The 72,089-nt window shown below is 37.8% G+C and overlaps 3 protein-coding genes across 3 annotated transcripts; 2 read left to right on the top strand and 1 right to left on the bottom strand.

Moving 5' to 3' along the window:
• Positions 1-3,366: 3,366 nt before the first annotated feature.
• On the bottom strand, positions 3,367-7,881 carry LOC149839507 (uncharacterized). Its single transcript, XM_090002582.1, has 4 exons — positions 7,554-7,881; positions 6,837-7,420; positions 3,986-4,501; positions 3,367-3,700 (listed from the first exon to the last, which is right to left on the bottom strand). The coding sequence occupies exons 1-4, from the start codon at positions 7,768-7,770 to the stop codon at positions 3,575-3,577; spliced, it is 1,443 nt and encodes a 480-aa protein (XP_089858708.1). The 5' UTR covers positions 7,771-7,881; the 3' UTR covers positions 3,367-3,574.
• Positions 7,882-46,895: 39,014 nt separating this feature from the next.
• LOC149839506 (INCREASED PETAL GROWTH ANISOTROPY 1-like protein 2) lies at positions 46,896-55,689 on the top strand. The gene is made up of 7 exons (XM_090004150.1): positions 46,896-47,509; positions 47,893-48,318; positions 48,410-48,541; positions 49,940-50,121; positions 50,228-50,339; positions 55,001-55,144; positions 55,236-55,689. The coding sequence occupies exons 1-7, from the start codon at positions 46,946-46,948 to the stop codon at positions 55,344-55,346; spliced, it is 1,671 nt and encodes a 556-aa protein (XP_089860276.1). The 5' UTR covers positions 46,896-46,945; the 3' UTR covers positions 55,347-55,689.
• A 9,222-nt stretch (positions 55,690-64,911) lies between these two features.
• On the top strand, positions 64,912-67,322 carry LOC149839505 (diacylglycerol O-acyltransferase 3-like). Its single transcript, XM_090002581.1, has 2 exons — positions 64,912-65,372; positions 66,443-67,322. Exons 1-2 carry the CDS (start codon positions 64,944-64,946, stop codon positions 67,106-67,108), a joined length of 1,095 nt encoding a protein of 364 aa, XP_089858707.1. The 5' UTR covers positions 64,912-64,943; the 3' UTR covers positions 67,109-67,322.
• The last annotated feature ends 4,767 nt before the right edge of the window (positions 67,323-72,089 follow it).

The raw sequence follows: 72,089 nt of genomic DNA, 5'->3' as shown, positions 1-72,089 counted from the left end.
AATAAAAAGTAGCGACAAAAACATGCAGTCGCTAATCCGTCGCTAAGTAGCGACAGATTAGCGATAAAAGTCGTTTCCTCGCTAATCCGTCGCGAATTAGCGACAGATTCTATCTCTAGCTAATCTGTCGCTAAGTAGCGACGGGAAAAATCCGTCGCTAATTTTCGTCGCTAATTAACAATTTTCTTGTAGTGTCCCCTCAAAGTTAGGGATATATATATATATATATATATATATATATATATATATATATATATATATATATATATATATATATATATATAGAGAGAGAGAGAGAGAGAGAGAGAGAGAGAGAGAAACATATGAAAACCTACCCACTAAAAAATATGTCAAAACTACCCACTAGAATCTAGACCCACTTGTGATCAAATGCACTGCCTCACGCAAGTTTGCCAATTGACTGGACAAGCGGCCAAAGGTTCTGGGATCACGTTGTGGTAGGGATGTCAACGATAGTTGGCACATCACTTGAGGTTACCAGACAATGCCGATGAAAGACGACAAAATCGGCTGGAAAACTAGATCTCTGTAACTATGCAAGGCTAGAGTATGATAAAACATGTCGCATCATGAAGTATCTTGTATCATCAATTTGAGACCAATGTTGAAAAGATCTTGACATGTAGTATGTCAAAAAGTACTTGGCTTGTCCGGATTCCACCGGAATTGGTCGGAATCTTTGCCGAAAGTTGCAACTGTACCACTAGTTGGTAGATTTGGCATGTTTTTTAGTGGGTAGGTTTTCATTAATTTATATATATATATATATATATATATATATATATATATATATATATATATATATATATATATATATTGTGATATTTTATAACTAAAAAAAGTATATGAGATTTATTTATTTTACACTATAAATATTTATTATATATAGAGAGAGAGCTCATAACAGTGGATGAACTTTTCGTCGAACAAGGGTTGGACGTGCTTGTATGTCAGATTTCATGAAATATGAAGCATTAGAGGTGGTCACCACCGCCACTAAATCCCATATATATATATATATATAACATTGATATTTTTATATTTGTATGTATTACCTTATTTGTGAATTTGGTTAAGACAAGATATTTGTCTATAAGACTAAGGATTGCAACAATATTTTTTCTTTTTAAACAAGGAAAGAAAGAAAAAAAATATTTTGCATTCACCAGCCAACACATACCAATGCTGGTGTATATAAGAGCCACACAACCATATACACGGATGAAGCATTCTACAAACTACATGGCCATAAGTGTGGTTTAGAACAACTTACATAGTTTTTTTTTTTTTTGAAGATGGAGAAAATGATAAGGAATGGGATACTTCTTCAAAAGTATAGAGTGAAGTCCTTAGATGGTTCTACACCCTATACACTTGAGCTTGAAGTAACGAAGCTACAACCACCACACCAAAAATCGGGTTGCCTTAAGAAAATCCTCCCAAGAGGACTCGGCTAAGGGGAGAGGGAAAGAGTACAAAATAAGAAGTGGCCTTAGACCCCCTCTTCTTCTTCCATCTTGAAATAATCAAGGGAAGTAGAGATGAGGTTGGAGATCAAAAAAGAAGAAAGTGGATGGTGAGGATCTAGTCCAACACCCATTCCAAGGGGAGATCTCCTCACAATATACACTTCCTCTCCCTATTGGGCAAAAAGGGAGGTAGCTTACTTTTCAAACAAGTGTCTCCTTTTTTCAAAAAGGCATATCTGGAAAAGAGAGCATATCTATTCATGCTTCTCTCTACCCAAGAACTTGGGTGTGTATAGGCCCTCCAAATGGGCCCACTCCACACGGTTCTAAAAAATGAAGGCTTCTCCTCAAGAAATTCGAATTTTGCAAGGCTCACAAAAGACTAAAACACTATTTCAAATAATTAAATTTCTAAAAAGAAATGGAGTACAAGGTCAACTACTCATAAGTCAAAGCCCAAGTTTTTATCTAAATAAATTTGATAATTACAACACTTAGGATTTGCACCCTAGAATTTGTTATAAAGCTTACGTGAATAAATTTTCAATCATCACCATAGCCTAAAAAAAATACATAGTTAGCCATTATTACTAAACTTTGGTAAATTTCCATGGGTTGAGTTATTAGTCTACAAAATGAACCCTATCCATGTCAAACATAGTTAATATTGCTTCACTGAAAGCAACAATTACCTTACCAAATCAATGCAACCATAAACTCAACTAGATTAGTAATCAGTTGGACAATGTCAAAATAATTTTGTTTGTTAGCCGAAATAACCAGCTTCAACATGATAGTAAGAGAAATTCTAATATCATTATAGATATTAACTAGGCATTACCTCAGTTTCACAAGTTTAGTTAGCCACAAGGACTTATTCAAATATCAAAGTAATCACATCTTAGAATTACTAACTACCTAGAACCAACCAAATAACATGAGAAAAACAAAATCCATTGGTCCGACGATAAGCATTTTTCATTAATGTCTCAAACATATAAAAAAAAAAATTTGCGGATATTTCACAAGGTGCAGCCGGTCTGGACAAGAACATGTATAGGGAACTTGCGCTGAAAATACCATCGCTAGAGAGTGTCCGGCTGCGTCCTCCTTGTCAAGCGGCAACTTATAATTAACTTGAGTGGTAAGGGCTGTCCTTTGAGCAAATGCCAATTTCGATGGGCTTCTATGAAGAGTCAAGTCCCATGTAGCTTGGGACGGGAACCAAGTTTCTGCAACCCGAGCATACTTCCTTCTGGAGACTGCATAAAGGCATGGAAATACCGTATACGCCTCTAAGCCACCTATGTTGCCACCAAGTGTCTGGTCAAAAGAAGGTAGAGTTGCTGTTTCCGATCTCCACCAGGACACCTAGACAAAAATCTTGAAGGGACACATAGAGCACTTAATTAATTAGAATTGTTTCTAGTCCTCAAGATATTAGCATTATTAAGATGCATATTTGTGCTGTAACTACTGAAACTGTGAATGAAACGTGGTGGAGTTTTGTTTTTCTGAAGGCCTCGTTGATGATTCAATTCCGAAGGATGCACTTCCTCCAAACACTGTCCCAAACATTTTGACAACCTGTGATAAAAAGGAACTTGCCAAAGTTGCTGTAACTGCACCACCTCAAGGGCTCTGCCTCATGTCTGTCAAATGCAACCAAGAAATCCTCCCGCTTCCACCAGATTTCTTCTCCTATTAGTTTTTGCAGGACTCATCAAGTACTGAATGAAAATATTCCATTTTACTAATGCGACTGCTACTTGTGTAGCACCAATTTATTAAATTGAACAGAAGAGACTTGGTTATGTTCTCTCTGGAGGTAACACATTGATTGTATACCAACCCAAATTCAGACCCTAAACCACACAGCTGAATTACAGGATGTTTCATTCATGCCATTTTTAAGAGATACATTGCATAAAATGATACAAATCAGAAAACTTGTGGTATACAGTATGCCTTTTATTGCAACACTTTATTCAAATTATGTTGAGCTTTTTCACAAGGTGTGATTCCCCTCACTGATCTGGCTCTTAGATGTGGGTTGAACTGAAAAAAGATGAATCATCAGGCGGCTAAGGTAGCAGAACGTCAAAATCACTAAGAGTCCACTCTGCCATCTCATCTTTGTCACTGATAAATATTTCTGTTCCGACATCAAAAGACGTCCATATTCTTCTAGCCGGTGGTGTTCCTGGGTCCTGGAAAAGATATAAAGGATGTGAACTAATGGAAAAGATTCCAGTTCAAAAGTCTTTCTTCAGCAATTAATTACATCAAGCAGCAAAATAGAATAATGGAGAATTTACAACTGATGAATGTATCATTCATGCAGTATGAATGCATGAATATGCTCAAGCACAAGTTGCAGATTGGAGAACACTTCTTCTAGCATGTATCATCAAGTCAGATTGATAACATAAGATTTCATGCCATTTCCAAGGAAATTTCATCTGATAACGTTCTGCGAAAGGAAAAAGGTTCACCTGATAAAAGTAGAGTCTTGCGGAGAGGCCACCAACATCCAACTCCCATGTCCTGGAGTCCCCAATCCAGCCTTCTCCTGGCTTCGAAGGATAACCATACGCTGCCCATGCTGTGTGGGGCAATATCTGAACCAATTCCTGTGCCTGAGGATTGCTGTAAGGATCACAGGTACTGAAAGGGTTCTCTAAGTACTTGGCATTTCCAGGGCCACAATAGTAGTGGTAAGCAGAGTATGGGAAGTTGGTTGTGTCAGTCCTGTGAATCTTGGTGTTGCTAGGAGTGATATGGAATGGTGGGCAGGCCTGCAAATTTGTGGGGCTGCACCATGCTGGTGTTTGTGGATTGATGATCATCTCACTGTATCTGGTTACGTCGGTAAGAACATCCCCATTACAGGGAGATCCGTCGTTCTTCCAACAACTCCCAATGTCCATCAGGTAAAATTGGCTTTTAGGCCCTCCTCCTTGCTTCACATCAAGTGTTAGCCGAACCTTGAAATTGGGCGACTCTGGAAGCTGAGACAGGACAGAGATGCATTTCAATTGTACAGCACTTAAAGGAAGAAGAAAAGCAATAAAAGGCATCTGTACTTTTTGGTTTTCGTTGCTGCATTTACATGGGTGATGATCACAGTCATTGTGTCAGTATGTTAAACATTGATTATTGGCAAAGCATATATGTAAACTAGTTGTCTCGGAGAACAGCACTACGTTGAAAAGAAACAGGAGAATGTGATGTTGAGGGCAAACCAGTCAGGGCGTGACACTTAGCACAGGCTTTGAGAAAAAAGAAAAAAAGAAAAATTGAAACTTGAATATTGGTTAAAGATTTTATACAGGCAGATGCATGCAAAATGGACAAAGGTACCGGGTTCGGTGCCTGCTATCTGCCCTGACTATGGATCTGGTTAAATTGGTACATCATGCCCCCCTCATGTACATGGCATGTGTGATAAAATGTGTGTGTGCAATCATGCCCTCGCATGCACCAAACCGTGCCTTTTCTAAAGCCTTCTTGATTAATTATAGGTGTAAGGTAAAAAACAACAATGCTGTTTATATTCCATTTTGACACTGAAAACGTAAGGAGCCTCTCTCTCTTTCTCTCGTTTATGCACAAACAAACACAAAGATGAAAATATGACATGAAATATTTCTTTTTTCAATTTTTAATATAGAACTGTACCTTGCATTTTATTTCTGTCAAAAAAACTGTACTTCAAAAAATTTCTTTCATGCAATAGACAGTTTTGTAAGCCTACAAAGAAAACTATTAATTGAGAGGGTGTTGTACAGTGCGTGTGTTCCGGGGTCCCGACTGAGCATCAGTCAGGACTGTACGGGCATGCTGTACACCCGCCTGCAGGACGTACATGGATGTATGGCGTACCCGTACACCCGACTGAGCACCACGCGGAGCTCAGTCGGGACCCAGAACACGCACGGTAGATACAGTGCGTGTTTGGGGGGGGGGCATATAACCTGCCCCCCAATTAAGGCTGTGTTTGGAAACTGGTAGCAGGAACAAAAGTTAATGCATTTGGTGCAAACTTGGTCAAACTACTTTGGTGCTGGAAGTTTGGAAAGTAGTAGCTGGTGTGGGAGTTTATGCATTTGGGATGTCCTCTTTGTATTTGCAGTAATGAATGGATTTTGATAACTACCACCCCAAGGGGTGGTGGCTGCCAGCAGCTGCCATTTTCCCAAATGCATAAACTCAAGAGGCACATCTGGAAGCGAGAAAGATGTAGGAAAAATGATGCAAAATGAAAAATTCCTACGGATTTTCAGACTCTTCCAAACGAGAGAGACTTTTTTGCTTAGAGTTTTTTCTAAAAAATACAATTTTTGATAGGAAACATTCCCCCGTTAGGGTGGAGGAATGTTTCCTACTAAGAGAATTTATTTTTACACTCCTCACCACCCATCTCACCACCACCATCACCATCCATCTCACTACCATCCCTGCTGGAGAACATGGAATCAATAATTTCGTGAGCTATAAGGATGCTCTCTTGAATGCTGAGACCCCTCAAAAAAGCTTGTTGGTTATTACTTCTGATCCGATCCAGGATGCCCCTCATTTATATCACCTTGTAAATGAAGTTGCAAAGTCCGTACGAAAGCTTGTTAGCTCCCTCAGCCTTGGGGATGAGTACAATATTTGTGCAGTTGATTCGCTTCAGAAGTTTACCGGTCCGGAAGAACTTCCTAACAGCTTTTGACACCTCCTTCCCAACGATATGCCAAAATCTTTGGTAAAAGAAACCCGGAACCTGTGCGGACCGGGCGCACTACTGCCTTCCATCTCAAAAACTGTGCTTTTGACCTCACACGCTACTCCATTTAATTAATTAGGTACCATTAATTAATTAACATTAATAATTGCATTTAAATAAATTTAACTTTAATTTCTAAAATATTGAAAATGCTAGGCATTACAATATTAGTGGTGTATTTGTCATTCTTTTGCAGGAAAAGGGAATTGAGCATCAAAAGACATGCCACCCTGAAAGGGAAGAGTTGCAGAGAAAGAAAACAGGCACATCTTGGAAACTAGTAGAGCATCACTTTGGGGGGAAGTGCACCTAGAGAATATTGGGCTGATGCAGTATGTATGGCGATATATTAAATCAACATATGCCTACAGGAACTTTTAAAAGTATAACTTCATTTTAGAAATTATATAGAACAGATCCAAATTATAAGATGAAAGTTTTTTGGTGTACTTGCTTTATACTGTTCCCCAGTAGATCCATGGATAAGAAATTTCAAGCTTCATAACAAAATGCAATATTTTCAGGCCCACCATAGAAAAACAAAAACAAAAAGGGGTTCTCAGTCTACTTACAATCTTGAGCATCCCTCTGGTCTCATAATGGTATCCCCCAGAAAGTCCACTTGTGGCATCTGCTCTGAGATACAGCATCAACCATGGGTACTTCTTGGATGTCTTCAGCCTATGACTAAATACCCAACTCCCAACCCCTACCTTTTTCTCCCAAACCACCTCATAAAATGAAATGCTGCCAAGCCCACCCCTCAAATCTGCATCCAACTCATAGCTACCATTGAAGCTCCCTCTCAAGTTCTCCTCATTTACAAAATGAGTCGGTTCTTGATAGAGAAGTGGTTGGTTCATGCAGCCTTCACCAAAGCAAGGGAACCTTGGAGTTTGCTTGAAAGGCCCAACTCTTTTCCCATTCTCGGGACACAATCCGGCCGTTGCATCCAAATTCCCACTCTTGAGCATCACCATCCAAAACTGCCATGGATTTGATGCGTCCGAAACTTCACATTTGGAGCCCAAGTATAGTTCCTTTTCCACTGCATACAAGTCTGCATTGTTCAGAGCTTCAGGTGTCACTCCCGGAAATGGTGTTCCAACCCCAAGTCTGTTCTCTTTTTCTGTCACCTTATGAACAATACATTCACCTACAAAACAAGAAACAAAGAAGGTGTTGGATTGGGAACAGTATTAATGATGAACTTTACTATGTTTCTTCAACACGAAGAAAACAATAGCCTTTCTTCCATTTCAAATGGGTTAATCAGTTCGTGGCCTTACTAGTGATGTCAAAGCAATCAGCAGCTCTAGGACTACCCATCTTTGGAGCCTCCTTTCCCACTTCATTGCAGAAGTTCCACGCTTCAAAGGCAACTCTGAGCCCATCCCTTGTCATTCCAGGGTCACCAACTGCTGATACATACTGCTGTGAAGCTGAAATCGTTGGCAAAAACAGGATTTCTAGGAGGAAAACAAGGATGAAGATCTGATTTTCCATAGATGTTTTCTAGGACTTGGCAAAAGATGTACCGCCAATCGGGACTTTATTCATTTACAATTTCAAAGCAGATGCGGATGACACATTTCAAGAAAACTCAGATTTGGTGCAAGTGGAGACCCAAAGTTCAGTTTGATATGGGAATATTTTTTTGTGGACCAGTGCCAACTCTGAAGAGGTTGAGTTTGGCATGTTCCCCTTTCTCTCCTTGTCAGTTATGTATTGGTCCAAAATTCATTAGCTGGCTGTTTATTCTACTTTTTCACCTTTACTGGTAGTCCCACATTGATATGCAGGAAAAGTAGTCTGTTTACTTAGTTTCAACAAGAAAAAAAAGTGAAAACTATTAGGTCATTGTATATCCATTATTTTAGTTCGTTGAGAGAGAGAGAGAGAGAGAGAGAGAGAGAGAGAGAGAGAGAGAGAGAGAGAGAGAGAGAGAGAGAGAGAGAGAGAGAGAGATCTGTTCTCCATCTCAAGTGGTTCGGTCAGCTTTTCAATCTCAAGTGGCCGGGCCTGATGGGTTCTCCATCTATAATTTTTTATGGTTATGGAAACAGGTGAAAGCCGATGTCTTTATGGTTTTAACCGATTTTTATCACAATGCAAACCTCCCTAAGAAAGCAGATCAAGTGATCTGTTAAATCAATTTTAGAAAAGTGATTTGGCATCCTCACCATCCACAATTTACAGGAGGACCATGAGGTCCTTGTGGGATGAAGCAATGGGCGGTGACAGATCACCTGATGGGTTCTCCTCCTTAAAAGTTTGCAGAATTGTTGTGTTGTCCATTCATTTGAAGCTTTGCATAACATTTCTGTCTCCCAAAAACTTCGTTTTTGCTAGGACTGGACGTCAACAAGGCATTTGATTATGTTTAGTGGTCACTCCTTATGCAGTCTTTGGAAAACATGGGTTTTGGTGTTCGATGGTACAAGTGGGTCAATGAGCTAGCTAGTTGAATCAGCATCAACGACAATTAGTATCAATGGTACGTTAGGTCATTTTTTTACTTGCATTGCGTGTTGCGACAGACGAGGGCGGAGCTTGAGCTAGGCTTGGCATGTACAAGCACAACTCGTCCCGCAAAAAAAAATGTACAGGCTCGTCTCGAGCCCGAGAGCTAGCCTAAGCTCAATTTGGGTTCAACAGGCACACACACACAGAGAGAGAGAGAGAGAGAGAGAGAGAGAGAGAGAGAGAGAGACCACCAGTGGTCTGTTGAGTCACTACTTTGTTTTTTTCTTCCTTCTCTTATCTTTCTTCTACTTGTTCTTGACCTTCCTCGTCCTTCTCTCCGAGTGAGAAGAGAGAGAGAGAGAGAGAGGTATATCGAGCTCAATAGGCTGATCAAGTTTGGCTTCTTTGCTTGGTTCAAACCTCAGAGCTAGTACAAACTTGGCTCATTTATGGCATGAGCTGAGCTCGCTCGACTCATTGTGCATCTCTAGCGGCAGGGCTGCCTGCTATTTCTTTTGTTATTTGATCCTCGTTTAGTCTTTGGAAAACATGGGTTTTGGTGTAAGATGGAAAACAAGGAGCTAGTTGAATTGGCATCAACAACAATTAGTATCAATGATGAGATCAGTCAGTTTTTGAATTGCATCGCGGGTTGCGGTAGGGCTGCATGTTATTCCCTTTGTTATTTGATGTTGTTGTAGAGGGTTTGGCGGCTTTGTTACGTCATGTTGCAAGTATTGGTTTTATCAACCCAGCCTCCTCTGGTTTTGATTTCACTCTTCTACAGATTGTTGAGAGAGGGTGTTGTGTGTTCTCCCCCGAAGACAAATTCGCGTATTCCGATGTGTACGGAAGAATATCTTGGGACCCACGATAATTCATATGCCAATGTTACCCATGATGATTTTATAATAAAATAACATATAAAAAGGTAGATATGCGTTTGACAAAAATGTCTTCCCATAAAATAGATATCCGTTTGACGAAAATGTCCTCTCGTAAATAGCTTTGTACATTCCCATTACTCTTATCATTGCCTGAGTCAGAGCCCATCAACTTCTTCAAGGGGACAATGCCTGAGCTGAAGTTTGTGAAGCATATTCTCAAGAGTGCACCATTGCTAGAGTCTTTAAGAATCAGCCCCAGTTTGAGGAAAATGGTGCAGTGGGCTGCCATTACTAATGAGCTTGTTTGCTTGGAGAGGATGTATCCTCATCTGCACATAGAATCACTTTGCAGCATGAAATGAACTTGATGATGAATTATATAGATGTTTTGGTGATCTCTTCTATAAAAATGAGAGTCTCTAAAAGATAGAGATGTGTTTGACGAAAATGTTCTCCCATAAATAGCTTTCCACACTCCTGCGAGTCCATGTTCTGGATCACCCTTTGACAACACACTCTCTAATATGATTTCTACTATAAATCGCTACTCTCTAATCTGATTTCTACTATAAATCGCTACTCTCTTATCTGATTTCTACTGTAAACCGCTACTCTTTGATGATTTTCACTGTAAAACACTACTCTCTGATCTGATTTTCACTGCAAATCGCTACTCTCTGTTCTGATTTTTACTGTAAATCACTACTCTCTGATCTGATCTCTACTGTAAATCACTACTCTCTGATATGATTTCTACTGTAAATCGTCAATCTCTGATATGATTTCTACTGTAAATCGCTACTCTCTGATATGATTTCTACTGTAAATCGCTACTATCTGATCTGATCTTTGTTTTAAATCACTGCTCTTTGTCTACTCAGTTCGACGTTGCCACCATTATCTTTTATGTAAATCGCTATTCTCTGTCTACTTAGTTTGATGCTTGCACCCTGGTATCATTGTGAAAAATAGAAAAAATATTGATTCATTTGGTAGTTCAACTATTTCTCATGAGAAAACGACGATAAATGGTGCTCTGACAGTAATAGACGATGACAAAGGGTGCTCCGACGACAGCAGTCGATGACAAAGGGTACTCCGATGACAACAAACGATGACAAAGGGTGCGTTGTCAAAGGGAGTTCCTATTACAACAGATGATGCATTGTCAAAGGGTGATTCAGAACGTTTAGGGAGAAATATTGCGAAGAGCTCCTGTTACAGCAGAGGAGTTTACTGCTTAGGGAAAAAACAGAACGTTTGGACTTTAAAGAGTTAAGATCATCCACTATTTTCTGGATGAGAGATATTTTTGTCCTTTTCTAGAATCATCGTTTCATGACAAAAATGATAAGAAAAAGTACGTAAGTCTTTGCAACTGCATCATACTCCGATGCTAACTGATGTCAACACAGACGTGGATACAAGCCCCACGTGCATACATACATGGCACTCATTCGAACCTCCGAAGAGTGTTCCCGGAGGGGGGGGGGGGCATATAACCTGCTTCAGATTGTTGATGACTTTGTTATCTTTGTTCAGGCCTCCATTGATCTGATGATGCAAATCCTTTGTGTCCTAAAGGTTTTAGGGATGATCTCAAGCTTGTGTATTAACGAGCGCAAAAGCAAGTTGGTCTTTAATGCTGACCCAGTCGCCACTAAGATGGGAAAGCGTTTGATCTCATATTTGGGCTATCCACTCGTTAGTTGTTAGGTTCGTGCACCCATTGAACGTCAGTTTTAGATAAAAATCTACTTTTGTTTGCAATCTTGATGAGCAAAGTATCTCTCCCAGGCATGTAGGCTCACACTTATCAAAGCAATTCTTCCAGCTATCCCTTATTACTTTATATCAGTTTTCAAGATGCCATTGAAAAGCCTTCACACTTTCTTTTGGGGTCGCGGGAATGAACGTTCTAACTTAGCACTAGTTGCCTGGTGTTGGGTTCCGTATATGTAGATCTTGATTCGGGCTGGTAGGGTTGTGCATGTTGTGATGAAGTGTAGGATGCGCGAAATGCATATGCAAAAAAATGCCAAGATGACTATGATCTTCTTGCACCCAGGCCTAGATCATGGTGCCCTCAAAAGATTTGCACGATGATCCAGCTTTACAAGAGTGACCTGAACAAAAGAAAGTGTAAAATAGGCTAAAAAGGGGTTTCGTCTAGCACTTTGGCTACTGTTACAAGTATTCAAAACTTCAGGTCGCAACCCTACTTATAACAGAGGCTGAATTTGATCACGCAGGACCTTATGCAATATGAAACCAATGCTGAAAATTTCAATCAAAACACGCACGTAGAAATATGGGTTCCTTTATAAAAGTGAACCCCTGATCCTCCTGTTGCGCGACTGTGTTGCGCACAGGCTGTGTGCCGACTGTGCACTGGCCTGCACGTTCACCATCCTTGCACATCGAACGTGTTGAGTTGTAAAGATTCTTTTGAAACGATCCTGGTCCTGTGGGTTTACCTCAGCCCAATAGGATCTCACCGCACGCCTCACTGCTACGGCTGTGCACCTGGTTTTGTTTTTGCAGGGACCGAGAACCTCCCTTCAGCCGGTAGGACGACCATTGTTCTTCAAGAAGATCAAGATTCTTCCTATCTTGTCATCTCCAACTTGTGCATGTCAAAATAAGATGGAATTGGCTTGTGAGAAATCGATCCCCTTCAAGAATTGTGCAAGAAACCTCTAGCATCGGATATTCGGTTGGTGCCCAAATGATAAAAGTGCCACCAATTTGCTATGCAAATGGTTGCAAAGTATCCACGTATGGCTGAATTCCTTGGTGCCGACCCACCTTGGTGCGCCATGCCGGAATTCCTCTGTGGTTCGTCGAATGTGCGAATGATACACTTGGCCTCAAGCCAAGTGAACTCATCCAATCTCGCCGGATCCTCAAGATCGACAAGATGGCCCAAGGATCTTGAGCTCACCAAGAATCCCACAACTTGAATTTACTCAAGCCAAAGAGGAAAATTCCTCACAACTCATAAGTTGTCATTCAATTGAGAAAATTTGAAAAAAAAAATCACAAGAAGATTTTGCTCTCTCCACACCCCTTGGCTTATAAAGGCCTACTAAGGGTGGTTTGGTACAAAACCGTAGACTCAAGTGGTTTGAGCAACCCACTAGTGGAAAATAAACCTCCCCAACTGTTTGTTACCTGCTTGATAGTTTGGCTGAAGCTTCAAGGCATCTCTGGTTCACTCCTTGAAAAAAAATGATGGTTGAAGTGGCCTTATCACTTGGCGCTGCTGCACGTGTGTGTTGCATCCGTGTGCGACATGCATGGCGCTGCACTGCACATGTGGGTTGCAAGGCGATCTTTCCCCTCCCTTTGAATAATGGAGCCTTGTTGTCTAAATGGTGGTGGGCTATATGTCGCAATGAGGGTAACCTATCACCATATTTTAGATCGAAATATGCTTTACTGTATGATTGGACACTACGCTAGGGTGAGGCAATCTTCCTCAGGGCTTGAGGCTCAATGGTTCAAAATATGGCCCCAATTCAAATCTAGCTTGGTACTTTTAAACGTTGACAACGTTGTTTGTGGGTGGGCCCACTCCACTTCAAGTGAGTTTTTGGTGGCCGCTTTTTGCCTTGTGTTTGAAAAAGTGGGGGTCCATCCTTTCCCTGAAAAATGTGTGTGGGCCAATGGACGGTATCCTAGGTCAAGGTTCTTATCTTGGTTGGTGGTCATGGACGGTGTGTTGACCCACATAAATCTGTGTAGGTGTGGCTTCCACTTGGTTAGAAAATCTATCATAAATCCCAAACATTAACTCGATACAAAACTCTCAAAATCCTAGACATTAACTCAAGACACTTACATAAATCCCAGACGTTAGAAATTTACCCGAAAAATAAAAATTTTAACCAAAGGCACTTACATATGTTACATGCATAAAAGCAAAATCCCAAATATTAACTCATTACATAACAAGATTTTTTTTTTTGTAACACAAACTAATTTATGATCATAGTACAGTCTTATCCAATTTTGTCTCTTAAAAAAAAAGTTATAAATCATCTAGAAAGAAATAGATGTCGGGTTGTTTTTACTTTGGGTGACATGATATGCAAGGTTTAAACTCACAAAATTCGATAAAAATCTTGAAACACATTGTTTTTGTTATTTGACAGAACATGTTTCATAAAATTTGATATTCTAGATTGACTTTCATGAATTTTTGTTTTCAAACCATGAGAATTAGACTGCTCAAATTTTAACTGTGTTCTTTCATATCTAGACTAACACACCTTACGATTTTAGCCACTGAGTATTCTAAGAGATATGATTTTTATAAAATATTTTGTCTATGTAGACTCACTGTCAGGACAAAATTTTTATGTCGACTTACAGATGACATATCTCTCAATCCGCAATCATTCGAGTCTAGAATTTGATCTGGAACTCCTTCGATATTTATGTAACATCACCACAAATTTTTAGGATTTATGGGTTTATATTTTGGTATAAATAAATATATCTTTGTGGTTTGTCATATCAAAATACCATAGAACAAAATATAAATTTTCATTAATCAACAAAGAAACTTCAAGATTTCAAAAAAGAACTTCAAGAAAATCATTCAACAATTTTTAATTCATCAAGAACACATCAAATCCATTCCTACAAATATTTAACATGATGTAAATACAAAAATTTAACACAACATAAATACAACACCCAAAATCAACTGTTTTTTCAAAAGAAAACAAGTTTTTTTATGCTACGAATAAAAAACTTTTTTACGAAAGAAATTAATAAAATTATTCTAACCTAAATCTTCTGTACACAATCCACAAAAACAAAGTTCAATGCTTGATTGGCCTATGCTGAATCCTATATATGCTGAACAACGTAAAAATCTTGTACCTTAATGTAGTTTTGTTCGGTTAAAACACATGAAAATGAGGCTCAAACCATAACATAGCTCTCCTGAGACACCTTCGAAATGAGAAAGACATTGTAAATCATTTTCTTAACATATGTGGTTGTTGTCCATAACCAAGGTATAGACCTCACATTAGACCTAATACAAAAAAATAAACCAAACCACTAATATGATCAGCTAATACGATCAATCACCAGAAAAAAATTGCAAATACGAAAACTTACCTAGGCAATGATGACCTCCACAAAGGTTGGCCGATACTCCCCTCTCTCTCTCTCTCCCAATGTTGGTCTCTCTTTCTCTCTAAAAAATATGAATAAGAAAAGGTGAGGAGACTCAACCTCTTAAATAGAAGAGGTTAGGGTTTCTTCTTCCTATTTAAACTTCTAGATGACACTCCTCCCGAAGGGTTTCCAAAAAAAAAATGTTACTTCCTAATCTCTTAACCTTTTATCTCTTGTCACTAGTTTCCTTTTAAAATTTAGATTTCTCAAGTGGCCTCATACTTGGACTATGGATCATGTCCATTAGTTCCGTGATCTAACATAAGATCCACTCCTAATATCTAATGTATTATACTAACCTCTTTATTAAATAAATAATGATTACTTATAATGAGCCTACACCTATGAATATTTCAAAATAAAAGCATTCACATAAAAATCTTATTATTCAAGAAAAAATTCATTAATTAATTTTTTGGGGTTTTAAAAAATGCTTAGTATTACACCCTCCCTGCTCTTCCACATTCTATGGTTGCTATTATATGGCCGGAGATGGATACACCGATTAGATACTTTATGGGCCAATATGTGTAAGAGGCATAACAAGAGTTATGGCTTGGGACCACCCTGCGATAGGATTCTTTGCATGACTTTATTGATTTGGAAAAGAATACCAATCTCGGCTGGTTAATTTATTCCCATTTTGTCGATGGAAAGGCTCAAATTATTAGCTTATTAGCAGTTATTTCTATAGATAAGCAAATTTTGCAACTAAATGTCGACCTAATTATTCATTAAAGCTTGGAATTAGAATTTAAGCTTTATGCAATGGAATACTTGTAGAGGTTTAGTGATCTTGAGCATTAAGTCATGCACTTACTTTGTAAAAAGGGTGTTGTCGGTATATTAATCGGCTTTTCTTCGAGCGTACATGCCCCATTGTTTTTCCATTTCTCTATGTAAGCACCATTTACTACGACTGACCCCTTATTCAAGTGAGAAGGTTGTGATGGATACAAGTGATGAAGGATCTAAAGTTGTGTTTGAATGGTGGGATGCAGTTGGCCACGAGGACGAGCACATCCCACCATTGGTGGGCCCAATGCCCCCCATCAAACATGGGAGTTCTGTCAAAGCAGGACGCATTTGTAACTTGAATCCCAGTTTGGCGAGGTGCACTGCATTCTGGATCCGTCCATAAGGGCCCATCATTCAAATAGTCTCTAAAAGATAACTTGTAACTCAAAACTTCAATGTACCACAGGCCCGCTAACACGGTTAGGGCAATGCATGATTGCCCCACTATCTTTCAAACATCATAGAATTGATCCTCTGTGTGCACACCCATATTAAAGTGTTGGAGCATTTTCCTAGTAGGCAAATGGAAATCTTGGTTTTACTCTTCAAACAAAGAGTAAGTTCAGATGGTTTTGTTTTGTCTTTTTCTTTTTCGATGAATAAGCTGGGAGAACAAAAACTGCACACAACTAAACTAGCAAAACTAAGCAAAGAAAACTAGAACACACACCAGAATTTTACGTGGTTCGGTTACAAGGTAACCTACATCCACAAACTCTCTCTTCAACAACTTCAGAGAGAGAGAGAGAGAGAGAGAGAGAGGTTCAACTATATGTCTTAAGTTACAGCATTGTTGGATCCTCTATCCAATATTCTCTCCTTGAGATTAGAGGAGATGGATACAAGATTACAAAGTTTATTATCATTTTGATTACAATAGGAGTTAATCGTGAGATTTGTTTCCTTTCGAAATCTTGAGAGATAACTGATTCTTGTTTTGACGAGAGATATCCTTCAGGATTGATCTCAATGAGGCTCACGACTGGTGTTGCATCCTTGAGATTGACTGTAGTAGGGTCCATATTTGGCACGATGGATTTATCCTTAACTATACAAAGAATATAATAAAATTAAGTGCAGATTGCAAACTTGCTGGACATCCCATTCCACCAATGACCAAACCTCATCTCCATACTGAAGGGGGTAAAAAAGCAAAAGACCATTCGAAAGAGCAATCACAGCTTGACCTATAACAAATTTATCCACACATCGAAAGAATGAAAAACTTGCAGTATCCATCCTCTTCCTTCCTTCCACTGCACTTCTAAGCTGGGCCAGCCAAAGTATCATTAGGAGACAAAACAAGAATTTTGGCTTCACCCACCTCAAAATTATTTTTTATCTTAGCCATGGCTGCCATTTCAGGAAAGATGAGATCACTCCTATAGAAGGAAACCCCAATTCTGAGGTACTTCCCAACATCTCAGACTATAAGCCAACTTCACACAAGTGCCCTGAATCCACGTAGCAATGGGAATATGCAACGATTCTCCAGATGGTGGTAGCCAAGGCAAGGGAATAATGACTATATGGGACCAGAGTTTCAGCAATAGCTTCTGATTTTTATCCTACTTCAGCTTCCAAAACACATCAACACATGAAGCCCACACCTCACGCTTGGCTCTTCTTATGGAATACTCAATTGATTTATGACAAATAGAGTTACGAATATACCATATTTTCCAAATCACTTTGTGATACACCTGTTTCCAACAAATGTTAAACCACTCATACTGAAAGGAACATGAAAACCACCATTTAAGTTCATCAATGACAATAGTACAAGGACTACGATGCCTACAAAATTTTGCAACAATAAATCTCCAAACTATTGTTGTAAATTGACATGAAATAAAGAGATGATTGGTATCTGTTGTATCTTTTTGACAGAGATGGCATCGATTTGCCAAAGTAATGCCGAACCTCTGTAATCTTTGCTGTGTAAGAATCTTATTCTCGCAACATAAAAAGAGAATCTAAGTTTTTTTGGAATGCATTCCTGCTGCCAAATGAGTTTACGCCAAGGATCAATAAGAGCACTGACCCTAATTTCCTCTCTAATCAATCTTCTCGAGATGGTAGTTGGTCTAGCACCTTTCCATAGGAGAACATCCTCATGGCAACTAAGAATAACCCGATTGAGATCCACATAAGAAGGAATAATATTGCTCAGCCAATTAGAAGTCTCATCATTCATCAAAACATGTTGAACAGACATCCCTAAAGAAGATTCAATAGCCCCAAAATCCTCTTCTAATAAGAGAAAGAAGGATTGGATGATGCCATGGGTCTGTCCAATTTCGTCCCCAACCTGCCAAGACACACACTGTTGAATAGCTTGCCAGCCCTATCAAATCCCCCACCAAGCCCACGAGCCACGAGAGAAAGAACGAACAATCCACATACTATTTTTCCTAAGGTACTTCTCTCTCACAAACTTATCCCACATAGAATCTTATACAAGAACAGAGCATCCCAAGTAGGCCATATTAGACCTATTCATGTCTTCCAAGGAAATAAAACCAGCACTCCCTTCAACACAAGGCTTGCACAATTTCCCCCACTTGATGAGATGATGAATCTCCTCCACAGAACTCCATAAAAAATTGGCTAGCGATTTTTCAATTAACTTCAAAACAACTAGAGGAAGACGGAAGGATAAAAGCCAAAAACTTATATTGGCCAATACATGATGAATAATGCCGCGCCTACCAGCATATGACAAAACCTTCGCCATCCAACTTTCTAACCGATTTGTAATCTTAGTCACCAAATCTTGACAGTGAGAGGTATGTAATTTCCCTTGAAAAATGGGCAAACCGAGACATTTCAGGGGAAAAGAGCCATCTGCCAGCTCAACATAGCACATAAACTCATTTATTTCATGGTCTATGCACACCAGAATGAACTAGGATTTAGTTTGATTAACCCGCATACCTGAGTGCCTCTTAAATTCCTTTAGAATATCGGCAATAGAGCCAATGGATTTCTGACTTGCCTTACAAATTAGTAAGCCATTAGCAAACAAAACTGATATACTTGAACTACTATGCTGATAAAAACTCAAAACACTAATGTCACTCATTTTCACCATTGTCCGCACTCGATGTGTAAGGTACTCCACAAAAAAACAAAAACAAAAACAAATAAAGAGAGATAGAATAGAGAGACCAGGAGAAGAAACAAACATACTCTAGAGCCACGAGAGGAGTACAGTCAGTGGGAAGAGTCCCAAGTGTCCAATTGGAGAGTCCACATTTCTAGGTCGACCCATCCAGTCCAAACCATATAATCCGAATTGAACAAAAAAATCAGATTACTAGAAGACATGGTCCATAACTTAACGTCAAGAATGAGATATATGAACATGGACCAAAGAGAATACTCAATGAAAAACTTTTTACTCAAAAGGTATGAGAGCGATGATGATATGTCTTTTAAATTTCTAAAGTTCAGTAGGATGGGGACCCGAAGACTCACTTGTCCTTATTCATACTCAGTATAGCTAAATATCAAAACAACGATAGGAGATTGATCAATTAGTTCCCCTGAAGCATAAAAGGAGAGGCCTTGAAATGATTTTTCACCCTAAATCTCCAGAACATTCGAGAGTTCAAGCAAATTATCAACATGCTTATGGAGCGATTCTGTTTTAACGTGGAGGCTCAACCAACCATCAACCAATTGTATGACCTCAAGAAGAAGGAGGAGGGTGCCCACAAATTTATAAAGTGATGGAGGTCTATGGCCAGCAAGATGAAGGAGTCGATCTTAGACTCACCTGCGTTGGTCATAATAATGAATAATGTCTCACAACCCATGAGGAGCCTGACCAGCATGGCTTAGGTGGAGACTTATGCCGAGCTCATTAAGAAGGCTACCGCCTTCGAGGTAAGCATTAAGAGAGGGGTATATAACGGATTTCTGAAAAGCAGTAAAAACAACATGGCTAGCAAGAGGTTAAAACTATCCAAAGCCCAAGTCAATGCCATCCAAACCTCCAAACAAGGTCAGAACCAAGGCCAGAAGCATGGTCACCCAGATTAGAGGCAAAGCCAGAGGGGAGGCAACTAGAGAGGTGCCCCAAACAAATAGATCTGGAAGGAAGGTGGGTATAACAGAAATCCAAAGTGGACCCGAAAGAGGAGGTTCACAAGGTTCAAACCAACCCGATCACAGGTTTTGGATTTGTTGTTACAGGATAGTCTGATTATATTGCCTGAAATATCAAACCCCCTGCAGATGAAGGGTAAGAACCCATACAAGTATTGTCGGTTTCATAGGGTGGTGGGCCATGACACTAAAGAGTGTTATGTCCTCAAGCACATCATTTAGGACAATATTGAGAGTGACGAGTTATTAGTTGATGAGGAACCACAGAACCAGAACAACAATGACCTGGGCATTTTTCAAGAGCCCTTTTCAAATCATAATTCAGAAGAAGAAGTCCAGGCTTGTGAACAAACGGAGAATTGGTTCTCAGAAAAACTATAAAGCAAAGGTCAGTTGCCAGCTCAATGATTTGCATTCCTTAAGTCCTCACATGCAATGTTAGTCCTCAGCAATTTCCTGTAACTCTATAAATGTGTTATCAAGGAGGGATGAGAGTATAAGGAAGGCAGATTTCAGGAAAGAACCAAGAAATATCATGAGAGTCTCATCAAATAAGTGCAATTTGTTTGAATCCTCTAGACAATAATTACACCAGGGTTTCTCCCACATTATCCTATCACAGAGACACTGACAAAAAAATGGATAGTCTCCTTGTACTCTCTCTTAAAAAGAGTCATCCAAAAAATGATGTGAGTCAAATTGCACGTCCAAGGAAGACTTGTCAGTCAAAAGTTCTGAAGTGAGTATGACCTTTAATGCCTCATCAGATCACTTCTCAGCCCAAATCTAGTAAGAAGAAGGTGACCCTATCCCCAGGCTCAGTGATGAATGAGGCATCATTCAGTTCGGACCAAGCATCAATTATGGACCTCCTAAAAAGCTTGAGGACTTCAAGTATAGAGGGAAGATAGATGATTCTCACCTCAAGAGTCACTCTTTATACCCGCATGTGTGAAAATGTGGCAATGGATGAAAAATCGCCTTGCGTATGGGGTACCAACCTTTTCAGGAACTGAAAAAAAGCTAATAGGGCATAAGAGAGCCTATCTCAGTAGTGCCAAAAGCAAAGACCCAAGGTCTAGGCTATAAAGGACCTGAACATAAAAAGGATAAAAAGGAAAAGCTCTCATGGGTCTTAAAGAATCACTTTAGACAGGGGTCATCCATCATCAGTTCTATAGAGAACCCAATTGCTTCAGATAATACAGGGTTGGTATTTCTTTTGCATCAACTCAGTTTTGGCTCACAGAAGTCAAGTAGCCACTCGAGCTCTTCTTCCTCAACTTCTAAAAAAGGCTGACATGCTTAGAAAAAAGGCGACTATAAGTTAGGGCAGAATTGCAATGGTATGGAGAAAAAAAGCCCTCTTGCATGGATCGTTATGCCACAACCCCATGTAAACCTTTAAAAGCCTGAATTCTGTAAAATAATATTTCGAAAAACTAAAAAAAAATCAAAAAATGAAAAAGTTCTTAAAATCTAAAAAAAATAAGAAAAGCCAAGAAAATCCCAAAATATTTTATTCTCTTGGGATCCAAGCTATCATCTTCGTTGCAAGAGCATGCTATTCCTTTTAACGAGACTAAGAAAGCTTTTGTCAAACTATTTCTCAATTATGCCTTTCTGTCAAAATCATGTGGGGGTAAGTCAAAAGAGTTTCAACCCATCCAAAACACAGAGATAGGATATTGCAAAGCCATCCAAAGTTCAAGCCTCTCATACAAGAAGGAACTTCTAGTAGTCAAGCATCTAAACATTACATCTCAAACCGGATTCACATCGCTCGATGAGACCTAAACGATCTTGAAAGCCTAGTTTACCTTTGGACACTTGCTCGACCTCATTCGGCGAGACCCAAACAATCTCGACATCCAAGTTGTCCTAGACACTAGCCTGACCTCGTTCGGCAAGACCCACAATGGTCTTGGTAGTTCAGTTCACCTTGACTCTAATAGCTATAGGAAGAGGATATAACTTCATCATAATGCTAGGCATATCATTGCATTAATCATTAAAGGTCATGAATCTTCTCTCAAAACAGATTCAGCTCTCATTAAAATGGTTTTTTCCTCAGTTGTATTCCTGCACATAGGAGTCTATCACATAGGACATCCAATTCTTAGAAGAAAATAAGAAAGTGACACAATTAGGCTAAGAGATTTTAATCCAATAATTTCATCTCATGAGTCTATAAGGATGAATTATAGAAGCACAAGATTATTATCAATACATAAATGTAAAGCCTTCGAAAGCTCACCTAGGTGACCAACTCTCCAGGAAAAGAGTAAGGTCGTGAATACCTTCGATGCTGATTTGCTCATAGGTTAACTCTAGAGAGGCCTTTTCTTCTATCTCAATAGAAAATTATTAAAAAAACATGCATAAAAAATAGCAATGCATTTAAGCTAATACTTACTCCTAGGACTATGGTGTGGTGACAGGCTTCGGTCATGAAAAGCAACATTCAGGGAAAGGATTGAAAACAAATGTGTGTGCTAAGAAAAAGCCAATACTTACCTCTGAAACTTACGATATGGAGGCTGGTGTTCTTGGAGACAGAGGTTGGATAAATAGGGGCATCCCTCCTGGATTGGGTGATCATGAAACCTATGATTGCCGGATCTCAATTCTAGGGATGGTAAAAGAAAGGAATAAACCTCTTGCTTGATAAAAGTCAAGGCTAGAAAGAGACTTACCTAGGGGCAGAATCAGTACCTGAGCGTATTCTCACCCGAACTCTAGTCCTTCAAAGTCCAAGCCATAGTGAGAACCTTTGGACCTACCAAAAATGCTTAAGACTTAATCCCGTGTTCCTATAACTAGTCTCTTGAAACCAAGGCAGAATTAGAGAAAAAAAATTCCAATGAAGTCGAGTGTCGCTATTTTATAGCAACCTCAAAGGAGAAAAGTCTAAGTGTAAAAATCTCACATGTATGAATCAACTTGTTAGAAATGTTTTAATTTTTAAAAAAAGTGCAAAAAAATCCATGACCTTATATGATCAATCATTCATAGCTATCATAGACTACCCACTCTATTACGAATATATGAATCTCATTACATATCATTGCATGCATCATAATGCACTGAAGAGTCTAGCCATAGGGATCTTGAGTCTGAAGAATACCCATAAAGCTTTGTTCAGTGACCGAATTATACCTGACTCTCCTCACTAGGGCAGAAAGTCTCAATTGATCATTTTAGGAAGGATATCTCTAGCCTAAAGCTTTATTAAGGCAACTCCACCCTATCATGAACCCATAAGAGGTAGAGGACTCCTGGTATTTGCCCCACGAGCTTTCTATAAAATTTTAAAAAATCATTCAAAGGTATCAAAAATCAAAATGGGCCTAAAAGACATGAAAGAAAGTCACATTTCTCTCATGTTATCTTTGCCTGACACGCAACATTTTCTTTCTATATTACAAATAAAATGTTTCTTACACTGACACTGACCTCACTCGGCTTAAGGCTTTCAAAAGCGTCCGAGCAAAATGGGATGGTAGAACGAAAGCATCATAGTTTGACTAAGTTGGGCTTAACATTGATGTTCCATGCTCATCTATCCAAACAATTTTGGATAGAGGCCTTCACTACATTCATTTGGCTAAGCAATCAGCTTCCACTAGAATTTTAGATACGAAAAATGATCGTACTATACACAAAAAATAAAATGTTTTTTGAAATGTTCTATAAATTTTGAAATCTGTCTGATGTCCAAATTCACAAATTCTTGGTTATAAAAGAACCTTTTTACCCTTCGCACAAACAATTTTTTTTTAGATATGTAAATTTTTTCTCAAATATCCAAATATGTGAATTTCCTCTTAAATATAAGGATTTTTTTCCAAATATAAGAATTTCTTCCCAAATATGTGAATTTTCTCTTAAACATATGAATTTTCTCTTAAATATGTAGTTTTCTCCCAAATATGCAAATGTTGTACTATATTTGCAAATGTCCTCTTGCCCATGCCATTGTTTATGGAGCTTTGCACATGTGTGAGAACATTCACAAAAGAGGTTTGCACATTTTGAGGACATTCACTTTTGAAGCATCGCTGAAGGCTTTAACAATGCTTTTGAAGCACCGCTAAAGGTTTTTTTACATTTAGTGGCACTTTTGTGTATATCATGTATGAGGCCCTTTGCTTGACATGTCTTGAAATTTGTAAATACAATACGACATTCACAACCATGAATTCCAAAGGTCTCCAAAATGTGCGAACGCTTTTTACTAAAATCTTATAAGGGGCACAAGCAGAAGGAAGTACGCAAATGTGTGAGGATATTTGCGTGCAAAGGTCAAGAACTCGCAAATGTGTGAGTATTTAGTTAAAAAAGGTGCATATATTTTGGGGACCTTCGCAACTCATAGTTGGGAGTGTACCAAAAATGTGTGAGCCTCCTTTTAATAAAAGTGCATAAGGGGCACAAGAAGACATTAACAAATGTGCAAGAGAAAATTTGTATATTTAAGAGAAAATTTACATATTTGAGAGCAAATTTACATATTTGAAGAAAATCCACTTTTGTGAAGGGTAAAAAAGCTAATTTAAAGCCAAAAATTTGCGAATTTGAAGATCGGGCATATTTTAAAAATTGTAGGAGATTTTGGGAAACACATCGTTTTTGTCGTACAGTACGAAAATTAATTGTAGATATGTGTTCACCATATGAAATGTTGTTCCACGTAAGATCTGAATAGTCATGCTTCAGAATTTTTGGGTGAATTGTTTTTCCCTACCTAAGGGATTATGCGAAGAATAAGTTTGAACCTTATTGCCTTCTGTGTTTACCTGTTTTGGAGAACAAAGGATATAGGTGTCCATATCCACTAACAGAACGTGTATTTATGACAAGACTTGTATTTGATGAAAAAATTGTTCTCTTTAAACAACCTGGAAATTTGTTCTTAACAGATCAAATCATAATTAGACTCATGCTAGAGATGCTGATCGAATGTTTAATTGTGATGTTCAAAGCAGCTTGAGTAACCAGCTTGAAAAATTCATCTAATGAGGTTACGTTCAACATATAGAAAATATAGCTCCACCAAAATATTGAAAATGTGAGAGCTATGAAAATCAGATTGGTAAACCCTCAAATGATGATGTTAATTCTATGAGTGAGTCTAAAGAAGAAACTAGTGAGCAACCATTACAAGTGCAAAATCATCACCACATGGTCACTACGATGAAGGATGGGACCATCAAATCCAATCTAAAATATTTTCCAAGTATGCTTTTACCGCACGAGCTAGCCCAAAAATGTGAAGGTAACTTTATATCATTTAGATGACACATGGGATTTGGTTCCACCTGAAAAAAAAAAGATAAATCTTATCATAAGCAAAAGATGTACCTCAAGACTCCCCATACCCGTTCCCTATAAGGATCGCATGAACCATACACGGACCATACCTGGTAAAATAATAATTTTTTTATATCTTTTTTACATTGAAAAATTGCTGATCATAATCAAAACTCAGGTTGGGCCGGGTCTGGCATGAAATTTCACAAACCATACACAGCTCCATATATTAATCGTGCCCTTTGAGTCCGACCTGGATTCTAGTTGCACCTGCTTCTTTATCACCAAACCCTGACCCTATAGGGTTTGGTATGGATCAAGTCCAGGTCAAACTTGACCCATTGACACCTCTATCACAGTCTCAGCTACAACACTACAAGAGGAGATCCAATGATCAGGCCGAGTACCTGCACCGGTCAATTACTGGATGCATGATTTGGAGGAGGGAGGGGAAGGTGGGAAGCATGGCACGAGTACCTTCGCAAGGAACTCCGCGACAACCATTGGGTCCACTCAAGTCTGAATGATGTTAGGATTGACCCTTGGCTGAACCGGATCCAAATGTTCATGCAGTAGTTTTCATTAATAAGGAAATGCTTAGAATCCTAATTTAGGCAGATCCTTCTCTGATTGGTTGACATGGATTGATTCCTACCTACCTAGCATCCAATCTGTTCACTGTTCTAATCCTGAGTATGCCTTTCAAGGAATGCGTGCCTACTATCGGAAAATCATGTTTGATCAATCTGCTGAATATATTTTCCATGCCCCACATGAAATGTACCATGCATCTGCTGCATTTATGACATGGATATCTCACTTACTTTTTGTTGTTTGGTTGAAGAAACCTCACAAGATTTGCATCGCAACAACCGTAGTCGTCACGATATAGGCTTTGATCCTCCTCACTATGGGTGTCAACGGCTGGGGTTTGGTTCTGACCCAGGTGGAACCAGACTTAGACCAGATTTTTGAGTATGGTATCGGGTCTGGACCCAGGTTTAATCGGGTATACTATAAAAAAATCATACCCGGACCCGATAAAAACTACATGAACCAGACCTGGATCATACCCAGTAAAATAATATTTTTTTACATTGAAAAATTGTGGGTCTAATTAAATTGGAACTCGGATCGGGCCCGGGTCTGGTATAAAATTTCACAAACTATACCCGGGTCCATGTATTAATCGAACCTTTGGGTCTGGACACGGGTCTTAATCAGGTCTTCTTATTTGTCACTATACCCGGGCCCTATACGGTTTGGTCCGAGTCGGGTCTGGGTAAAACCAACCCGTTGACACCCCTACTCCTGACACCTCAAAATCAAATATGGAAAAGGAAAGAAAGAAAATTTGCTTTAAACATAAGCTTTTACAGTGGCAACTAGAAATGGTACATGAAATTACCAAACCTTTTATGTGATGCAATAAATAAGTGCACAATAATTTGAGAGAAGTAGGTACAAAAATGAACATGCATACGAAACCAATAGTATTATAGCTAGGGCTGTTGGTGGATCCATATCCTCATCCACAGCTGGAGACACCCAATCCGGACTTCTAGAAAACGCTTCCCTTTTATTTCCATATACAAAGAAATGTTGATATGTTCCGTCTTATCCATTTTAAACTACTGCTTAACTTGATATTGTTTCCCACACTTTTTTGGTTTTTCCACACTTCCAGGGTTTTCCTTTTTTGAAAATATATTTGCTACAATTTTCTGTATGTGTACAATTCAGTTGGAATCTCATGATTCAAGTTGTTTTGACTCAATCTGGCATTGTAGATGTGTTCAGTATGATCGATTTATTACAAATAAATCTTTGGATCGTGTTTTTTTTTCTTTATGAAAATTACATTTTTATGAGTCAAAAAGTTTTATAGCGTTTATGACCAGTGATTTTTGCATTGCTGGGAAACCCACTCATACATTGCAATCCAAATCCAAATGTCGATCTTCTCAAAACAGACTATGTAAATCATATCTATAGGGTCAGATTTACCAAAAACAAGCAAAAAAATAAAATGAAACTGAAAAGTATTTGTTAAGGGTAGGTTTGGCTGTGTTTTTGAAAAGTGAAAATACTGTTCAAAAAATATTTACTTTCAAAATGGCATGAGACCTCATGAGAGAGTGAATCTCGCACAAATGATATCCACTTTTTAAATCTCGTTTTTAGAGTTTTGTACCAAACTTATTTTGTATGAGGTCTGCATGCTTTTTAGACTTCTGTGCTAAAAAAAAGTTTTATGTTTGGTTGTTTTTAAAATACTATTCAAATGAGATTCACTTTCTAAAGTGTATGAGAAAATGAATCTCATGTGATCAAATACTTATCCTAAGTCTCCTTTTTTTAAATTTCAACTACAAACCTTTTACAGCTTCAATCTTAATCATCAAAGACCGGAGAATAAAATTGCCATACATTCACATAATCATATATCAAAGACCTGCCAGTAAAATTGTCATATATCTGGTTAGGACAATTATGAATATATAGAAATGATATAAGATGCCCAACCGGTAGACATTCTACAAGCCATTCACGTGCACCTGTATATGCATGCATGCAAACACAAATTCTCGTGAGATTATGACAATCTCATCATTTCACATCTACCCTTTTAGCATCTCAGACCCACCAACCATACTTGATCAGACCCTAGCTAACCTATCATCTTGGATGTAGGAAAGATTAAAAAGAGATGCATGGGCAAGTTACAATCAAGCAACACCTCCGACCAAATAGCACACCATATACAACCACTTTTTGTCTAAAAATAATAGATTGAGTGCATCAGTACAACCAAGTGACTACAACAACAACAACAACAACTACGCCTTCATCCCAAAACAATTGGGGTCAGCGATATGAACCAAAAAAGAAATTCATTTTGGGTCTTCCACATGAATCATTTTCCTCCAATCATTTCTATCCAACGCCATGTCCTCGGTGAGGTTCAAAGCATTCATATCCTTTCCTATCATCTCCATCCAAGTCTTCCTAGGCCTACCCCGACCTCTTTTAACTAATATATTTTCCCATTTCTCCAACCTTCTAACTGGAGCATCATTAGGCCTTCGCCGAATATGTCCAAACCACCGTAAACGATTCTCTCGCATCTTATTTTCAATGGGTGCAACACCTACCTTCTTACGTATCTCTTCATTCCGAATCTTATCTTTTATTGTGTTTCCACACATCCATCTAAGCATCCGCATCTCAGCTACACTCATTTTTTGAATATGATGTCTCTTGGCAGCCCAACATTCCGTACCATATAGTAAAGCGGGTCTAATAGTCGTCCGATAAAACTTTCCCTTCAACCGCAATGGCATTCTACGATCGCACAGCACTCCAGTAGCACTTTTCCATTTCATCCACCCAACCTTTATCCTATGATTTACATCTCCATCAATTTCTTCATACTTTTGAATGATGGATCCCAAATATTTGAAATAATCATTCACCGGTATATCTTGCTCACCAAGCTTCACTACACTCCCATCACTACTTCGTTGCTTACTAAACCGACATTCCATATATTCAGTCTTACTCTTACTCAACTTAAAACCTCTAGCTTCCAATGTCTGTCTCCATAATTCTAACTTAGCATTAACCCCAGCTCTAGACTCATCAATCAAAACAATATCATCAGCAAACAACATACACCACGGTACATTTTCTTGAATTGATCTCGTAAGCTCATCCATCACTATCGCAAATAGGAAAGGGCTTAAAGCAGATCCTTGATGTAACCCAACCGTTATCGGAAAATTGGTTGTCACCCCTCCACAAGTGCGGACATTGGTTACTACTCCTTCATACATATCTTTAATTATACTAATGTACTTGAGAGAAACACTTTTCTTCATCATTGTCCACCAGAGAACGTCCCTAGGTACTCTATCGTATGCCTTCTCTAAATCAATAAAAACCATATGCAAATCTTTGTTCCTCTCTCTATATCTTTCAATAAGTTGTCTAAGAAGATGTATAGCTTCCATAGTTGATCTTCCAGGCATAAAACCAAATTGATTCTCCGATATCATGACAACCTTCCTCAACCTAGACTCAATCACCCTCTCCCAAAGTTTCATAGTATAACTCATGAGTTTTATACCATGATAGTTTGTGCAATCTTGTATATCACCTTTATTCTTATATAAAGGCACCAAAGTACTCTTCCTCCACTCATTAGGCATCTTATTTGTTCGCCAAATCAAGTTAAAAAGATTTGTCAACCATTCTAAACCTTTCTCTCCCAAGCATTTCCAAGCCTCGATAGGTATACCATCTGGGCCAACTGCCCTTCTTGATTTCATTTTCTTCAAAGCCTCTGCAATTTCTTTCTTTTGAATCTTGCGCATGAAGTCACGATTTATCTCATGAAAAGAAATGGAGAAGTCTCCAAGATCTTGAGCATGACTATCATTAAATAGCTTATCAAAATAATCTTTCCATCTCTCCTTAATCTCCTCATCTTTGACTAAAACCCTTTGCGTTTCATCTTTGATACATCTAACCATACCCAAATCCTTCGATTTCCTATCTCTCATCTTTGCAAGCCTATAAATATCCTTCTCACCTTCTTTGGTATCCAACTTGTCATAAACCTCCTTATATACCTTAGCCCTCGCGTTTCGAACAACTTTTTTAGCTTCCTTCTTTGCTATCATATACTTCTCCAAATTCTCATTATCACGACTCTTACTTAGATTTCTATAACACTCTCTTTTAACCTTAATAGCTAATTTGACATCCTCGTTCCACCATGATGTATCCTTACCTAGTAGTGCACCGCCTTTAGACTCACCCAATACCTCCTTAGCTACTTTTCTCATACCACCCGCTATCTTATTCCACATTGATTCTGAATCCTCCTCGAGACACCAATCAACTTCCTTAACTACCTGCTCTACAAACATTCCTTGTTTAGCTCCTTTCAGTGCCCACCACTTAATTCTAGGATCTATCCTATGTCTATCCCTTTTGCGGCATTGTCTAATTCTAAGATCTAAAATTAAGACTCTATGTTGTGTAGCTACACTTTCTCCTGGTATAACCTTACAATCGATGCAACAACCCCTATCTCTCTTTCTAAGTAGGAAAAAATCTATCTGACTCGTATTAACCCCACTTTTAAATGTTACTAGGTGAGACTCCCTCTTCCTAAACCAAGTGTTTGCTAAGATCATATCATAGGACAAACAAAAATCTAAAATCCTTTCTCCACTTTCATTTCTTTCTCCTATACCATAGCCTCCATGGATATTCTCAAATCCCTCCCTACTAATGCCTACATGTCCATTAAGGTCACCGCCGATGAAAAGCTTTTCTCCATAAGATGTCTCTTGTACTACTCCATCTAAATCTTCCCAAAATTGATGCTTAATGGAATCATCTAAACCTACTTGAGGTGCATAAACACTAATAATATTAATAATATCCGTACCTAATACTAATTTAATAAGTAAAATTCTATCACCCTTCCTACGGACCTCAACTACATTATCTATAAACTGACGACTCATAACAATCCCTACTCCATTCCTATTCCTATTTATTCCTGTATACCAAATCTTATATCCCCAAGGTTCTATCACTTTAGCTTTCTCACCTACCCATTTGGTCTCTTGAAGACATAAAATATCAATCTTTCTCCTACACATAACATCTACTAACTCTACCAACTTACCAGTTAAAGACCCTATGTTCCAAGTGGCTAACCTAATTTTATGGTCTTGGACTAACTTCTTTACCCCCACCCGTCCAACAAAGTGAGGGAACCCTTGCCTATTTGACACCACACCCGGGCGCCGGTGTGACGCGTCGCTTCTGGGCGACGACCTAGCAACCCTTGCACATTTATCACTGCCTCCGGGCCTAGAGAGTACAACGCGTCGCTCAGTAGGGAACGCCCCAACGAAATTCTCATATTGGTTCATTTTCATAGGATATGACAAAGTTTTTATGCTGGCTGTCACAGGCCTACCGCAACCCTCCTCCTTTATCCGGGCTTGGGACCGGCAGTGTATAACTACACAGGCGGAGTTAGTACAACCAAGTGACTGAGTAGTACAAATTACTCTTTTTATCTTGGCTTTCAAGAGCAGGAAGAATCATACCATAATCTGGTGACAGAGATACACAATCTGATCATAGCTATTGGCCCAATAATCAAAGACAACTTTGGGCTCTTTCTCATGCACACGTATATCCGCGAATGAGCAAGTCTTATTGATTTCGTTAGTAATACGTATGGGGGAATTGCTAATACAGTTAGCCCAGGTATTGCTTATGAGTAGGGACTAGGGATGCAAACGGTTATGATACTTAGGAATTGGATCAGGAACAGCTGGGCCACTTAATGGGCTTGCCTCTCATGTAAAACTCCAGGTTGAGGACACAATCACCAAGCCGTAGGAGCCCCAACCATAATAAAGCAACAGCAACCAGCAGGATTAGGATTTGATCTAGCATCACTACAAAAAAGAAAAACCTCTTTTACAGACTAGTGCTATGTTACTTAGGGCTAAGCGAAAAAGTGAGTTATAATGGTGCAAATTATACTCCACTAGTATAATAAACTTTTTCTGGCCTACATAAACAGTGAGTGTTGTAGTATAAATAATTTTTTCTGAGACAACAAACATGTGCGCCAGAAAAAAAAAATTGACACACAAAGTGTGCCAGTAATTTGGCATTTAAGACAAAAAAACTGAATTTTTTTCTTTGGGGGGTTATTCCTATTTCATTGGCGCTATTTTGCTTAGTGCCAGTAAAAAAAGGTTGGCGCACAAATAAAGTACGCCAGTAAAAAGACATGGATAAAAAAAATTGTATTTAGTATGGACTCTCTGTGTTTACCGCTGACCACCATCACCCCCTCTCTCCCCCTATCTCTCTCTTTGTGTTCACCAGCCAACCACCATCACTGTCGGTCGATGCTCTCTCTCTCTCTCTCTCTCTCTCTCTCTATATATATATATATATATATATATATGTGTGTGTGTGTGTGTGTGTGTGTGTGTGTGTGTGTGTGTGTGTGTGTGTGTGTGTGTGTGTGTGTGTGTGTGTGTGTGTGTGTGTGTGTGTGTTCACTGACCACCACTGTCGATTGAAGCTCTCCTCTTCTCTGTAAAGTCCACAATTTTTTTGTGTTTAATTTCAGTATTTTTATGAAATTCATCAATCATGAATAAATCAATGAACTTTTGGATGTTAAAAAGGTTTGAAGGTTTATCAAACACATTATGAATCTGGATCTCAATAGAAGATCCACACAGATTGACATCCAAGAAACTCAGTTTTAAGGGTACTTTTGACACTCAAAAGATTTCATGAATCTCTGGGTTTATTATGTTTGGATCTAATATGGATCCGAGCTTATAAAGCTTATAACAAGGGCTTGGACCCATTTAGTGGACCTGATCCTGGTTCAGAGTATATATAAAAGAGAGAATGGAGCTCTGAGGAGATCCAGAGCACTCAAAAACCAAAATTGCATAAGTCTGGATAAATAAGGTAGGGATCCAACCTCAAATCAACTTGAATAAAAAAAAATCCATATTGATTAGGAGTCCAAAATTGAGCCCAAACCAATTAAAAACACAAATACACGAATTGGCATTGGAATCCAATAGTGACTCGATCCGACTATAAACTCCTTAAAAACTTCTCTTTTAAGGTTGTTTTTTTTTTAATCTTCAAAAGATCTAAATTAAAAATATCATTTTTGGCTTTTTGGATATATATATATATATATATATATATATATATATATATATATATATATATATATATATATATATATATATATATATATATATATATATATATATTATAGAGGATTGAGTTGGGTCCTACTGGATCCAACCCAATCCAAATTTGGGTCTCAAACCCAAAGCCTTGGGTCAAATCCAGATTGGATCCAATCGGATCCGAGCAAGGAATGTCGACATCCCCCCTCTTGTCTCCCTATTTAAACCCCCTATGGGGGGTTTTTTATTTTTAAATTGCATGCTCTCCCTGACTCTGCTTACTCTCTCTCTCTCTCTCTTCCCCTGATTTCTCCACCCCTCCCCCCCCCCCCCCCCCACACACACACATTGAAAACCTTCCCCCTTGCGGTCTTTCTCTCTGATCAACAAAAGGGTACCGCCTCCTCCCCTGTTTCTTCCCCTTCTTCTATATGTGGCTGCTTAAGGCAGCCATTACAACAACAACCTCGGTTGTTCTTGTCGCCGCAAGGGAGGGTCTCTTCCTTGCCCTGCCTTGTACCAACCACCCCAAATGGTGGTGGCTGGTCCTGGTGAACCTGAGTTGAGATCAAGTTCCCAGCACCCTGTCGTGCCACCAAGGGCATGCAGGTATCTCTGCCAAGGGCAGAAGAAAACACGATGGCACTCACGCTGTCATTGTACCTCCCCCTCTCTGCCTCTCTCGTCTCTCTGTGTCGCCAAGGGTGAGCTGGGACCTTGGGCTGGTAGCGACAGTCACTACTAGAGGCAGTGGCCTGGCCGCCGGCCTTAAACCCCATTCTCTTGGGCTTATCAAGCTGAGCTTAGTTTAAACCAATCCTATTTCATTGGGGGCCATGCTTGGCTTAGCCTGGCCATTGAGCCCACCCTATTCGCTCGAGCAGCAACAACAACTGTTACTACTGCATGCTTGGCTTTGTCAAGCTAAGCTCGACTAGCACCAAGCTCAGCTCGGTCCATGTTTTTATAATTGAGCCATCTTGGTTAGTAAGCCGAGCCCAGCTAGGTCATGGCTTTCACCCTTGGCTTAAGCCGACTCGGCCTGGCCACTGAGCCTACCCTGTTCGCTTGAGCAGCAGCAGCAACTACTGCTTCTACATGCTTGGCTTTGTCGAGCTAAGCTCAGCTAGCACCGAGCTCAGCTCGGTCCATGTTTTTATAACCGAGACAACTCGGTTAGTAAGCCGAGCTCAACTAGGCCATGTCTTTCACTCTTGGTTTATGCTGACTCAGTCTTCTTAAACCGATCTTGGCTCAATCAAGAGGCAACATCAGGCTGCCTTTTTCTTGGCTCAGCCGAGCTGAGTTTGGCAAAGGTCGAACTCATCTCGATTAATTTTTCGTACTAATCCTGACTCGGTCAAACCAAGCTCTACTCTATTGAACCTAGTCAAAACGGTTGTTACCAAACCTAACCGACTCTTTTTATGCTTTGTTTGCCTGGCTCGGTCTAGTCAACCCGAACTAGGTTCAGGTTCAATCCCTATAATGTGATCATCACATCTGCCACTATTATAAAAACTTAACCTCGTTCCTTACGCAGTGCAATAAATTTTTTTTGACTGCAACACAATGGACGAGACTTCATACTTCTGACATGCATATCAAGGCACAAACAAATTGATAACCTATGTTTGGAATTGTCAAAGATTCGGACCATCTCTGATGTAGGGGAAAGTTGCATATGATGATGGTGGAATATTTCCGATATATATATATATATATATATATATATATATATATATATATATTTATATATATATTATATTTATGTCAAATATATATATACGCTTTTAACTTAAGAATGCAGTTTTGCATATTTTTGTCCCATTTAAATTACGTTATTTACTTTGTCGGCACATTGTAACATGCATAGACTTTTGCTTTATGCAATTTACTTAGCCCAATGTACAATTTCGTACATCGGGCCTTGCTTATGCAATTCATTTAGCCTGATGTGTGGTTTTACACTCTGGGCCCTTTTCTACGCTATTTAATTTGTTGCCACGCTATTATGTGCACACACTTCTTCTTTAATATATATGTATCATATATGTAACTATAGAGGATATGTAGTTTTGTGTACTTTTGCTCTATTTCAATTACGCATGCATTTGTTTAGAGTGTGTAGTTTTTCCTACTCTTGCTTACTTAAATTATGGTAGTATTTATTTAAATATGTAGATTTGTGCATCCCTACTTTAATCTTCAAAAGGTTTTTCATGGAAGATTTCAAGTTTGCATGTCCCGATGTCTCATAAAATAAAATAAGTGTTTTACATTCGCATGTTAGTGATATTCAACATACATATATGTTGTTTATCCTATGAACAAAATAAGTCTTATATGTCAAAGTTGTTGTGTCTATTCTTGTCGGACATTTCTTAAGCATTGGAGTATTCTTCGAAACACCCTTCCAACCTAGTTTAGACTCCAATATAAGTTGAGATTTTCATGACTCAGGCATTCACAACTGAGTCTTCTCTTTAAACCAACATAATGAAAAGACTTTGACTTTGTAGTCTTCGATCATGCATACGTCAGGACCTTCTTTTTGTATCTAGAGTAACTCGGATATTCTTCCAGCCTAAGGTGCCAAAAATCATGATTTTCAGTGTTGTGATTAAGGGTTCTTTCTGTGAAACCAATCTCATTCTCATCATTGTAGTACTATCAGACATACACAACATGCTCGTACGACGATGAATGGATTTGAGGTTTGTGACAAACCTCGTTGTGTGACAATGCACCAAGTTATGAAAAAATCACGTAAACAGAGATGATTGGCTTCATAGGAAAGATGATCGATTGAGTTTAAAAGAGCAGAGCATATTGAATGAGTTATCAGATAAAATAAGATATGACGTACCCATTCATTAATTGATTCTGTCAAGAGAGATGATAGGAGGTACAAACTTCGATGGATAAGTTATCAATAACCATGCTCCTCGAGTAGCAATGGCCTGGTGTCCCCAGTTATCAGAGTTAGGGGACTAGGCTACCAAATATTATCCTAGGTGGTAGATCCCATTGACTTCTACAGAAGTTCGAATACATCCTCCTGTTGTTCTCGTCTCTAAAAAACCTTCTCTCGGTCTCTGAAACCGTCTCCTTTGGAGCGGATTCAGCTAGTCGTTTGGGTTATAATTTACATAAAATAATAAACCCTTGAACAATCTCAGTTGTTTCTACGTATTGTCTTGTGAGTACTCACATGTTGTTAATTATCGAAACAAGATTATCTTGTTTACTTTTCTTCTCTTAAAATCGAATATTGTGAAATATGATAATGCATATGTGAGTCTTGTCTAGTATTGATGCATCTACTAGGCTTTCATGAGTCTGGCTCATTTTATGAGATACAGGTGACAAATTGACTGAAATTGCAGGCATCGGCATGATAACATGATGATATCAATGATTTATTTTTTTTGTTATTCGCTCTTGAGCATATTTTTTTTAATTTTGTACAAGGGTTTTTTTTGTAATAACTCTTTCTATATAAAACCTTGTTTTTAATCTTCATGGTTTTGAATGTATGTATGGAGATGTAAACCAAATTTATTGGATGGGAATTTCGCTTGCAATCTGCTCAAGCTTTGCCGACTTGTTCTTTTCAAACATTATCTTTTGTTGAATTATTATTTTCAACTCTGAAAAAGGATTGATTGTTAAAATTTTCCTAAAATTTATAAGTTCAGGATTTTAGGGTGTTGCTCTCTCTCTCTATGTGTGTGTGTTCTCTTCATCTCTCTCAACTTCTCTTTGTGTTCATTGACCACACTACCATCGCCCGGCCTTGTTTGATTGTCTACCACCACTGCCTCACCCAAGGTATTTAGTGAGTACATGCTAAATCTAATTTTTTATTTCAAGTATAATTTAGATTTTAAGGGTTTTATATTTTAATTACTAATTTTATATTTTATTTAGTAAATTCATGCAAAATTTATTTTTTTTATGTATGATATAGATTTTAGGAGTTTTGTATTTTAATTTATATTTTTGTTATTTATTAAGTAAATGCATGCCAAATCTGATTTTTTTTCAAGTATACTTTAGATTTTAGGGGTTTTGCATTTTAATTATTATTTATTAAATTTCTTAAGTGAATGCATAATAAATCTAAATTTTTTTCTTATACATGATTTAGATTTTAGAGGTTTTATATTTTAATCCATATTTTTGTTATTTATTCAGTGTATGTATTCTAAATCTATTTTTTTCAAGTATGATTTAGATTTTAATAGTTTTGAATTTTAATTGCTACTTTTGTAATTTCTTGAGTAAATATATATTAAATCCATTTTTTTTCATATATGATTTTTATTCTAGGGGTTTTATATTTTAATCCATATTTTTGTTATTTATTAAGTGAATGCATGCTAAATTTGATTTTTTTAAGTATGATTTAGATTTTAAGGGTTTTGCATTTTAATTGATATTTTTATAATTTCTTGAGTGAATGCATGCTAAAACCGATTATTGTTTCTCATGTATGATTTAAATTTTAGGAGTTATGCATTTTGATTCATATTTTTATTATTTATTGAGTGAATGCATACTAAATCTAATTTTTTCAAGTATAATTTAGATTTTAAAGGTTTTGCATTTTAATCAATATTTTTGTAATTTTTTTAGTGAAAGCATGCTATGTCTAATTTTTTCTCATGTATGATTTGGATTGTAGGGGCTTTTATTTTAATTATTATTTTATTATTTATTGAGTGAATGCATGATAAATTAAATTTTTTTCTCATATATGATTTAGATTATAAAAGTTTTGTTTTCTAATTGCTAATTTTATAATATATTTAGTAAATGCATGTTATATTAGATTTTTTTTCAAGTATGATTTAGATTTTAGGAGTTTTCCATTTTAATTATTATTTTATAATTTATTAAGTAAATATATAATAAATCTAATTTTTTCTAATGTAAGATTTAGATTTTAGGAGTTTTCATTTTGATGTATATTTTTATTATTTATTGAGTGAATACATTTTAAATTCAACTTTTTTTAAAGTATGATTTAGATTTTAGTGGTTTTGCATTTTAATTCATGTTTTTATAATTTTGTAAGTAAAAGTATATTAAATTTATTTTTTTCTCATGTATGATTTAGATTTTAGGATTTTATATTTTAATCTATATTTTTATTATTTATTTAGCGAATGCATGATAAATTTAAATTTTTTATGTATGATTTAGATTTTAGGGGTTTTGTATTTTAATCTATATTTTTATAAAATTTTTGAGTGAAATCTGATTTTTTTTATGTATGATTTAGATTTTAGAAATTTTGTGTTTTAATTGCTAATTTTGCTAAATCTAATTTTTTTCTCGTGTATGATTTAGATTTTTGAGGTTTTGCATTTGAAGTAAGATTTTTAAAGTTTTTATTTCAGGTTGTTTGCATTTTTAGAGGATTTTTTCAAGTATGATTTATGATTTTAAAGTTTTTGATAAATTAGAACTCTGAATTATTTTAGTATACTACGTTATTATAGTATTTTTTTTGTTAGCCACTTTTACTACTAGCATACTTTTTTATTGCGCATGTAAATGCATCTTTTGGCACTATTTTAGTACCAAAAAAGGCATTTTCTTTAACATTATTTTAGTGCTAGAAAATGTGATTTTGATGCTATTTTAGCACCAGTAAAAACCCATTGACTAGCGTTATATATGCATTAACGCCAGTAACTGCTGGTGCTAGGCATAGTTTTACTGGCTTTAATTTAGTGTGCCAGTAAAGGTCTGATTATTTTGTAGTGCATGGCCGTTCAGCCTTCAGCTTGACACAGGACCCAACAAAACCTCCCATTATGAATGCTACCCATTTGCATCCGTAGTAGCTGCCTATACCCGAATATGGGAAACAAATTCAACATGCACGCACCGTTGGGTCATGTCATATCCAACACTGCACACGCTAGTTCTGCAAAAAATGACCTTCGGCTGATCTAATGCACCATGTGTTCGATGGATCGGGTGCTCACTTTTACAAAAAAACCTATATAATAAGGAATATCTCATAGTATTAGACTTTCTTAATCTTGTTAGAAGCTTACACTATGCTCTCTAGTTTTTATTTTGGAGTCCCCAACTATTGCAGAGAGGCTGTATTTGCCATTATCATCCATGTCAATCAATTTTGTAGGGTTTCGGTCTCTATAAATATTCTATTGCTTAAGATATTTTTTATTACAATGAAAGACTGTTAATCCTTGTGTCATACATAAACACATAGATTAATTAACAATGAATTAAAAAAGTTTGATTTCGGCTATGGCTTACAATTATCATTTTTGTTAGTAAATTTTGTTTGGTAGTGGGGGGGGGGGGGGGGGATTAATGATGTGCTTAATGATCTATGAGTTCTTTCTATAGAGCAAATCATGGAACCCTTGTGTTGGGGCATGTATATATTTATGTGAAAATTTTGTTGTGTTAGGCAAAAGCTACTCTTAGTCTTCACATGCATCTCTAAAGTTGAAACGAAACCATGACTACACTCTAATAAAGACAAACCTACAATATTGGCAGGTTCTAAGGTATTTTAGTTGGTCTTGACTGTTATTATTGAAATGCATGTCAGCACAGTGTTTTAACACATGAACTTGTTTTGGCCTTTTTTAGATAGTTGTGACTAGACACCATTGAACTATGTTCGCTAAGATATGCATGCATGAGATGGGGAGGACTGTCATTTGCTCTTTTTGGTCGTAAAGAAAATCATGGTGGGAGAGGTGCAGGTAACAATTCTTTTACTCACCAAATAAAACAGTTCTGTGTCATTGCTAATCGACATTAACCTCTATATCTAACAATTGCATGAATAGAGAGAGAACCGCCAAAAAGGATTTTATTACATCTAGCAAAGCACACATATCACTTATCTATTTGGCAAATGAAGATCAACACAAGGATTATAATAAGTAAATTAAATTGTCTAGAGGATAAGTTATGTTACATCAAAGGCCAAAGAATTTAAAGTATAATATTTTGGAAGGTAAGAATGAAGTTATATATAGGTAAAGGTTAAAAATCCTTGGTTCAAGTATCGTCCATTAGTCCACATGTAAAGGACCCCTGATAATTTTGTGCCTTTTTTGATAGGCAATCTGGGGTTAGGCAGAACCCCACCACCCCACCAGTTATACAGGGGTACCATTGGGTTTTGAACTTGCAACGTCCCAACACAAGGTGACGTGCACTAACTGCTCTACCAGACAGGCAAAGCCACTATTGTACGTTCACGGGGCATGTTTCATCTTCCTGTGACTTAAATTCCTGAAGTGAATTATTATCTTGTTTTGGTGCTTTCATGTTTTTTTATCTTGTAGCTAGCTGCCTCATTCCATCCACTTAGCCCGTGAACGGCACCATGCCCCCACAAGGGTAGCATCTTTGGGAATGCAGGCAAAACGGGTGGTGCCCTCCAATGGGTCACACTGCTGCTGTGTGGGGGCATGATGCTGTTCACGTGCAACCCCAACGCCTTCTTTCCATGTAAAGATAACACCATTCAATCCTAATATGTTTTTCATTCACTCCAAATGAATGGATCTATACGTCCAAGTTGGTTCGGTATAGATGAGCAGTTTGAGGCCAAAAGTTACAGTAGCTATCTTCAAATAGTTTTCACCTACCTGGCCGAGTTGCTCATCACCTTACTTGATTCCTTCCTTTTCCAAACCTCACCAAATCTGAGCCCGCTCCTGGTGTCAAAATCCTTCATGGGGCGAAGTTGCAGTTTTAATTCAATTATAAGCATCCAAGGGGCCTTTTTTTTATTATTATTATTTAAGAAACCAAGTCCAGCACAAAGACTTGGTCACGCTGGCTCAGCCTGCCATACCGTAAAATTCCGAAGCTAGGACTCCTGTCCTCAGGGCCTACGCTAAGCATTGGCATTGGCTTGCGCAGAAAGACGGATGCCCATGAGAATCGAACCTTGAGTGCCTGTCTAGCAGCCATAGTTTAAAATCGACGGTAGCTTTGGCAGACATAGTTTAATGGGGTCAGATCTCCTACTACTCTATGAGTGGTTTCTCCGTCCTTGCATGAAAAACTCCTTGCATCACGTGAAGGAAGGGTTCATGATTTTCAACTTTAATTTCTTATTTTTTTTACAGTCAAAAGTATACACTTTTGAAGAGATTTTTCACAGTCACAGTCAAAAAGTATATGCATATTATAATGCTCGCATTTATTTTAGGAAAATATCCATTGAGTTCCACCTTTTGCTTAATATTTCAAAAATCCATTCAACACCACCAATAAAGACCTCAGTCAGACTAGCTAAGGTTAATTATGAGTTACAAATAATTAATAAAGATCCTAAACTGCTCTTTTTTTGCATAATAAAATAAACAAAAGACATGTTTTTAAGAATACCCATAGTTTAAAACACCCACCAACCACAACCACTGACCCCCCTCCTCCTCCTTTTGTTAAGGAAGGCGAAGATTAGTAGTGGTTGTGGTTGGTGTGTCACACCCACCATTTTATACGATCCCCTCTCCCTTTTAAAACCAAGGGTTAAAATAATATTTTATATTGACCATAACCATGAAAGAGAATCTAGCCTGTCACAAGGATGCGGATACGACCCAATATGGGTGACACTGAATTTGCAATGTCAGTTCATTTAATTTTTTAGAAAACAGGACATGAGACGGTCCTTTTTCAAATTTCAATAAGTGAAATTTTTTTTTTTTTGATATTTTAATATATCAAAATATATTCCTTATAAGAATATAATTAAAATGATTAAACATATTACTATTAATATGTTGTATTATAACGTGTTTTAACTCCTCTTGGCCTTCAATTAAGCATGATGGGTGAGCTTCCTTGCGTACTTGGCTTGGGGGCATGTTTCTTGGGTTTTCTTTAGTTGTTTTTTTAATTAGTACTCCAAGACCAAAGCAAAGTTTGACATTATGCCCTTCCTTGTTTTCATGCCTATGATGCCATGGAGTGTGATTATGTGAGCACCAAGACCACTTAGCTTGCTTGAGTGCATGTAAATTTTTTAGTTTAGAACAACGTGGGTTCATGGTGATGAATCATGACCGTTCATTTCGTTGGATTGTGTGGTCCGCTTCGTGAACTCGTGTAAGGGAATACGAGCACCTTGCCCATGGGATCATGATTAGCTCGTGGGACCGCCAGCTTCTTATTTTTGTCTACCATGCATGGGAGTCAGGGTTGAGGTGATTGATCGACTTGTCTCCTTAGAAAATAGCACACCAGGTAATCTGTTCATGTTTTATAAAATTGATAGCTATGAGAATCTTGCACTCGCTAGACCCAACTTGGGATTGCAGAACACCTGCAGGCAATCTGCTAAGATGATGATGTAAACATGAAGACACGACACGAGAATAAATTGGAGTATCCTTGTGACACAGCATCCCACATTAGAATAAATTGAAGTCTCGCCTGCATTACCATGCAAAAGGTAAGAAGGGGTTTCAACTCCCCAACCATAACCAATTCCTTATCCTTGCATACTTTCTAGAAGAGGGATATCCTACCCCCCCCCCCCCCCCCACCACCACCACCACCACCACCACCACCACCACACACACACACACAACTTTCTTGCAGAGGATTATAAATGGGTCAGCCTATTGCTTCAATAACCTAAACATATACGGATCTTACACTCACTATACCAAAACTTGGAATTGCACACCACCTGCAGGCAGTTTCCCAATTGGGTTCTCACTTGATTGGTCTCATCATTTTAACTTTCCCACATTTTGCATACAAATGCTTAGATCCATATCTAACTTGAACTCGAATCAATGTTCAAAGCTTGAGAATTCACCTACTAAACAATCATTATATAATCATATATGAGACCCACGTGTACCAATCATTAGTAAGCATATTCTATCCGCAACCATATTTTCACTTTCCCAACGAACTGAAAATTGATTGGACAACAAGACGACCATTACTTTTTGCCTTTAATGGCACAGGCAAAGTCATAACCTTGAGCGAGATTCCAACGAGACCTTCCTGCCAAACTTCACCAAGCTCTCACATCCTACCTGCAACACCAAACTTGGGGTGCCAAATTCTCTCTTTTAACTATTATGTGTAAAAGATCATTTTCACCGGTGCTATTTTGCTTAGCATAAGTGAAAAAGTGAATTATATTGACGGCAACTGTATTGAGTCAGTATAATATTTTTTTCTAGCACAAATAAAAAGTATGCCAGATTTTTTTTTCCTGTCACAATAAATAAATATGCCAATAAAATTTTTTTAAGTTACTTTATTTGAAGCATAATTTGCTTCGTCATAACTTGGATGTCATACACATCAAGAAGAATGTATGTGATAACATCATTAAAACGTTATGGAAAGCAAGTGAAATGTTTAATCTTTCACCCTCAATATTGAACCAAGTCCATACATACATTCTATTCAATCATGAATCTGTATTGTCATGTCTTCATTGAGATTATAATTATTATTTTCAAATTTTTTTAAATAAGCTTCTAATGTTTGGGCAAAATTTTGGACTTATAAACAACACTTAATATCGCTTTAAAGTTAATGCTCAAGGGGTCAATTTCAACTTGAGTTCATTCATAAGTCCAAATTTGCATACTGGTTTTGGGACCATGGAGGTACTAATGATGAACTTTGGAATGAGATAATATGGCGTTTCAAATGTCTTTGAAAAGTTGCAAGAAGATACATGGGTTTTGTCATAAATGGTTTCCGATTTCATATGAAATGACATCAAGAAAGAAAAAAATCTTAAAATAGTGGTGTCGTTGTCAGTGCCCAAACTTCAAGTTATTCAAGTGCAAGAGATAGAAACTCGACAGTTGGTGATGTCATCTATTATGGATACATTACTAACATAATTGAAGTTGAATATCGTGGAGATATGCAATTTATTTTATTTAAGTGTGAATGATATGATATCCATATTCCTCGTGCAAAGGGGATAAATAAAGATAAATTTAGTTTCACACTTGTCAACATGAACTTGTATTACATAAAGGATGAACCTTATGTATTTGCATCTGAAGTAGAATAAGTACTTTATGTGCAAGATCCTGCTGTTGTAGATTGACAAGTTATCATTAAAACAAAATCACATAATTTATTTAATATGCACAACAAACAGGTAGGTGAATTGCATGACATAAATGATTATGAGCCAAAACCATATAGACTAGTGAACCACATGATATTGAAGTTATCAAAAGTGTATATGTTGATGTTGATATAAATTGGACCAGGACAAATATCCTTGGAACAAACATTGAAAGCCCAATTGAGACACCCATAAACAATGTCTACATGATAGTGGTAGATTTTCATTTATTTGTTGATATATTTACGCTTTGTTGTAATATTCATATTTTATAATATATTGATTTAATGCATCCTAAATTAGTTTTTTTAAGTATGGTTTAAATTTTAGGGGATTGCATATTAATCTATTTTTTTACAATTTTCTTAGTTAATGTATAGTAAATTTGATTTTTTTTTCTCATGTATGATTTAAATTTTAAGAGTTTTTCATTATAATCTATATTTTTGAAATATATTGATTGAATGCATGCTTATTTTGTTATAAATGTTATTAACTTATTGTTAAAATTTCAACAAATGTTTCTTAACCGTGTATCATCAGAAGCATCGATGCAGTGATAGAAGCATAAGGTTGCCAATAATACGTACGGCCAATTACCCATAGGGCAAGAAGCACAATACCTAAGTAGCTTCATAAGAACAATTACATAAGATCCTGACCACTCACTTTTATATTTTTTTTCCAGACATGCATTATCAGATTCTTACAAGAATGATGCTTGAATTTTAGTATTGATATGCATATTCCTTATATATAGTGTATATTTTTAAATTTTTAATATTTATTAATTCAACTATAGGTAAGATACATATATTATTATTACAAAAAAAAATAACATTTTCGAGATAAAGAAAGCATAGGTGTTGAAAGAATATGCAAAAGCCTTAAGAAACTTCAAGTGCTAGCTTAGGAAAATCCTCAAGCAACATTGTATTATCGATGGACGTCTAACAATATGTCCACCTTACATCCCTTCTCATCAGTGGTTACAATTGATGCGTTATTTTGAACTATAAAATTTCAGGCTATGAGATGTCATCATTTCCTTATTTCATGAATTATAAAATTGTTTGCACATATTTAAAACAAAACTTTTTTTATTAGTTAACATTGTCTAATATGTTAATTCATGATTTTTCTCTAATATTTTAGGTTTTTAAGTTCAAATGTGAATGCTGGGGTTATGGAGGGTTGAAACAAGAAATATATATACCTATGTGTGTATGCATGCTTTAAATATAATATTTTTTTGTAGGGCTTCAAATATAAATACTGGAGTTATGAAAGTTGAAGTTATTGATGTTCATTGTAGGGGTTGGAGTTATAAAGGGTTGAAGGAAAAATATATACTTGTATGCATATTTATGTTTTAAATATTATATTTTTTCAGGGCTTTAATTGTGTTGGAGTTATGGAGGTTTATTACTGAATGAATAAAATAAATGAGAAGTATGATTTAAAATGAATGAAAGAATTGAATGAGAAATATAATTTTCAATGAATAAAATTAATGAATGTATTAGCTAATTCAAATTAAATAAATGAATGAATATATGTATGAGCATATTCATTTTAGAATGAATGATTGTAAGAGTTGATTCATATTAAATAAAAAAAATTGAATGTGTATGTGAAGGTTTATTTTAGAATGAATGAGCAAATTTATTTTGAATGAATGTACGAACTGATTTATTTTTAAATGAATGAATGCACGCATGAGCATATTCATTTTTAAATGAATGACTGAATGTATGTATGATAATATTTATTTTTTAATAAGTGAATAAATGCATATATGAATATGTTCATTTTTTATTGAATGCATGTATAAACATGTTCATGTGGTGATAAATGAATGATTATAAAAGTTTATTTATATTGAATGCAAAAAAATAAATGTATATATGAACAAATTCATTTTAGAATGAATGAAATAAATGTTTATGTTCATTTTGAATAAATGAATGTATTAAATGATTCATTTTTAAATGAATGCATGCATGCATGAGTGAATATATAAATAAGTTCATTTATGTATGAATAAATTATACAGAAAAAATTTAAATTAACAAAAAAAAAAACTATCACTGACACAAAAAAAGCATTTTTTATGACACTATCTTAAATTATATCTTGAATATTCTATATTTTGAATTTATCACACTAATTTTCAAAACCAGAAATTGCTGATAGTGTCACTATAAATTTAAAATATCACATTTTTCTAATGTCTCACTACATGTTCAAAATTTTAATTGGATCACATAGAGATTTTAATCATATGTTTAAAAAATAATAATTGTTTTAGTTTATCAATATGTCACATAGGCACGGACATGGCTGCATATTCAATATGAATTCATTATTACAGCGTGTCATATGTCGTATGTTTGTGTCGTACAATGCCCTTAAACAAAACTGAAGACCCTATGCAGGGTGTCCCTGTGATATCATGAGATTTTTGCTTGCTCTCTGATTACGAGAAGAAGAATAAGAAACAAAAACTTATACCGAGGTTTAAGCATTTGGATGGATCCCAAGAACACACACATTAATACATGGGTATGGTGCTTCCTGTTTTAGGCCCAAAGGATCCCAAATCCATGGATTTCTAGTCCCATTACCATATAGGAGGGAGGGAGAGGGAGGTTGATCTAGAGATCCACGGTTCTCTGGTCTGAGAACCGATTCAAAAGCATCTTAAAAACCAAAATCCCTAGTCAGTGGATCTCAGGTTCGAATCTTATGAAAGATAAAGAAGGCGTCCTGTATCGGCAAATGTTTTCTATAACAGTCACTTGGGTGTAAACTCTCCCTGAGTGGGGTACCCTTATGAAAAGCCTCTCTGTCCCCGTCAAGTCAAACCCTCATGAAAATTTCGATAAATTCCATTCCCCGACGTCGTCTTCACGCTTCAAACCCCTCCCGTACTGGTTGGTTCATTACATTATGCCCCCCGAGGCCGCCTCTCCATCCCACCCTCGAGCCCCGAGGAGAGCGCCATGAAGCAGGAGCTCGCTCCCCCACGCAGCCGACTCCCTACCTCTCCCTCCTCTCTCGGCCGAGACCGAACCACCAGGGCGCTGCGCAGAACCAGCGACGCCTCCTCCGCCGCCACATGCAAGCCCAACGTAGCTCCCTCCGTTCTCAACTCCGGTGCCAAGGCCAAGAGGTCGACGGCGAAGACCGTGAAGTCTCCTAATGGATTGGACGCCAACAAGGAAGGGCTCAGAAGCAAGGAAGCCGAGGAGGCGAGGGTCGCCGATTCGAGGGTCAGGACGCAGGCCGTCGAGAGGTTCGGCCGCGCGAGGCGCTCGCTCAATCAGGAGGTTAGGAGGGATTGTGGGGAGGTGAGGAATGAGGCCGAGGAGGCAGCGGAGTTGAGGAGAAAGCTCGACGCGAGCGAGAGTTTGGCGTGTGGCTTGCGATCGGAGGTCTCGGCACTGAAGGAGGAGGTGGGGAGTCTGCGGAGCGCTAATGCGGAGCTAGAGACGAGGAACAGAAAGGTCGAGGAGGAACTCGCGGCCGCGAAGGCGAAGATCGCCGCGTTCGAAACAGATCTACGGGTAATTCTCTGGGTGTTTTTTCTTTCTTTCTGTTAGTGAAGATGTCAGTTGAATTGGGGACGTTCCTTTGGAAAAGGCGTTTTTTTTTATGTTGGTTTTTGTTATTTTTAAAGCTCGTAACGTCTTTCTGGAGTTGGCATCAGAATCATCTTGTGGGTACTTCATAATTGTCGATTTTTTTGGGTCTCTGAGTCCAAATAAGTAAACTCTGCTATCTATTTATATCATTCATCTTGATTTATTTCTTATAGCTAATCTTGTTTTCTTATCGCAATTATGAATCGGGTGAGCCTTGCGTTTCTTTTTTTCCTTAGTTGGTAAGGAAATCCTGAAACTAGTCCCATAAGGGGATCTGATGGAATCTTGTTTTAATCTGAATGAAGAAGGATGAACCAGACCCTGACGGCGCGTCATGCCATAGATTTAAAGAAATTCAGAAAATTGTAGCTGGTGAATTGGAGCATCTTGGAGAGCACCAGGAAGCATCCAAGGAACTGTCCACAGTGAAAATGGAAGCTTTGGAGCACGCCATCGAACCTTCAGTAAACAAACAAAAAAATGTACGGTTACAGCACGCACCGCCACCACCACCACCACCACCACCACCACCGCCGCCTACACCTCAGCATGCCTCATTACGGCCGGCTGTGGTGCACAAGGCTCCGACGCTGATGGAGTTGTATCATTCGCTCACGAGGCGGGAAGGAAAGGACCTTTCTGGTTCTGGGAATTGCAGTAGTCCTGTTGCTATGACTGCCCACAGCAGCATAGTTGGGGAAATTCAGAACCGTTCAGCTTATTTATTGGCTGTAAGAAAATAAAAAAAAAACTGTCCTTCACAAATGTGAAATGCTTCCTCTGGATGCTTATCTTGCTAACAATTGCTTAGTTCCTTTTCAGATAAAGGCAGATGTGGAAAAGAAGGGTGAACTGATCAACTTCCTTATTCAGAAAGTTCGTAATGCTGCATTTACAGACATTGAGGATGTCCTAAGATTTGTTGATTGGCTTGATAGTGAGCTCTCGTCATTGGTAATCCTTCAATATTTGTTGAGATCTTTTGGAGAATTCTAGGAAAATTGTTGCCACTTCTTTCCTTTTCTTTTCTTTGTTAGAGGGCGGTGTAGGGGTGTGTGTGTACGGCATTGGGGATTTGGAGTTGAGATGCATATTCATTCTTTTTTTTCTAGAACTTAGTGCTTTTCTTTGCTTTAAATATTAGGTTATTGTTGAATCGTGCAGTGTGTCAATTTGGTTATTGGTATGTCACGAAGTTGTGAATTCCAGCAGCATAAGAGGGATACCCAAACGGCAATTTTCTGTTGCTTTTTTATTTATCTTTCATGGAAGCGTGAAAGATCTATGTTTCTAAATTGGATATCATATGGGTATAAAGGGTTTCTGTAGGATTTTGATAATTCCATAGCCTTCTTAGAACTGATCTTTTCAAACTTTATGTTGCAATCTGTTTAGCTGTTCCAATGAAATCTATACTATGGTTAGTTCATACTTCTCAAGGTTATTGTTCATTTTCTACAAATAAGATGGCATTTTTTTTAATGTTGAATGACAATTTATAAGAAATTTGCTGTCTTTCAACCACTTTGACCCGTATGTACAGTTCCTATTATGTTCAGGAGTCATTCAGTCAAAACCATGTCTCTAATAGGCTCAGAAATCTTTCAGTTTTTTCGTGGGTATTGGAGTAGTTGTAAAATAGTAAGAAAATTTATGGACGTGCTTTTTAAGGTATTGAACATGGTAATGAGTGTCGTGGTCATGACACTTTTTTTTTCTCCCCATGAGAAGAAGGTGAAAAGCAGCAAATAATTTCTGCATATAGGGTGTGTATCCGAATTATCACCTCTCCCAGTAGCAATTTTGATTCTAACAAGTCTGTTTTTTTGTTTCTGACCAAACGGATGCTGGGGTGCTATGACACCAATGAAAAGGTATGCCAATGCAAACACAGACTTTGTGGGCCCATGTAGAAGATGAGGATTAGTTGTCATAATGGCATGGGATCTGAGGCATCTGGTAGGTCATTGTATCAAGTGTCTGGTCGACTGCTCATGCTTCAACCGAGCTTGCATTTGCTCTGATCCATGTCTCCTTTGGCATTATATTCATACTCCTGTTGGAGTTAGGTTTATTCAACCATATCCTGATTGCTTACCAGATCCACAGTTCTAACACTACTAATTAGAATGTTTGTCCTAAGCAGCTTCTTGGTTCTGATGAATAGTAGAGGACCATGTTTGACTATTTTTAAGTTGACAATTTTGTTAATCTTCCATCAATGAAAGCATTTATGAAAATCTACATTTATCCCTATATTTTTGCACTTCCCACATTCTTTCAATATATTGCTAAAATTTGGTGGGCAATGGCAAATGTAAAACTTACTGTCATTATCCTATTTTCACAAAGGCTGATGAGAGAGCTGTGCTGAAGCACTTTGACTGGCCTGAGAGGAAAGCAGATGCCATGCGTGAAGCTGCATTTGAGTATCGTGATTTAAAGCGCCTACTAAGTGAAGTTTCTTCATATGAAGACAATCCCTCCATGCCATGTGAAACAACATTGAAAAAGATGACAAACTTGCTGAACAAGTATGCATATCTGAACAAAGTGCCAATTTTTTGATTTTTGGATTGACTGTTATTTCTCTCTTCAAATTATTTCCCTTTTCATTTTTCCTTGTTTCCTTTCTTCTAGATCGGAATATGGTATTCAAAGACTGATCAAGCTTCGAGAGACAACCGCACAGTCCTACAAAGACAGTAAAATTCCAACAGACTGGATGCTTGACTCTGGAATTATGAGCAAGGTACATTAGGTTCTTACTCTTTTAAAAGGATCCATTGAAACAAAAATAGATGTTATGTTTGGGGTAAAATGCACTGATCACTTGTTGGTATCCTTTTTTCCATGATTAAATAGTTATTGATATCCTTTCTTACATGATTAATAGTTATTACGGAACTGCAAAACCGTTCTTCTTCTAAGGGAGAAACATGTTAATTTAAATTATTTCAAACAATAACAGCAGCATGAAGGATGCCACCTGAACTGAGCTCGGTACATTTTCAGCTTGTTGTCCGTGTGCCTTATAGGTATCTCATGGAACCCTGCCATCCTCAATATAGAAAGATATTCAACCCACAGTCACTACTCACTAGGAAACCTGAACATTGCTCTGCCCCGTACAATACTGTGGCAATGGTTTTAAAAGGCTACAGGTCAGGCCTTTATCGCCTCATGGGATCACCTCTCTTAGAGGCTTTTGCCTCTTAAAGAACCCTAGGCCTCTATTTAGAGGTTTAAGTCTCTCAAGAATGACTTATTCCATTTAAAGTCATGCTGTGGCTTAAATATTTTAAAAGTTCTCTTTTCACTTGAAAATAAAGTCCTTTAGAAAATACAAAACCACATTTTGATCTGAAAAGGAGATTTAGGCATTAAACTTGCAATGAAAAAAGGGGAAAATAGAAACATTAAAACGTGGATACAATCCACAGAGTGGAAGGGAGAAGAAAAAAGAGGGTGATTTTTCTTTCCAATGAAGTTGAGGTATTATTTTTATTTAAGATAGCTTTTGATATATATTCTATTTTTTGTGCTTTTCTAAACACATTGCATTTTGTGTATGTATATGCAATATTTTCTTTAAATACACATTTGAAAATACACAAGATGGATGCTTGGAACATACACATTGACATTTATGGGGTTATGTTGTTCTATTTGAATAGACATCTATTTCAATCACTAAAAATTTTCATTCTACACAATTATTACTAGGTTTGGAAAACTAGTGGAGCCACTCTTGGTTTGGCTCATGCTTGGCTTAAAGAGCTTGTTCGAATCTGTAACATAGGCTTAGCAAGCTGAACATGAACACATGTTTGGCTCTTACAGGCTCATTAAGTAGTAATCAACATATTGTAGATATACTTCATATCGCATAATACAGTGTAAAATAAATAGGCAAAGTCTTTGGCTTGCAAGCAATAGGTTTAGAGTTCAAATCATATTGCTTTCAGCTTTGAAATAATGTATTTTTTTCGTAAATGTGTCAGCTTGAGCTTCACTCAATATATCTAGAGCTGAAATTTCATTACTTCGAGCTTTTAAACTTCTTTTTTTAATAAATGAGCCAGTTTGAACTCGGCTTGATTAGCTCCAGCTTGGCTCGACTTGCGACGAAAATTATCTGAGCTTAAACACGTCATGTTTGGTTCATTCAGCTAGTTTACCATTCCTAATTATAATGCACCAAATAGAGTGGAGAAGCTAATAGGCAAAAGATTATCCTAACAATTGTCAATCTCATATAGAATATAGGGAAGTGGCAAAGAACAACAATTCTTAATGTTTCCACCATGATTATATATAACTGTGCAGTCATTTAGCTTTATAGGTGTATGATTAAAAAATTTGGAAAATGAATTACTGAACAAGAATAAAACGATGAAAGTAAGTAAATGCAAAAGGTGCAAAATGAATCGGAGTCTAATGTTGTTCGACACTGCATTTATTGTTATTCTTAGATTTTTGATATTTTAAACTTTATACTCAAACATGTTGAGGCTGCGACATCATTATGCCTTAAGGCTTATCCCTTATTTATATTTGTAAAACATGCTTCATTATGTCTCACACCTTTAAAATGCCTTGCTTGTGGCACAATTGCCTCTTCATATTGATCAGCTCACAATCTTGCTCTGTTGAAAACTGTTTGAAGCCTTATTTATTGAACGGACAAAAAATCATGATATATTGCAAATGTTGAAGATCAAAACTCAATACTGACAGTGAAAAGGCTCAACACATGCATGTGGAGAAAGTATATTTGAGAGAGTCGGAAAAAGGCACCTGTTTTAGCAGTAATTCGTTATATGGACTGTACTATGTCTTTACAACCCATGAGGATATGGATTGAGTGGGTCTCCTAGCTAGAGGTGGACATTGAGCCGGGTGACCGATGGGCTGTTGGGTTCCCGGCCTGATATGGGTCAGGCCCAGGCTGCAAAATGCACCCCAGGCCCGATTAAACTCGGGCTGACGAAACACGTAGGGCCCGAGAGGCCCAGCCCATTAACTGGATGCCTGACTCAAGCCCAATTATAACTGCGTTGGGCTGGGCTCTTGGTCTGATGTGTACCCCTACTCCTAGTAGCATGTATGTTCAGTATCTGCATGCTTCGCTACGGATATGGCAATTGTCAAAACATGAAAATGCATCAGAAAATGATTTTTAGATTGTAATGCCCATGTCGTTTACTGACTTCGAACATTGTACATTCTTGGTTGATAGCATTATTGTGTACATGTTATTCTTCAAATAATGAGCTTGCAGAAGATGATCTCTATGTCTTTAGTATCTCATAGAAATTGAGCTCCCACTTAATGGCATGTAACATCAAAAAAGAGGAGCAGTTATGCTGAAGACACTATCATGAAAAAAGCTGTTGGGCACACAAACGGAAATATATTAAAGAAAGAAAGAAAGAAACAGCTGAACCATAGGAATGAAAAAGGTTAACAAAAAGAGGGTTCTAGAGAATAAGGTAAGGTTGGGTCATTCACTGGAGGTTGTCTCCGATGAAATTTGAATTATCTACTGTTCCTCTTTTAGAAGCATAGTCAAAGGTCCCAATTGGTTTACTAGAGTCCCTTCATGTATGGGAAATTTTGGTAGGGATATAGAAAAGGGACACATAAAATGTTCACATATTCTAATTTTGGATGCGGTGACTTTTCTATTGGTCTGCTTGCTCAACAATATGATGAACAGAGAATTAGATACAAAGCATTCATAGTGCAAGACTTGAAAAGACTGAGAGATGGATGCCAAAGAATCCATGATTTCATATATCAATATGATAAGGTGGGGCAACCCTAATAAACAAAATTTTTGTATTTTATGTAAATGATATATGTAATTGTTTATGGTTGTAAAGTTTCACGTGTATATATTGTTCCTAAAATGTCCATGATAGTAAATTATTTTGGGGAGTGACTCTGGACTTGCCTGAGTGTAGCTAACTTGGTCGGCCTTCATCCTAGAAGATATTATGATCTCCACAAAAGTAAAAGAAGTCAAAAAAGAAACCTTGATGGAGGAAGGTTTGTGACCCACTTTTGTATAAACTGGGTATTCTATCCATGCACTGGCAACTGCTAGACTAGTCTTTGGTTGTCAATTACTGGACTTCTCTGAATTGCTTTGAAGCAACCCAGCACTTTAACTAACTCAAATCCAGCTGAATTGGGCAGATTCTGCCAAGCTGATGCTAACTTGAGGTGTATATATGATCCAGGCTGGTTGTTGATTTGTAAATCTTGATAACTTTGAGTGTTCATAATCTCTTCAATAGAAAGAGGTTGACATATCATATTTTTATTTAATTAACTTTCTTGAAAGGACAACTTCATATGTTTCAGCAGTGGGCTTATTAGTCATTTGCTAGCTCACCAACATACATGAGCACAGAAAATTTAACGGAGAACCTTCAGAATTAAGAAAGATGATCATGCCATTGGATTGGTGATTGGTTTATATATGGAAAGGTTGTATATCAATCATGCAGTTGTGGAAATTTAAGTTGATGTCGTTGTGCTAATGTTGTGATTGTCGGTTCCTGAATTGATGGTAAACATCAATCATTTATGTTGACTTGAAGAACTAAGTTGCATAATGAGAATCATGCTTGATTGTTTTATGTGCATTTCATTGGGGTGTTGTTGAATGACAAAATACTGTCCCTGAAGAGTAAGCTTGTGAAGTCATTTTTGTGTCTGTTTTGCTTCCGTAGTGTTAAAAATGAGATGTCCTGAATGTTGGTGCCGTTGGAAGCTCCAGTCAACAAAAAAGATATCCTTAACTGTGGGATGCAGGACAGAAGAATGACCAAATTAGAATTCAATACAGTGATAAAGTTTATAGGGTAGACCAATGAATAAGGCTGTTAAGTAGGTTAACTTTTGGGTTGGCAGTAACAGGTTTGTAGGAAGGTCTTTTATACTTGAATGTGAAGTCAAAGAAATATAAAAGTTTTTAATTGTCATTGATTAGGATATAAAAAAAAAATATTCAGATGCTATGATAAGATGTTTTGCTATTACCTGCACCAGTACTCTGCATTAGGGTGGTGAAAAATATGAGCCACAGTGGCACGTTAATAATGTGAAACTAATTTTATTATTACAAATAATTATTTGCAAATAGTGTGAAGGTAATTCAATTACTCGGAATTCTTATTTGCCCCTGTAGGTTTCTAGTTGCCATTGGAAGAACAAATATGGGAAAGTAGGAAACAGGAATCTTCAACACACACACACACACACACACACACCATCCTGATCGAAAAGGGTGCTTTCTTGCTTTGGGGGAAAACTGTTGCTTTATTCTCAAAAGTCCTTTTGGTTTTTCCTACCTTAGATTATAAAATGGATGATGACATTCCTTTTGTGAATTTTATACAGATAAAGCAAGCTTCTGTAAATCTGGCTAAGACCTACATGAAGAGAGTGTCAATGGAGCTTGAGTCTCTTAGGCACCCTGAAAGGGAATCCATGCAGGAGGGCCTGCTGATTCAGGGTGTTCGTTTTGCATATAGAGCTCACCAGGTAGCTGTTTGTTGTATCTATGCTTTGCTTGGTCAACACAAGGCTTTACATTTTAGGAATTTGTTTTTTCTGAAAATAACATTTCTTGTAGTTTTCTGGAGGACTTGATGCAGAGGCCATGCGTGCTCTGGAAGAGGTCAGGCAGCGTGTACCCACGCAGGGAAGAGCATCTAGAGAATTGCTTGTGGGTGTGACCTCTTGAGTTATGTTGACCAAGATGCTGATAGATTCCATTCTAATGCTTGAAAAGCATGTCAAGATATTGGCATTTGAGTTTGGCTGAATGGCAAGAATAAACCAGAATGTCATGGTCCATGAAAATCCTGATTACAACATAAATTATCATGAGGGACAGCTTTAAGATTTAGCCAATATAGTCATTTTTCCAAATGCCAGAGTTTCAATAACTGCAACCACGATGTAACTTTCTATATGTAGGTGTGACACTGCTTTGTTGTTAGATCGCCATTATCGGTTATCCAATGTGAAATAGATCAAATAACTGGAAACCAAAAGTAATATAGATATGATATTTCTTATGGCAATTAGTTCTTTTTTTTTTCTTTTACAGCTTCACTTGGATCAGGTTCTTTTCCACACGTACACGCACACAGGGCAGAGAGAGAGAGAGAGAGAGAGAGAGAGAGAGAGTTCCAATTTCCAGCTCTTGGATTTATCTAAGTGTGATGACTGCAAACCCTATAGTTATTACTCTTGCTCCCCGACTCTGTCTCTACAGTATATAAGGTTCGGTAAAGCATTTAATCTTTTTTATGGACACCATATTAAATGTGTCGTGATGCCAATAAAGCATTAGTATATATTATGTTGGCTACAGTTGGGCACCCAAATTTAAAATATAAAATTGTGTGGAAACTGAACGGATCATGTCTATTCTTCTGCTATTTAATATGCATTAAGTGATTCTGATTGTAGGGTGAGGATTGCTGCAATGCTGCGTTGAATAATTGCCGACAGGATAGGGATTGCTACAATTGTTAAACATGGTGGAAATCTGACTTTCCCATTGTTATCCATCTTAAATGGTGATAGTTTGATCCAGCATTGAACCCAAAACTCAACTTCAAGCATCTCATGCTTTCAGTTGTGCAAAATAAAAGATTTTTTTTTTTTTTTAGGATTAATGGAAACGCTAAAGGAGATTTTGGGAGAAAGATTCCATGACTTGGGCGATGAAACTTATCATGATTTAGTCTCTCACCCACAGTTGGGTCATTGTATCCTATTTACTTAAATGCGGGCATGTTCTACTCTCCGGTTTGCTTTGATGGGCTAAATGATTGAATAATATTTGGTCAGCCAGTGTATCAGCCTTTTAAAGTAAAACCAAAGAAAGATCAAGCGAAACTTAGTCCCTGATGTGAGTGACTTTATAAACAGCTTCATGCTATTTATACTTTTTTTAAATAGTTAGTTTTGATGTTTCGATCTTTTACTTTTGTTTTTTAAGGAGTTTTTATAAACTTGATGAGAAATCACCCTTTTTTTCAAAAATAAAAGAAACTTATTTTATTTTTTTTCACTACTTATTTTTCTAATGCTCCACCACCATGATCAACATCACTACCACCATCATCACACCACCACCTCGTCCTCAACACCACAACTAGGGCTGTCAATGGGTTGGGTTTGTATTCCTGGGTATGGGAATGAAAAGTGCCAACCTTAATAATATTTGGGTTGAGCCAAACCCGACCCAAGCAATACTCAGGCCAGGTTTGGGTTATGATTTTTGCCACATACCCGACCCGAACTGAGTATTTTATATGTTTTTTCAATAAAATTAAATTTCTGAAATTATCCAGGTTTGGGTTCGGGATTCCATTTTTGTGATTTGGCAAAACCCGAACCCAGTCATTAATTATATGGGCAGGTTTGGGTCAACCTTGACCCGACCTATTGACAGCCCTAACCCCAACCACCACCACCACTAGCACCCCCTCATCACCACCACTACTGCCACTGCCACAACTATCACAATCACCACTACTTCTTTACTGTCATCACCATCACCACTACCACTCCACTTTATCGCCACCATTGTTAAGGATGGTAAGAGTATACCAAATCCTGATTATGTTGCGTGGAGAAGACACAACTAGCTTCTCTTAATCTGGATCATCTCCTCTCTAACCGAGTCTATCCACAATGAAGTCGTTGGTCTAGAGACCTCATATGAAGTGTGGGGGACATTAAGAGATACATATGCAACACACTTACATGTTAGTTATACAATCGAAGGAGCAAATCCAATGTTTAAAAAGGGAAACAAAAGTAGAGATTACTACATTCAAAGAGCTAAGTTAATAGTTCACCAGCTCGCCATGGCCAACAAGCCTATTTAGGATGATGACCTGGTACATTATATTCTTAAATGACTGCTGCTTGAATATGACTCCTTATGAGTGAGCAGAACCGTGTTGCCCAGTACAACTGATATATTGTTCGAGACCAGCAACAACATCATTTTGATCTCCTTGAGTGCCTTGAACAGGTTCCCTTTATTGCCTATCATATCCTGGGCGGCATTAGTAAAGGACATGAGATCAGATTCAACATAGGTTTGGCTCTGATAATCAGCATTGACGGTAGGGGACTGGTACTGTGATTGGTTATGATGATCAACATTCTCAAGACCTGAAACCCATTCAGAAAACACAGTTGGTTCACCAGAATTACCTGAGCCTTGATTATCTTTTCGAAATCGCAGATGTAGTTCATCAAATAGGACATGTCTACTGATATACATGGGTCTAGTTTCAAGATGTAAGCAGTGATAACCCTTATACGTTTCACTATATCCCATGAAGACACAAGGTAATGACCTTGGTTCAAATTTATGTTTAACATAATCTCGAAGGTGTGGGTAACAACCAGTGCATGTATGAGCAGTCAGGTCTCTGATTAAAAAAATTTTCCAAAGGAGAGATCATGCATAGAGTTGTTGTAGGGAGTCTATTCAAAAGCCATGTGGCGGTGAAAAATGCTTTAACCCAAAATTTAAAAGGGATCTGTGTAAAAAATCATAGAGAGGCCTAGTTCAACAATGCTTCGATGTTTCTTTTTGGACTGACCATTTTGTTCGGGTGTCTTAGGACAAGACATTCTATGATGAATGCCATGTTCTCTTAAATATTTCTGAAAATTAATAACAATAAATTCACTTACCCCCACTGTCTGATTGAGAGATTTTGATATTTTTTTGAAAATGGTTAGTAATCCTCTTCTGAAATTCACAAAACTGAGCAAAGAATTCAGATTTTGATTTCAAAAGATAAATCCATAAGAATCTTGAGTAATCATCAACCAAAAAAACATAATACTTAAAACCTTGAACATAAATAACTAGGGTTGAACCCCATAGATCACAATGCACATTTTCAAATGGTTCACTATAAATAGATGTAGGCTCAGAGAAGGGAAGACGACAAGACTTAGCAACAACGCAACTAGAGCATATGCCGTTGCTTTTATTAACTGAACTTGAAATAAAAAAATTTCTTCGCAAAACCTCAACTATTTCCATACTGGGATGCCCCAAACATCGATGCCACGTATCAAGGTCCACAACGCATTGGCGGTTGGAGAACATCTCCTTATTTCTTTGATCCAGAACATATAGACCACCTCTTTTATGACCGGACTCTAACACATTCTGAGTTCCCATGTCCTTTATTATGAAATGATCAACACAAAATTCAAAGGTTAGATCTTGATTGGTAGCCCACTGACTTACGGATATGAAGTTCTTTTTTATTTCTGGCACAACTAAAACATTATCAACATCTATTTTTCCTTTACCTGTATCTATAGACATTGACCCAATATGGGTTATTTTGAGTTTATTGTCGTCCCCCACCGTAATTTTTCTGACCCATGACAATGAATGATTTGATTGAGATTACCTGGATCTGTTGTTATGTGAGAACTTGCACAGGTGTCGGGAAACCATGAGTTGTCTTGGCTGTCAGAGATGGACATGGCAGCAAGAGCTTGTAGGATGTCTCCGGATTGATACATCTGATTGAACCTGCGGTACCACTTAAGAGCAGTGTGATTCAGTTTGAAACATATTTGGCATGTAATTCCTTTAGCTTTTTTATTGCTATTTTGTCCAGAATTTTGTCATTCACCTCCTTGATTGTTTTGATTTTCAGCTCCTTGATTATTTTGATTTTCAGCTCCTTGATTATTTTGATGCATCTATTGAGAAGATTGATGCATGAGTTAGGTAAACCCATGTCCCCTAGACATGAATTGATTATGATGTCCACCCCTTTTATTATAGCATCTTCCTTGTTTTTGGCTAAAAAAAGACCATGTTTTGATCAACATGATCGGTGTTTTCCACCATTTGCAAAGATTTCCTTGTTTTGTGACTTTATAGAAGTAAAAAAAGTCGGTTATAGGAAGGGATAGGAGGTTTAATCATAGTTGTAACAAATGACTCGTAGTTACTACCGAACCCATTTAACAACAAGAAAACCTTTTTTTTTGCCACTCACTGGCTTGCCAGTGGCAGCTAACTCATCACAGATATTTTTGAGTGATATAATGAATTCAGATAAGCTTTGATTTCCCTTGTGATGGGTTTGCATCTTCAGATTAAGTTAGCATTCTCTTTCTTGGGAATCTAAAGCAAATGTTTCCGCAAGTAATGACCATACCTGAGTTGCAGATTCAAGGCCAACAACTAATCTGAGCACCTCTTCGGACAATGTTCTTGTTATCCACCCACACAATAGCTTGTCAAACTTTCTCCGAGCTATAAAATCTGGGCTTTGGACATGGTTCTCATCTTTGCCAGTGATGAATTGCATAGGTACTGAAATTTCACCATTTCTGAACTTCTGTAGACCATGACTCTCAATTAGGCTAAGTAACTAGGTTCTCCATAACAAGTAATTGGTATGGGATAGTTTGATGGAGACAAAATTTGCCACGTTGAGTATAGCAGGGTAAGGATACTTGGATACATTTGCTAAGTTGGATTGGGTGGCCATTAAAAAAAAAAATTGGTTGAAGGCTTTGATACCATAAACCAAAAGCAAATATGAGAAAAGAGAGAGCAATGAGAGTAACACAAGAGAGATCTTGTTTGACACTCTTAGCCTACATCTATGGTAAGGATAACCTTTCTTTCACACTTTTTTCTCTTTCTGTTTGTATTTTGTGAGGCCATCTTTACTGTTACATATATACTTATCTTTCCTTCCTTGGCTAACCATTTTCTTTCTTTGATAGGATTTTGTATTGTTACAGATATACTTATCTTTCCTTCCTTGATTAACCATTTTCTTCTTTTGATAGAATTTTGTAGGATAAAGTGAGTTGGCCAATTGATCTTGCTTGCTATTTATATTCACCTTGTTAATAAGGTGGTTGAACTAGACAAATGATCCTGCATATCATTTGTATCTGGATCATATCCAATAATATCATTCATCTCATTTACCAGCACTACAAAAGATTAAATTCTAACTACATTCAGAATTTTACTATGAAAATCAAGTCAAATTCAAATCTAGACTTGCACCAAATCTTCAAAAAATGGATACAATTTTTTTTTGAAAGGCAAGCTAGGGTTAGTCAGACCCCTACCAGTTATACAACAGTTTTGGGTCAACCTTGGTAAGCAAAATATAAAAAGTCACTAGAAGAATTTTTACACAAAATCAAAGTCCCAATATCCACCGACCCAAATTACCTTTTGCTTTGGTTTCACAACTCATAACTAGCTTGCCTTTAACATTCTTTGAGAAGATACACCCAAACCTACTTTCCATCACACTAAAGACCTTTACATAATAATCCAAGTCAGAGGCATTTTAGTACTCAATTGTTTGGTAGATGGAGGAGGAGGAATCAATGTCTATCCTAGTTTGATCATTAAAAGACCTTGGGATACCAAGGTCTGAGTTTGGAGCCCATTGCATCAAGATAAGTGGGTATGATGGGAATACAATAACTATAGAAGGAAACATTGTCGTATCCAATGCTGCTTCAAATGGTATTACTACCCCACTCTCTAATATTCATAACATGGTGACTCGTGGGAAGCTTGGGATCGTGAAGCCCAATCCCAAATATTTTTTGGCCAAGCTTGACATTCCCACTAAACATAGGAGTGTCAAAACTTCATTACAACATCTTGGTTGGTGTCAAGCAATGCAAGATGAAATGCATGCTCTGTAACAAATGCACACTTGGGAGCTTGTTCTGAAAGGTCATCACATGAACATTGTCGGATGCAAATGGGTTTTTAAGACCAAGTTATGGGCAGATGGCTCCCTTGACAGTGTAAAAGCCTGTCCTTGCGTCAAGGGCTTCACCCAGTTGCCTGGCATAGATTTTCTTGAGACATTCCCATTGGTCATTAAACCCACCACCATCAAAATTGTTATCTCCATCACTCTAGCTAAAGGGTAGCAAATCTGACAACTTGATATTAAAAATGCATTCCTGCATTGATCTTTAAATGAACCTGTTTTCATGGAACAACCACCTGATTTTTCAGACCTGAACCGTTCAGATCATGTGTGCCAACTAAGATGCACCCTTTATGGTCTTCAACAATCTTCCAGAACCTGGTTTGACAGATGTAGTATATTCTTATTAGCTATGGGATTCTACAGTAGTATTGTTGATTCATCCCTTTTCATCTTCAACAACAATCAAGGGTCCATATGCCGAACTTGGATCTCATTTATGTATATGTAAAAATTTTCTTTCTAAATAGGGATTCAAAGCCCAAAGGGGGGGTGACATAGTGGGGTGGGGGCAATGGCCACCAAATGAGCAGTCAAGGTTCCATTTCCATGGGTGCCCCCCTCTGCGCAAGCCGACACTCAGCATAGGCCCTGAGGGCGAGGTCTAGGCCTTAGTTTTATGCTGTGGGCACAACGTTCGTAGTCCTCATGCTGGATGCAGTTTCTTCGTATTATAAAAAAGAAAAAAAGATTCAAAACTAACCTTGGGGGATGATTCTTACTGTCTGGACATGTCACTTCTAAGTGAGGTCTGATCACAACAGTACAGGTACCCCGAATTCAGATTGGATCCAACCCTCATTGAGCGCTCTATTCCTACCATTCAAAATAAAAGGACTCAGTCAAACCTATGTGATGATGTTGTGACTCGGCTGCGGGGTTGGTTGACTCAACCTACAAGTCAAACCGGCAAGACCATGGTTGAGTCAACTGAGTTGATTAGTTCAGTCTTGGCTGAGGAAAAGAGCGAATTATCTTTGAAGTGCTAGACCAAGATTGCCTTTAAGGTGGTTAAAGATGATGATGATTACTACTACTACTACTACTATTATTGTTATTTACAAGACTGTCAATTTATGCATCCACCGGTAGTTGGATTCAATCACCAAGCCATCATAATAGTAGATCATGAAACCATAAGGGTGTGGTTGAATGCCCTGGATGAGATCCGGAGTTAGGTGGTGGTCAAGGCATAGCACCTTGATCTGCCACTAGGAATGCAAACGGATCAGATGAGGAACAGCTAAATAGATAGGGAGTTGGATCCGAAACGGATCAGGAATAGCCAAAAATCACAAAACCTTCATTCTGGATCCGACTCCTGTTCACCCTATCTGCCACCCTCTCAAACAAGGAATCTCGGATCTGAGGATATGAAATCCTCTTTTTTTTGGCTTGAAAGTCGCCCCAAAGCCATGGATTTTCAGTCTGATGGTGGTGGGAGGTCAAACTAGAAATTCTGGGATCACAAAGCCGAGGACCTCTTTGTCTAAGATCCTTCCCAACCTGATGGAATGGAAGGTAAGGTGTTTGTTAGGCGAAACCATTTTAGTTTCATTTTCCACAGCCATTTCCTGCTTAACAGTCTCGCTTGTGTGGGTTAACCTATAATGAACCTTAGCTGGTCATTTCTTTAACAAAACATGATTAATCTTTTCTTTTTCTTTTTTTTTTTTGAAAGAAAAACATGATTAACAATTAAATTGTCAATATAAATCGTATAATGAATTGTTTTAAAAAACTTCATTGATATTTGGGTACAAATACAATGAAATGAGCTACAGATCAGTCACATGGAATTCCACCTTGCCTTCAGCATCATTTTTTGGTCAACAGTATTTTTGAAGCATCTTCTATCAATAATTTTTGCGACTTGTGCTTTCACTTTTGTCCTTTTCTTATTATAATGTATAAAATATATGAAAAATCAGCATGTAACCAGGGGCGAGGGGATGCGTCACAGTTTACACTGCTGGGTTAAATATTTTTTAAAGTATTTTTAAATATTTTTAAGAGGGTTAATTTTTTAACATTTTTAAATAAATTTTTTATTTTTAATCACATATCGTCCAATGGTGAAAAAGTATGGATTCAAAAACGATTTGGATTGAGACGGATTTTTTGACAAACTGATTCACCTACTTGAACCGATTTTAACAACATTCCCAATTTGGGGTCATTCCGAAAGCGAAGCAGATCAGGTCATGCTGAACATGAGCGTTTTTGCTTATACCTACATCGTGGCCATCCGATTTTGCATTTTAAAAAGCTCAAAAGTCAATAAAACCACGTGGCATTCATCCAAAATGCAAACAGACGGCCACGATGTCGGCATGAGCAAAAACGCTCATGTTCAGCATGACCTGATCCGCTTCTCATTCCGAAGTTGCATCAAAGAAGTGGAAGAAGGTGCTAACCTCTTGGTCCCAAGTTCGACTTTCACCAAGTGTGGGTGTCTTTCACTGATGGGCCCAAGTTCAGCATGACCTTACACTGCCGACTGTTCTTCTCATGGGCTAGGCATCCCAAATGATTTCGTAGAATCAGGCAATAGTGAAACCTGGATAAAGATGCACCCATTGTATTATTGATAAATTGTGAATTTGTCGTAGTTGCAATTCAACTAAAACTAGCCCTCTGCTAACTTTGACCACGGTGCTGAAGACGGCTACCAACTTAAATAGCGTCAGATACAGACTGGATCATGTCTGGTTTGAATCCGAACCCAAAATTTAATCAACAATTCCAAACTACGCAAGCGTGAATCCGATGCAAATACGTACAGGCCTGGATCATGGTATAGTTCGATGTCCATATATATCTGAAAACAATTATTTTGGATTGGATGTCCAACTGTATAAAGTCCAGGCCAATCGGAATCGACAGCAGGTGCACAATAGCTTGGACCAGCCTTGGATTTTTCTTGGACCCACATTGGGTCCGACCCAAACTCAGTTAAGTCTAGACCAATGTCTACTCACAGCCACATGCCAAAAATTTGTTGGAGAAGTCTACGGTTTTGAGTTGAGATGTGCACATTGTAAAGGCCGTCTCGGTCGATGTTACCGGATCATGCAGAACCATATAACATCGAGATATCCGAAAACCGACTCCGCAGAACTTGGCTAGGGGCATCAAAAGGATACCCTATAATCATAAGGGTGAATACGTCCTTCCAGGATGCCCAAGAGAACGGAAGTTGAACAACCGGTCCTCTAGCGTGATGTGGATCCGACATGGTGATATCTCAACCGTCGGATTGGAAGATAGCAGATCTAACGGCCGTAGATACTCCAGAGCACGCGCGAGAACGCGAAGGAGAGGAGTCCGAACGTGCCCGGCCTTCCGCGCTCACGAGTTATTGGGATCAGACGTATCCCATTGGTCCACGTCAACACTAAGTAAACAAAGAGTCGACACGTGCCCCCGCACCCCTTTCTCTATTACAAATCAGGTTGCCTAAACGCCACCGAACAGCCCTCTTTCTCTCTTGGCGCTTTTGGCAGAAGATGGACGTGGTCTCCGGGCAGGGCTCTGGCCTCTCAGCAGCCGGAAAAACCCTGATCTCCGGCGGGATGCAGCCTCTGCCGAGCCGCTCGGTCCGTTGTGTTGGGGCGACGCTCTCGCCGGGAAATCATCGGGCGGCCTCTCGCTCTCGTGGTTCCGCTGGCGTTTCTCGTAGCTCTGGTTTTTTTGGTGACGGAATCTCCTCCTTTTCCGACGATGGGCACCTTAGATTCTACGCTTCGAGGCGATCTGGCGTAGGGATCGTGAGGGCGGTGAAGGTGAAGGAGTGCGGGTCAGAGAGGAAGAAGGGGAAGAGGAGGGTGAAGATGATGAGAGGGTTGGCTGAGGATCTGCGGGCGTTCTCCGCGATGGGTTTCGGCATCGTAGAGGGTGATGGTTTGGCGGGAGAGGTCAGGAGTAAGATGATGTCGGTAAGTTTGTGAATCTTCTTCCTTTTACGTTCCGGATTGCGAGGAGGCTTCGCAAATTCCTTCATCTCCGATTGATAATCTCAGAGAGAGAGAGAGAGAGATTTCATTCGTTCGGTTTTGGATGACACTCTTTGTTTGGTTTTCCGCTTGTGCTCTTTTGGTGGTTTTGTCTCAAATTTCAATGCCCATTCTCTTTGTTCTTCCCTTTGCTGATTTTTTATTATATTTAGTTTTCTTTTTACTTGTGTTTTGTGCATGTTTGCCTGTGCTGCTTTGAATGGTTTTGTGCCGATGCCCTGCTTTTCTTTTCGTGTTGGACTGCCTATATTTGTCTTATTTTCTTAACTAACTACTCCTAGGCACCATAGGCTTTTCCTATTATCCTCTCTCTAGGGATTATGATTCCCATGTTTTTGCTCTACAAAAATTTCATTCTACTGTCCATCCCTAGGTTTTGATGGATTCAAAATACCTCCCTGTGGTTTTTTCGCTTTATTTTTAGTATAATGTCCTTCAACTTCTTTCAATTCGGCTAACCATGGTTTCACTCTTGTGGACTAGGCTTATCTATGGTAATTACTTAGCTACCCTTGTTATTATCTGATGTTGCCAACGTATGACTGAGGGCAATCCCGTTATTTACTTCACTAAGGACCAAAGCTTGCTTGGAATCATTTGGCACCCGTTTTCCCTTTCCTTGGAATCATTTGGCACCCGTTTCCTTTTTCCCAGGGATTGAGGCCAAAACTGAAATTTCCTTTCTACGGCACTTCATACGTTTGTTGAATGGATCATAATATAAACATGAATAGGAACATTGGGAGGCCACAACACAAACATATAGGTTAAGAAAGTATAACGCCTAGATGCTTTTGAAAATACCCATGAAAGGGAGCGTTTGGATTCTCGGTAACATGTGGAAGCAATCTGTATTTACCAATTCCAACGGTGGCAGAAGCTCTTTTCTCTTACTGTTTGTTTATCAGTAAGAGTTCCATTCCATAAAATGAGAGGATGGTTTAGCAACTAGCGCAACCTAAGCTTTTGCATCGTCTCTCTCGTTTGTGCAGGAAGCAGCGCAGGCTCTACTGGCTCAGTTGGAACGGTTGACATCTGAGGAGATGGAGATGAAGAGGATGAGGAAAGAAGAGAAAACGGCAATGAAAGCTGCCGCTAAGATGAAGTCCAAATCTGAGAGGATGCGCGGAGAGGAAGAGTCCAGCTCTAGTTCCTCCTCCGAATCAAGCGACAGCGAGTGTGAGGCAGTTAACGTGAAGGACCTCCGCACTGCTACCGCGGAGCAGCAGAGATGGGTGGCTCAACAGAGTTTCTTGCAGCAAAAACAGATGACAGTACCGAACACCAGTCCTGATGAGTCGGTGCAAGTGCAGAAGAGCGTTGAGACGACGATGGAAGCTCCAGCGAGCACCGAGGTTGCCGAAGCAGCAAAGAAATTAGAGGTCTGCATGGGAGGGAAGTGCAAGAAATCAGGAGCTGAGGGGCTGGTGGAGGGCTTCCAGAGGGCGTTGGGAGAAGATGGAGCTGTCTCGGTGTGCAAGTGCTTGGGGAAATGCCGAGAAGGGCCTAACGTGAGGGTCTTAACAACAAGCACCACCGGGGAGGGCGTTGTGGACCTTCCTCCACCACTGATTTGTGTGGGAGTTGGTTTGGAGGATATTGAAGTGATTGTGGCTAATTATTTTGGGGAGAAGGTGCCCGGCATTCTAACGGTTTGAAGAAGAAAAGGATTATAAAATTTGCTACTCATTTTTTGTGTATTGTAGTTGAAATGTTAAAGACTGGTGATCGATCCATTGAAGAATGATCATCTCCAGGATGTGTATGCTATACTTTGTGTCTGAGGAAAAGGGGTTGCACTAATATGTTTTGTAAAGGAGATCAAACCGATCCGACGCCAATATGATTTAAGATTTTTGGTATTTGCTGGTCTCCCGGACATTCCCAGCTCTCTCTCTCTCTCTGTTGACATACACATAAGCTCATTGGATCTTGTTTGGATTTAGATCAGAGAAGCCCTATTTAGTTAACTGGACTTCAAGCGGATAAACAAGTTTGCAACGTCTAGCAGATAAGCCCCAATATTTTCCCAAGATTTAACTTGAGCAGAAACGACCTTCACGCCATAATTTTTTTTTAAACCAGCCCATAGTTGCATAGATTTCAGGCCTACCAATACCTTACGAAACTTGTTTCAAAAAACATTGGAACCAGCTTTATAAACAAAAAATGACCGTACTGTACATCAGCACATGAGAATTTTCTTCAGGCATACTAACTTTTCTCTCAAATATCTAAATGTGATATTTTTTTTTTAAATGCATGAATTTTCTCACTCATTTGGGAATTGCCTCTCAAAATCAAATATGCGAATATTCTTCAAAAAATATGTGAATATTGTACTGTATTTTGTGAATTTCTTTCTACTTTTAGTGGTGCTTTTGAAGCATCTCAAAAGGCTTTAACAGCTTTTAAAGTTCTGTTAAAAGTTCATCGCTCTTATAAAGACATTCACATCGGAAGGACAAGGCATTCGTAACTGTGAAAGCGTGCAAGAAGACATTTGCAAAAGTGAAAAAATATTTGAATATTTGAGAAACAAGTTTGCATATTAATGGAAATTCACATGTGTGTTGGTAGGGGTCGGACTAACCCCAGTTTTCTCTGTCAAAAGAAAAAAGAGGCCCTTTTACGACAGAAAAGTTGCACTTTTTGGACATCAATAAGATTTTTTAGAAAAATGCATCATTTTTGTTGTACACTGCAATCATTTTTTGTTTTAGAAACACCAAAAGACTTGTTTTTAAATGAATATGAAACATGGGGTAATAAGACCTCCACGTTAAGTCCTATGCCACCATATATATATATATATATATATATATATATATATATATATATATATATATATATATATAACTTTCAGAAACCATTTGCAAGCCTTCTCATAAGAGGTTATTTTCTTTTGTTCAATGTAAACCTTATTTTTGTATTTTTTATATCAATTTGAGAAGACAATCAAATATGTCATGCTCAGAGTTGCGCATACTTTTCACAAATTCTTGCAAAAAGCAACCGTTACGTCATAGACCATATTAGCTTGCGATTATTTTATATTTTTTTATTTGACTATTGTGCTAAAACATTTTGCCTTTACATATAGCTGTACACGATAAAATTATTTGATATCTTGATTTTTAGTAGTTTTGCTTTTAGTAGCACTTCTTTTATCACAACATATGTGATGGAATTATTTTTATAACATAAATGATGAGATACATACAACAATGCCTATTAGAATCTCTAACCAAAATTGGTACATGTGTTTCAATAAAAATATACCTCAAACTTTTGAGGGTCTTGCATACCGGTATCGCATGTACCCATACTGTATCCCGTTACCCATACCCTTTTCTGACAACCGGCTAGAAAAATAAAAGGAAAAAATTCTGAATGAGACCTCCTTTACCTGATACTCCATATCGGAGGTGACCTTTCTGAAATTCCTAATACAGAGCTGAATTTGTTCTGATAATTGTCAAATAAAGACTTTCTATGAACCTGACTGTGTTAACATGAGTCAAATCTTTTAAAATGCGAAAATACCTTTAACCGAACTAGAACCCAAACCCAAATCAAATTGGATAGTTAGACCTGATCAGGAAACGCAACCATTTATGACCAGACCTGTATACATCTGACCTAATTTAGCCAATGGTTCTCCAATTTATACCATACCCACAACTGGACCCAAACCCGAATGGAATTGACCCAAGTCAGAATAGGAGTAATTTAGTTATTTCTAGGCGTATAAAAGGGCAATCACGTGTTTTTTGGGGTACGGGCAAAATAAGAACTGCAAAAAAAGTTCACCGTTTCCCACTTTTTGTTTTTTCACAATTTTCACAAAAAGGAAGTCCTGTATCAAGAATTTGAGAACAGGTTATACATGACATGGAATATCAAGCAACAGGTAAGCTTCTATCAGAAAATTTCTCAAAATAATAACAATTGATTATGTCCTCAGATTACAGTTTGTACGGAGATCAAATGGTTGGCCTACACCAACCGGGGCTCGTTTGTTTGGTAGGAGGCTAGGAGCAGCAGTTTGTGCAAGTCACCACCATGTGATGGGCGATGGGGGCGATGGGGGCGTGGTAACCCTAGCTGCTTGATCATACACTCCAAAAAAATTGCCAATTAGCGCTGGATATTTGCGACGGATTTTTTCCGTCGCAAAGTTGCGGCAGATTAACGAGAGAAAATAATCTGTCGCTAAGATTTGTAATATTTATGGAACTAGCGATGGAAAACTTCCGTCGCTACCTCCATTGCTAGTTAGCGACGGCTTAGCGATGGCGGGTCTTTATCGCAACACGCGATGGTTAGCAACGGATTTGGCGACGAACGATTTTTCGTCGCTACTTAACGACGACGTTAGCGACGGAAATATTCCGTCGCTAACTGGCCATCTAAATTTACGATGGCTTTACGACGGAATTAGATCGTCGTCAAATCCGTCGCTAATTTTCTCGTAAATCCCTAATCAGAGCCCTTTTTCCTTTCCTGTTTCGTCTCTCCCACCCGCCCGACGCACTCCCCGGCCCGCCGCCCATCGCTCCTCGGTCTGCCGCCCGGCCCGTCGCCCCCCAATCTGCCGCCGCTTGCCCGCCGCCTGACGTCTCCCAGGTAAATCCCTCTTTATTTTTTTTTCTGATAAAAGGGGTGCCTGCCCCTTTTATTTTTTCCGGCAGGGGGTCGCCCCCTGCCTCGTTTGTATTTTCCGGCAGGAGAGCGACCCCCTGCTGCATTTTGTGTTTTCCGGCAGGGAGGACACCCCCTGCATCGTTGTTTTAAAAAAAAAACTAAATTGATCATCGATGAGATGTCTGGATCGAGTATATTCAAGGGACTATTGGTTTAAAATGTTTTGAACTTCAATGTCACAACATCGGATTGTTGATCGAAGGAGTTCTAGAGATCGACAGAAGCTCTTCAGATTTTTTTTCCAAATGATAGTGATTCGTAAATTGTCGGTGAAATTTTTTTGAAATAATTTTTGAGCAATGTGCGTGGTTTGATCTGGATCTACTGTAAAGGTGAACTGTCGGATACTTGTGTACATTGATTATCTGAATCGATGAACAAATGCTTCTAAAAGAAGTATTGATCTTCTGGATCGACCAAAATATTATCCGGTGAATGTTTTTTTTTCCTCTAAAATTTTCGACAGCTATCAGAGGTCTCTAATTCATTGTCATTTCTCCGGTGAATTGTAGTTCTGTTCCAGGTCACCGCTGATAATTTTTGAGGAACTATTTGTATAAATTGCAGAATCGTGATTGTCAATCACGATTCACTATGAAGCTGCTGGAACCCTCTTTTCACCACACACCGGGGTCACTCACGGCACCTGAATTTTGTTTCCATCCTCAAGGCAACGTGTGTCTGTGATTTTCATAGTTGTGTGCATTTTGTAAAGTTCATTCTCTGATTTCTATTTTTCTTTGTTCTCTTTTTTTTTCTTTTCTTTCATCTTCCGAATTCCTGCTTGTTCATCCCGTATTTCCTGTTTCAAATTCTTTAAGCATTTATTCTTTTAAGTTCTGTAAGAGCATAATTTTCACTTGCATTACTATTTTCTGAACTTCTGTTTTTCATCGCATGTTCTGTTTTTTTTTTTTCTAAGTCATCTCATGTTGTTTCATTCGTGTGTTTTTTTTATGTTGTTCATCTCCAGATCTCTTGCTTTTCTTTTGTCAATTTAATTTTCTATTTTTTTTTATCATAATTTTTTGTTTTGAATCACTTCCAGAGTTCCTATTTTTCTTATTCTTAAATTTTTTGTTTGTTTGTTTTTTTTTAGCATTGCATTCCCTATTTTTTTTCCTTGCGATTTCATTTCTTCTTTTCCTAATTTTTTTTTATTTATCGCATGTCTTGTTTTTTGAAATTTTAATTTCCTGTTTGTTGCATTTACTGTTTTCCCTTCATTGCATTTACTTCCTATTGATTTCTATATTTTTTAGAATTGCATTTCAGTATTTCTTGTTTTTTTAATTCATTTCCTGTTTTTTTCTTACAAAGTCATTTCATGTTTTTCCTTTATCTTATTCTTAAATTTTTTGTTTGTTTGTTTTTTTTAGCATTGCATTCCCTATTTTTTTTTCCTTGCGATTTCATTTCTTCTTTTCCTAATTTTTTTTTTATTCATCGCATGTCTTGTTTTTTGAAATTTTAATTTCCTGTTTGTTGCATTTACTGTTTTCCCTTCATTGCATTTACTTCCTATTGATTTCTATATTTTTTAGAATTGCATTTCAGTATTTCTTGTTTTTTTAATTCATTTCCTCTTTTTTTCTTACAAAGTCATTTCATGTTTTTCCTTTATTTCGTTTTCCAGTTTTTTTTTAAAATAGATTTCCTATTTGTTTCATTGTATTTCATTTCCTGTTTTTCTGTTTTCCTTTCATTTCTTGTTTTCTTCAAATCCTTTATTTCCTGTTTTACAAAGTTATCTCTTGTTTTGTCTTTCTTTTACATTCAATTTTTCCAGTTTTGTTTTTAACACTTTTCATGCTTCATTCATGCTTTGAATTACTGTTTTTCAACTCCTTGATTTCCTGTTTTTTTTTATTAACTTCCTGTTTGCTTTTACATTCTGAATTTCTTGCTTTTCATTACATCTTTTATATTTTC

Source organism: Nuphar pumila, chromosome 4, assembly GCF_984573655.1.
Source record: "Nuphar pumila chromosome 4, dmNupPumi1.hap1.1, whole genome shotgun sequence".
Lineage (NCBI taxonomy): Eukaryota > Viridiplantae > Streptophyta > Magnoliopsida > Nymphaeales > Nymphaeaceae > Nuphar > Nuphar pumila.
This window is presented reverse-complemented; position numbering and strand designations above follow the sequence as displayed.

Bases quoted from the DNA above. Each gene is read 5' to 3' on its own strand.
- LOC149839507 (XM_090002582.1), bottom strand. From the start codon at position 7,770: ATGGAAAATCAGATCTTCATCCTTGTTTTCCTCCTAGAAATCCTGTTT. The intron at 7,421-7,553 runs GTAAGGCCACGA...CTTGTTTTGTAG, and splicing joins TGATTGCTTTGACATCACTA to GTGAATGTATTGTTCATAAG. The intron at 4,502-6,836 runs GTAAGTAGACTG...GTCCTGTCTCAG, and splicing joins CCAGAGGGATGCTCAAGATT to CTTCCAGAGTCGCCCAATTT.
- LOC149839506 (XM_090004150.1), top strand. From the start codon at position 46,946: ATGAAGCAGGAGCTCGCTCCCCCACGCAGCCGACTCCCTACCTCTCCC. The intron at 50,122-50,227 runs GTATGCATATCT...CCTTTCTTCTAG, and splicing joins ATGACAAACTTGCTGAACAA to ATCGGAATATGGTATTCAAA. The intron at 55,145-55,235 runs GTAGCTGTTTGT...CATTTCTTGTAG, and splicing joins TTGCATATAGAGCTCACCAG to TTTTCTGGAGGACTTGATGC.
- LOC149839505 (XM_090002581.1), top strand. From the start codon at position 64,944: ATGGACGTGGTCTCCGGGCAGGGCTCTGGCCTCTCAGCAGCCGGAAAA. The intron at 65,373-66,442 runs GTAAGTTTGTGA...TCGTTTGTGCAG, and splicing joins TCAGGAGTAAGATGATGTCG to GAAGCAGCGCAGGCTCTACT.